Source organism: Eschrichtius robustus, chromosome X (genome assembly GCF_028021215.1).
Source record: "Eschrichtius robustus isolate mEscRob2 chromosome X, mEscRob2.pri, whole genome shotgun sequence".
Taxonomy (NCBI): Eukaryota; Metazoa; Chordata; class Mammalia; order Artiodactyla; family Eschrichtiidae; genus Eschrichtius; species Eschrichtius robustus.
Window position 1 is genome coordinate 134,085,331 of NC_090845.1, and position 69,319 is coordinate 134,154,649.

The following is a 69,319-nucleotide window of genomic DNA, read 5'->3' on the forward strand; positions in this document are numbered from 1 at the left end:
CTGGCTATGAGAGCCAGGCCAGCTTACAAATGTCAGGGGCTGCTGTTTTGCTCTTTTTTTCCTTTCTCATGGGTTTCTAGCTTAATTACACTGTGGTCAGAGATCATGCTATGAATAATTTTGATCCTCTGAAACATGTTAAGACTTGCTTTAGTTCCAGTATGTGGTCAGTTTTTGTAAAGTTCCCTTGTGTGTGCAAAACAATGTGCAGTCTATAGTTGGGTGCAGTGTTCTGTACACGTTCACTAGATAAAGCTGCCAATTACTGAGAGAAGTGTGTTAAAGTCTCCCAGCTCCACATATGAATTATTCTTGCTAAAAAAAAGAAAAACTTGAACCCAAATCTGGTCAGCCCTCTAGATCCAACTAACAATTTACAGGAAATAATAAGCTCAGAGGAACTTGTTAAACTACCCCCACAGGGATGCAATCATCAACGTACAGACTGTGGGAACTCTACAGTACAAACAACACAGTTTTCTCAACAAATCAATTGCAAAAAAACCCAAAAGAGCTAGAGGAAGAACCTGCAGATTAAAAGACACTTGAAAATAGGGCTTCCCTGGTGGCTCAGTGGTTAAGAATCCGCCTGCCAATGCAGGGGACACGGGTTCAAGCCCTGGTCCGGGAGGATCCCACATGCCACGGAGCAACTGGGCCTGTGTGCCACAACGACTGAGCCTGCGCTCTAGAGCTCACGAGCCACAACTACTGAGCCTGTGTGCCACAACTACTGAAGCCCACGTGCCTAGAGCCCATTCTCTGCAACAAGAGAAGCCACCGCAATGAGAAGCCCGTGCACTGCAACAAAGAGTAGTCCCTGCTCACTGCAACTAGAGAAAGCCCACGTGTAACGATGAAGCCCAACGCAGCCAAAAATAAATAAATAAATTTATTAAAAAAAAAAACTGAACACACAGAAAATCTGAAAACTATATTAAAAAAAAGACACTTGAAAACATATCATTCCACTTGATCTCAATTTGTTCCTAATTCAAACAAAAAAACTACGTATAAAGAAAAAATGTGAAAAAGGAGAATCTGAACACAGACTGGATATTTGACAATAGACAGAATTGTCGTTAATTTTTAGTGTGATAATGATATTATAGTTATGTTAATAGAATCCATCTTTTAAAGGTACATACTTAAAATTTATGCAAGTGACAACCCATCACCTTTGCTACATCAAAATATTTTATAATCTTGATGCTGTTATAAATTAAATATTTTCCATTTTTATTTGGAAATCAATTCAAACTGACAGAAAAGTATCCAGAATAGGATAAAAACAACCCATATACACTTTAACCAGATTCACCTATTCTTAACATTTTGCCCCATTTACTTTATCATTCTCATCCTCTCTTTCTATCTTTGCTACTAAAAACAAGAGTCCTGTCCATTTGTTTATCCATCTATTTATCTCTTTATTATGGGTGTGGACTCACAGGTTTCCATCTTTCAATGTCTTATAATTCATTACTCTCCTTACTTATTTGAGCACTGCCTTACTTTCTGCCCCAGTTCTGAGATTGGCCATTTCTCTGAGGAGCCCTGGTTTCTTTTAGTAAAGAACGATATTAGGGACCAAGATCTCGGTGTTGAGTGTATTAGTTGCTACTGGGCTTTTTTCACTGGAAGGAGCTAAGAAACATATTCATGTACTTATTACTACACACACATACATATTTACATACACGCATACACATACATGTGCACATATGCATGCATATACATCTATACCTTCATTCCACATTCATCCCCCTGGGCTTCTTATTTGTCTTCCTCTGTTCCTTATCTGTACCTCTCTTATTCCAGTGAGAACCCTTGCTCCCAACAATGACACATTCAGTCACACATTTGCCCCAGCCTGTAATATAGCAAACTTGCTTCACACTTCCACTACCATAAACAAACCTACTAAGAGCTTGGGCCTCTTGGCAGTCCCCCTTGGCCCAGCAACCTTGCCCAATACTGAGGGTAAATAGTCAAATAAGCTTAAAAATAATTTTTTAAAATAGTGTTTATGAGTTAGTGTTTTATTTCCTCCTCAATGTGGTTATAATATTCAGTTGACATCCAATCAGGTTCGTTTGTTTTCTGTTTTAGGGTTTTTCCCCCCTTCCTATCCTTATTGATTTTATTTCCTGAATATGAAGAACATTACCATGATCATAAAAGTCAAAACTAATCAAAAAGGCATACTCAGGGAAGTAAAGCTCCCTCCCATACCCCTTCTGCTCCATTTCCCCCACCTCTTGCAGATAACCAACTTCTTTGTTTTCTGGGTTATCCTTCCTGTCTTTGTTTTTATAATGATTAGCAGGTGTGTGTATATTTCCTTATTTTCACTTCCTTATTGTACAAAAGGCACCATACTACATATTCTCTTTGCACTTTGCTTTTTCCACTTAGCAATAACTCCTGTAAATCACTTTACATCAGTGCACAGAGCTCTTCCTCGTTCTTTTTTTACAACTGCATAACACTCTATTGTGTGTATATATCCTAGTCTCTTCAATCACTCTCCTATGTTTAGACATTTAGGTAGTTTCCAATATTCCAATATTTTTCAATTACTAGTAAAGCTGCAATAAGTAACATTGTACATATGTATTTTCATATTGCTAAAGGTATATCTTGAGAGTAGATTCCTAGAAGTGGGATTGCTGCATTGAAGGATAAATTATATACGTGTATATATAATTACTGCTTGTTGCTGCTCCCTCCCTCATATGTGCTTTCTCCTTTGCCTGCTTTATCTTACATATCACATACCATCATCTGATAGTCTATACTTTTATGGTTATTTTCTGCCTCCTCCCTCAAGAGTGTAAGCTCCATGAGGGCAGTGACTTCGTTTTGGTCACTAACTGGATTATAACAGAATGAATGAATCACTGTGCAGCATTTGATCCTATATTTAAAACTTATTTACATGTCTTATTAACATGTCTATTCTCTTCCTGATGGATGTTAGGATTGTTTCCAATTTTGCCCTATTATTTTTAAAAATGCCTCAACGAAAATCCATGTATATGTCCTCATGTATACATAGACAAGATTTTCTCAAGGGTATAGCACCAGGAGTAAATTGCTGAGTCATACAGTGTTCATTCTCCTTTCACTTGTTATTCTCAAATTGTTCTCCAGAATGGATCTATCAATTTACACCCCCATCAGAAACGTAAGAGAATATAATTTTCCCTACGCCCTTGCCAGCATTTGAAATTTCTTTGGTCAACTTGATGAATAAAAATGGTACCTTGTTGATATCTTAATTTATATCCCGATGACATCTAATCATATCTAATATCTTTCATAGATGTGTTGGCCATTTTTATTTCTTCTTCAGTGAATCTTCTGCTTTTATCTTTGCCCATTTTTCTGTTGGATGATTTGTCATTTTCTTCCTGATCTGTAAGAATTTTTTATGAGGTCTTGAAATTAATTCCTGGTCTGTTTTATACATTGGAAATATCTTATTCCAGTCCATCATTTGGTTATAAACCCTGTTAATGGTGACTTTTATCAACACAGTTTTTAATTTCGATGTGGTATAATGTGTATTTGCCTTTGTGCTTTTGTGTCTTACTTAAGAAAGTTTCAGAAAATTTCCTACTACAAATCATTTGTCTCATATTTTATTTTAATGGTATTTGAATTTTGTTTTTCACATTTATATCTTTAACTCCTCTGGGGGTGATTTTTGAGAATAATGTAAGGTAGGAATCTATTTTCTTTTTGTCCATGTGGAGCGCTGAATTTTCCAATCACCATTTATTGAAGACACTCTTCTTTCCCACTGGTTCGTGATGTCATATACCAGATGTCATATACTAGATATGTAAAGGTCTCATCCTTTTTCTGTTCCATTCATCTGTCTATTCCTGAGCCAATACCAGGCTTCTTTAATTACCAGAGCTGAAAATGTCTTGATATCTGATAAAGCAAGTACTCTTCTTTGTTCTTCTTTTTAAAAATATTCTGCACAGTCTTTATTCATCCATGTTAATTTTAGGATCTGTTTGTCAGGTTTTTACAAACCTATTGGATTTATATTTGATTCAGAGATTAATTTGTAGAAGAATTGTCATGTTAGCAATGCAACACCTTCTCCTTCATGAGTGTGGTATATCTCTCCATTCACTTAGGTAGTCTTTTCTACCCTTCACTTAAGTTTGATAATTATCTCCATAAGGGTGTTGCACATTTTTTGTTAGGTTTACTCCTAGATACCTTCTCATTGTTATAGCTTTGTGAGTTGTATCTCCTTTGTCTCTATCTCATCTTCTATTTGGTGAAGGATAGTATATAGGAATACTAATGTTTTCTATATGCTGACCTTCTATCTGGCTACCTTGCTACACTTTTTATTAATTTTAGTAAGTTGTTCACTTATCCTCTTTTTTTTTGTAATATAGAATACATAATCCAACAGTCCTCAAATACTGGTAATTTAGTCTCCTTTTTTCTAATCTCCATCCTGCTCATTTCTTTTTCTTATTGCATTGGTTAGTACTTCAGATGCAAAGGTGAACAGTGGTGGTAGTAACAAGCAGAGGGAATTTATTCTCCATTAAGTATGGTGGCTGCTGTAGGTTTTGTGGTAGCTAACCTTTATTAGGTTAAGAAAGTTGTCTTATATTCTTAGTTAGAGAAGAACTTTCATCAGGTACAGGTGTTGATTTATGCATGTCTAATCCCTTTTCTGGGTCTATTGAGATGGTAATATGATTTTTCTCCTTTAATCTGTTATGCAGATTATTGTTTGCCATTTTTTTGTGTTGATCACTCTTGTCTGAAGTTTGCACATTTTATTAGTCTTCCCAAAAAATCAGCTTTTGGTGGTGGTCATCGTTTCTGCTCTGTTTGTTATTTCATTATTTGTTTGTGGTTTCATTAGTTTTCACATTTATCTTTATTATTTATTTCACTCATCTTTCTTTGGCTTTGTTCTGTTGCTCTTTTTCTAGCTTCTTAAGCTGAACAGTTGCTAATTCAGTTTCATGATCTCTTCTTTTTAAATAAATGCCTATAAAGCTATGCATTTTCCTCCACAAACTACCATAGCTGAATGCCACAGATTTTGATATATATCAAAATTTTCATTTCAAGATGTTCAGAATTTTCCATTACCTCTTTAATGGATTATTTGCAAGTGTGTTTTAAATATTTGTAAATCTATGGGAGAGGGTTTTTTTTAGTGATTTCTATTTTTGTTGCACTGTAGTCAGAGAACATTTTCGAGGAGACTGTGGCCTAATGTGTGGTTGAGTTTTACAAATATTCTCTGTGTGCCTGAAAAGACTTCTCTGTTGGGCACAAGTTTTTGTGTGAATTTATGTGTGCACATTCACATGTGTCTAATATATACTTATTTTTATGTTAGATTGTTCTTATCTTTTGTAGATTTGGCCATTTCCTCCAATGACTGATTTTATAAGTTTCAGAGATAGATAGATAGATGATAGGTAGGTAGATAGATAGATAGATTGATAGACTACATTGTTAGAAAAGGAAGGCTAGCATAGCAGTTAAAAAATCATAAAATCTGTATTGGACTAAGAATGTCAAATCCTGGATCCTCTCTATGAGTGACTTAATTTGTTTGTGCCTCGGTTTCTTCATCTGTAAAATGGGGATCACAATAGTACCTTCCTCACAGGATTTTTGTGAGCACTAAGTGATTTAATAGTATAAGGTACTTAGAATTGTAAGTATCTGCTATTAATAGTTACACATAGGTTAATTCATTTTTTTAATGTCCAAAGTAGATTGTTTTGTTTATCAATATAAATGCTTCTTCTACCTCTTATTTGCCTTTAATTCTATTTTGTAAGATAATTAACATTATAATAGTTCTTTTCCTTTGGTTAGTATTGAGTTGGTTCGTCTTTTCTTTTCCTTTATTCTCAGTCTTTCTTAATCACTTTGTTAGATGTATCTCTGTTTTATCTATCCAATCTGAGACTCTATTTTAATCAATTATTTAACCTACTTACCCTTATTGTGATTCTTGAAATATTTGGGGTTTACATCTTATTTCATATGCTGTTTTTGTTTTTCCTTTCTTGTGGTCTACTGGATTGTTTACTTAACTTTTCCCCTTTATTTTCCTTTACTAGTGTGGAATTCATACATTTTTTGTCTATTCTTTTAGTAATTATCCTTAATTTTAATATACATGCCTTAATTTATATCTTTTTTTAAGAAAGATTAAGGTCAGTCACCATCTCTAGCCTCTTTCCAATCAAGATGAGAACTTTCATGCATTTTAATATCCCTCCCTGCCCCTACTTCATCCTTAGTGTTGTGTAAATTTTCACCACCCCTCCCCAATACTAATTTACATTTTTCAACATCTTTTGCCAATTTATTTGCTCACTATTGCTTCTCCATACAACTCTTTACAGGATAAGTTTTATTCTTACAAGGGTACACCCTTTAGTTGTTGTATAAGTAAAGACTATGTTTGGATGCTTGTAATAAGGAGTCTCAAGTCAGCAGTCCAAGATTAGCCCTGCCGCTCAAGGACTTTTCAAGGACCCAGGTTCCTTTTGTCTCCTTTTCGTGTCATTCCTGAGCATGTTGCTCACGCCTTCATGTTAGGAAGATGGCCTCTGAACCTCCTGAATGGTGTGAAAATTCCTGGCATAAGGAAGGGAGACAGTTGAAGAGCCAATATGCATGTCTGACTCTTTCCAGCTGAAGGTTGCTGAGTAAGCAACTAACAGTAGCTGCCACAGTAGTTCTTTTAGATTTGTCTGTGGGTAGAACAATCCCTTAAGCTTGGTACATCTGGCCTTTCCTTTTGAGTGAGAACTACACGGGGATGTAGAATGCTAGGTAGACAGCTTTCTTCCATCAGGACTTGGAATTCCTTTATTGTTGTATGATGCATACTTACTATCAATCTGTCTTTTCTCTTGAATGAATTTGAAGATTTTATCTTTGTCTTTGATGTTCTACACTTTCACCACAATGTGGTTGAGGATGTGTTTTGTCTTTTTTTTTTAAAACCTTGTTTGGCTCTTGGTGAGCTCTTGAAACTTGAGAACTTGTATCTTGATTCAAATCTGGAAAATTTTCAACCATTAGCTCCTAGAATATTTGATCTCTCATACTGTTCTTTCTAATTGGATATCCTATTCCGTCTTGGAGGGTCTTGACTGATCATCATTCATGTCTCTTTGTCTCCCTGTGCTATGCTTTAGGGTCAAGAAGTTTCTTGTTCTATCTCTCTGTTATGGACTGAAGTGTTTCCCCCCCACTCCCCAAAATTCCTATGTTGAAGTCCTAATCCTCAATACCTCAGAAGGTAACCTTATTTGGAGACAGGGTCTTTACAGAGGTAATCAAATTAAAATAAGGTCATAAGGGTGGGCCCTAATGTAATGACTGGTACACTTATAAAAGGGGGAAATTTGAACACAGACATACACATAGGGGAAAGATGACGTGAATACACAGGGAGAAGACAGCCATCAGCAAGCCAAGGAGAGAGGCCTGGAACAGATCCTGCCCTCAGAAGGAGCCAACCCTGCCCACACCTTGATCTTGGATTTCCAGCCTCCACAACTGGGAGACAATATGTTTCTGTTGCTTAAAACTACCCAGTTTGTGGTACTTTGTTACAGCAGCCCTAGCAAACTCATAAGCTCCCAAATCAACAGTTCTCTTCAGCTCTGTCCGCTCTGCTACTTGACTCACCTAGTGAGATTTTCTTCCATTGACCATTTTAAATTGCTAAGCTCTTACCTTGGTTTTTCATCTGTATCTTCCTGCCTTTGTTTTATGACATCCTGATCTTGTCCTATGGGTGCTGGTCCTTCCTTTATCTCTCTGAAATGATGGAGGGCTCTCTGGCAGGGCTTTGGGCTTCTTGGTGTGTTTTATGGTTTTAGTCTGTGAGTTCATCCTCAGAAGGAATACTCTCCCACAGGAGTTCTGAGCATGGCTGATGCCTGGCTGGTCTGGCAGTTGCTTTGCTAGTCTCTTGACTCAGGAGAGTACCCCCCTCCATGCAGGTGATGCTTGTTTCGGCCGTACATCACACATGATGCTGGCTTGGTGTTCAGTATTCCCTGTCTAAACTATTCTCATCTGGCTTCCATCCCCAACTCTTGTCCTGGTCATCAATGGCCTCCAAGTTATTAAATCCAATGGACACATTTATGTCCTCATTTCACTCAGCCTCTCAGCAGAATTCAACACAAGTGGCAACTTTTTCCTCCTGGAAACACTATTCTCTTGGCTTCTGTGACACCACACCCTCCCAATTTTACTTTCGGCACTATTTCCTACCATTCTCCCCCATGTTCACTCCATTCTGGCCTCACTGACCTCCTTTCTGTTCTTGCCACAGGGCCTTTGCACTGTTTCCTCTGCCTGGAACTCTCTTCTCCCAGACAGACAAAGGGCTCATGTCTTAGATTGCATATCCCAGAGCAGACCCTGAAATGAGGATTTAAGTGAAAGTAGTTTATTTTAAAAGTGACCCCATGAAGGCCAGTGGGAGAATGGGGAAGTGAGGCAGGGAAGGAAGGATGTCAGCACTGGGTATGTTATCAAGCAAGTCACCACTGTGGACAAGTGAATCTCAAGCCTGAGATGCAAGGGAGCTGAGGTATTTATCCTGCAAGTCTCATCTATCATTGCTTGAGGGCTGCTTCCAGGCGCATTGACCCTTGCACCTCCAGATGAGAATGCAGCCAGCCAACACCTTGATTACAGCCTGGCAGGATCCTGTACAGAGGACCAGCCAAGCCCAAATACCTAACCCAGGGACTGGGAGATTAAAATGTGTGCTGCTTAAAGCTGCTAAATTTTTGGTCACTTGTTATGCAGCAATAGAAACCACACACCTGTTGTAGAGAGTCGAATGGTGGCCTCCCAAAAGACATATCCACGTGGAACCTGTGAATGTGAGCTTATTTGGGGAAAAGGTGTGATTAAGTGAAGGGTCTCAATATGTGATCATTCTGGATGAGGGTGGACCCTAAATCCAATGACTAGGGTCCATATAAGAGACAGAAGACAAGACACAGACACAGAGGAGAAGCCACGTGAAGATGGGGGCAGAGATTGAAGTGATGTGGCCACAAGCCAAGGAACACCAAGGATTACTGGCCACCACCAGAAGCTGGAAGAGAGGCCTGGGACAGATTCTCCCTCAGAGCCTCCAGGGGGAACCAACCCTGCCCACACCTGACCTCAGACTTCTGCCTCCAGAACTGGGAGAGGATGCATTTCCATTGCTTTAAGCCCCCCCAGTTCATGGCCCTTTGTTATGGCAGCCCCATGAAAGCCATACCCCTGTGAGTGCACCAAGCAGTAGTGCCTGGGGCAGAATGCAATGGAGCTCCAGAGTCCAGTAGGGATGGGAGTTGAATCGGGCTTGATCCTGAGGAAAAGGAAGGCTTTGAACAAAGGAGAAGCGTGAGAGAATGGCGAGTTCAGCAGGGTGGGGTGTGTCCATCTGAGAGGCGGTGTTCACTCTGGTGACTTTTGTGTGCAGAAGGGTGGGGGGATGTTGAGGAGCTGGGGCCAGTTTTCCTGCCGGGCTTGGCCTCTCGACTGGGGGCAGCAAGGGGCCACTGAGCGGCTTTAAGCAGGTGAGGGCAAGATGTGAGTGGCATTTGCCAAGGACCCCTCTACTGCTGGGTGGAGTAGAGTTTGGAGAAGACCGACCTGGAGGCCGGGAGAACCACAGGGGGCAGTCCCCGTGGTCCAGAGGACAGAGGGCACCTGTGAGCTCAGCCTGGAGCCTGCTAGACCGAGAGAATGTGAGGCTGACAGGAGGGACAGAGCCCTTTCAAGACCAAAGAGGGGCCTCGGATTCACACACAGTAGACTTTGCTTCATGCTCAATAACCCAAAGGAAGCGGGAAATGCGACCACAGCAGGAAACCAGGCAGTATGGGAGTGCCCCCCGCCCCCGCCTGTTTGAACCATCAGGTGGTTCCCAATGGACCGATCAATCCATCAGCTGTCCCTTTTAGGTGACTGCAGTGGCCCTTCCCTCCACAGGCTGTGATTCTGAGCTCGTTGGACCCCAGCTGGGCCAGGACCTTTACAGTCCTTCCCAGTTCCTGAGTAAGCATAACGGAATTCTAGGTACGAGGGACTCAGCCGTTGCAGGGATTGAATCTTCTAGGCCGGCTTCCCAGTTCTTACATTCCATTCGGATTGTGCTGCAAATCCCAGCAGAAAGCAGAATTTTCCAGAGGGGGCAGACTCTCCCCTGGCTGTGCTCCCAAGGCTTCTGCACCTCCTGTACTGCTGCGAGCCCCTGTAGCCAAGGCCAGTGGACTTGTGGTGGCCCCCAAAAGATGTCTACGTTCTAATCCCTGGAACCTGTGAATGTGACTTTATATGGCAAAAGGTACCTTGCAGTTGTGCTCGAGTTCAGGACCTTGAGACCGGTAGACAACTCTGGAAGATCTGGGAGTGCCCTAACTGCGATCATGTGAATCCTTATAAGAGGGTGATCTGAACCACAGAAGTGAGAAGGCAATGTGATGGCAGCAGAGAGAGAGTTAGAAGATGCTGCACTGCTGGCTTCAAAGATGGACGAAGGGGCCTCAAGCCAAAGACTGCAGGTGCCTCTAGAAGCTGGAAAAGGCCAGGAAATGGATTTTCCCCTAGAGCCTCCAGAGGGAGCACAGGCTTGCTGACACTTCGATTTTGACCCAATGATACTGATTTCAGACTTCTGACTCCCCCGATTGTATAAGCTCCTTAGCACAGGCTCCTTCTTAGGTCCTGGGAGGGGCACTAGCAATATCGTATTTGTAATTTTATGTTCTTTTTCTTAAAGAGGGGCCTCCAAATTGCATAAGCTTTAGGCCCCACAAACCCTGGATGCACTCGTGGCCAGGCCGAAGCACCCACTGGCACGTGGGATGAGACCCGCATGAGGGGCTCACTGTGGTTGGCAGAATTCCTCCTCTGAGCCCTCTTCTCCACAAGGCCTCAATCTTGGCCGATAAAGACTTGAACAAAACACTAACACAGTTTCTAACAGCTCCAGTCGGCCTCCCTAGAATGACCCTGGCCTCCTTAGAGTGCCGGCCTGAGAAAACTCAAGGCTGCCAAAAGAACTTGCAGTTTGTTCTAGCCCACGCCTGAAGATGGGCCCTTATCTCCCAGCCTCTGTGGGATGGCAGGAGCCTAACTTTGAGAAGCAACAGTTAGCGAAGCCGTGCAGGTTTCACGTGGACCACCCCCACTTAAAACTCCCAGTCCCCTCTGTACGGATTGGAGTGGTGTTGAGTTCACACTGGGCTCTTTTCCCCAGTGCAATAGTATATTACTGATTAACATTTGTTCTTGCCACTTTAACTAGGGTTCAGCTTTGATTTTTCTCTGACATACCACAAGTCCCAGCCCCTGTGTGATGCCCCAGCCTGCAAATCTGATGGGCCACCACGCCCATGACTGGGTTATGTTCTAGGACGCAGGTGACTTTAAGGAAGAGAAATTATCCCCAGTGGACCTGACCTAATCCCAGGAGCCCTTTAAATCTGGGTCTAGTAGCCAGAGACCAGGAAGTCAGAGATTCAAAGCATGAAAGGGATTCAATGAGAAGGAAATTCTCCTACTGTCTTTGAAGATGGGGGGGCCATGTAGCATGAATGCAGGCAGTCTCGGTGAGCTGAGAGCAGCTCCCAGCTGACAGCCAGCGAGGAAATGGGGATGTTGTTCCTATAGCCACAAGGAGCTGAACGTGGCCAATGACCTTGATGAGACTCCAGACTAGAAGGCAGCCTGGTGACACCTTGAGTGAAACCTGTGAGACCCTGAGAGAGGACTGAGCCACATCATTCCTGGAACTTCTGACCAATAGGGCTATGAGCTAATAAGTGGGTGTTGGTGAAGCCCACTGAGTTTGTGATAATTTGTTACGCAGCCATAGCTAACTAATACACTTGCCAATCATGATTTGGTCCCTGGCTGAACACATGGCTGCAGCAGGCCAACACCCAAGAGAAGGGACTCTGCTCCTCCTCTTCCTGTAGATCATAGCATAAAAGTCACTTCCTCGAGGCCCCTTTTCTGCCCCCTTTCCTCCTAGACTACACTTGGACCCTTTTGGGCTCTCAGGATGCCTGGCATTTTCCTACACAGCACTTTATCACCATTTGTAATCAGTTGTTTAACTGTGAGGTGACTTTCCTGTGTCTGGACCGTGACATCCGTGAGGGCAGGGAACTGGCTGATTTGGGTTCCCGGCTCTGTCTCAGTGCCTAGCAGAGTGCCAGGCACACAGTTGGTGCTCAAGAAATGGGATGAATGAGCAGCAACGTGGGAGGCAGGGGTGCCGAGGAGGTGGTCAGGGGGCAGCCCTGAAATTCCAGGCAGTGAAGAAGGGGAGCCCGGAAGGGGCTGGGCTGGTGCTCTCTCCCGTCAAGGTCACAGGAGGGTGGAGGAGCAGGAGTGGGGGGAGGACAGAATGAGGAGGCGCTTGGCTGTCAGGGAAGGGGCAGGCCCAGGGTGTGCCCACAAGAGCAGGGAACCAAGGGGGGCACAAGCAACAGGGACACTCGAGACGCATCTGACTAGAAGGGCCAGAATGTATCCCCAGGCAGAGGAACGCAGGTACAGGAAGTGACTCTGTAGGTGGGGAGACAAGACGAGTGTGAGGTGGTGGCCCCTGGAGACACACGTCAGCTGAAGCAGGAGGTGCAGGAGAGGAGGGTGCGGGCTGGAGGAGGGCACAGTGGAAGGTCTGGGGAGGAGCACAAAGGAGACGGTGGAGGGCAGTGCAGGGAGCGGGGGGTGGAGGGGGAGGCCCAGGGAGCTGGCATCGTAGCACCTACCAGCAAGAGTGGGTGGTGAGGCTGGTGGGCTCAGCTGTAGCCAAGGTTTCCAAATGGATCTCGGGGGTCCCTGGTGGCTCACTCTCGGGCCTCTAGGAAGGGGGGGTGTGGCCCACAGGGAGCTTCCCACTCCCCCACCAAACTCTGAGTTCCATGTCTGTGCCCAGAACTCCTGGCCCAGGCGGGCCAGAGCGGGTGCTCCACAAAGTTCGGTGTCCTAGAACGACACCTGCTGTGCGCAGGCAAAGGGCTAGGAGCTGGGGTGTCTGGGGGAACCACACGTTCCCTGCCCTCACGGAGCTCGTGGTCATGAAAGGGAAGTAGTCATCCCGCCAGGAAAGAAGTGGGGTCATAACATCATGGTTCTGGCAAAGGAAGCCTCAGTTTCCCACCGTGATCCACATTTTGGGTCACGTGTGCCACACGAGGCCTTGGCACGAGTGTCTCACTTCCATGGAACACCCTCCTGCCCCCTACTGCTTGTCTTTCAGGTTTCAGATTCAAGGTCACCTGCTCAGATCGTCTTCCCTGAGTCCCACCCCTGTTCATCTCTATCCTATCTGTTCACTTTGGAGCACTTCTCCCAGTCCGTTCTTTTCTAACGTGAGAGTGGGGTCTTCCATGAATGTCCACCTCCCTGAGTCCATCCTCTGGGCTTTCATGTGCCCCAAGACCTAGCCTGGCGTGGGCCGGGCCTCAACGACCACTGGCAGAATAAGTGAAGGGAGGGGTTGTAAAGATGAAATGAGGTGAGCTGTGGAGAAGTGCCCAGCACAGCATCTGCTACAAAGTGCTTTTGGCATTTCCTTGAACCGTGAGATCCGAACAGAATGTAAGTTTCGGAAAGTTGGTAACCAAAGCAGTGGAGTTGAGAGCGTTTCCCATCAGGCGGGCTTTGATCACTTGACCACGTGGCTACAGAAGTTGCCTCCAGCCCTTCCTGGGAGACCCTGGCCTGAGTCATGGAACTCTCTAAGTTAGAACACATGTTTCCATCAGCTGAGCTGCTGATCGAGGACAGATCTTGTCACCACTGGCCACCCTCCCAGACCCTGCCCTTGGAGCTGTGCTCACTGACTGAGGGCCAGTTCTCAACCTCGAGGCCTTGGAGCTCTGAAGTAGAAGTCACCAAGGCAGGGCTTCTGGAAAAGGCGTCTTCGGGTGGAAGAGGGGTCAGTTGGGCTCTGAGAGGTCCCCAAGGGAGGCTCTCAGGCCAGTGGGTGAGAGAGAAGTGGCCCATGAGGTCACAGGCAGTAACCGAGGCAAGGCAGGAGACCCCTGGAGACGGTGCTGTGTCACGGCGGGCTTCAGAGTCTGGGCTCCCAAATGTGGAGACACAACCCTGACTGGGAAGGAGAGGGCACGGGCGGCCAGTGAGGGATGCTAGCATGCCAGGAGCAAAATGTATCTGCGGGCTCCTCTGTGCCACCTTCTTTCTGGTTGGGGCGCTCAGAGACACAAATAGAAGGCAGTGGCACTTCTCACTACATCTCTGCTCCCGAGGGCCCCTCAGAGACCCCATCACCCGCCCTCACCTAGGAGGGGGACTTGAAACTGGCCTTCAACGCCTCAGGCAGGACCCAGGGCCCCAGGAGCGCTGAGGAGGCCCCTCTCACAGTGCCTCTTTCCTGGTGCTGCAGCTTCGGGCCTGCCACCCTGTACGTTTCATGTCATCTTGAGAAACATGTCCTGCTTTCAGCACCAGAGAAATGGCTGCCCCCGCCCATGCGTCCTAACTTGAATCAGGGCCGGGGGAGGCCCGCATGACATTTGAGGGTCGTCAGAAGCGTGCATTTTTGAGGACTCACTAACCCAGCATGGTTACCTGTGCGTTCTCACTGACCAGGATGGATGCGAAGCCACCCGGGAGCTGGTGTTACACCTAATGTTTCCTTTTGTCCTGGTGGCCTTTTTAAAAAATGTCACTGCTGTGGGACCCCATTACCCCGGTTCAAACACCTGGCACCGCCTTGGGATAGAGGGCAGAAGGGACATGGACTTGCCGTCCCGAGTTCTGACATCAACAGCAACAGTAAGAGTGTGTGGAGTCCGCCCCCTCCCCCAACACGGACCACACACGCGCGCAGCCACCCAAGTCCCCAAGCCCTCCTTGATCGTGGCCAGGCTCATGCCCAGGCGGTCCTCTTGCCCTCCTTCCTGCCTGTGTTCTCTTTCCACACTTTTCTCCCGAGGCCAACAGCCGGTCCCCTCCATGGGGCTGGGGGTAGGGCAGAGAGTGCGAGGTGGCATTCACCTTCATGAAGACCTCAGCCCATGGGGCTGCAGGGCTCCAAGGCTCCGGACCTGAGCTCAGACTCACAGACTACATGGCGGTCGCAGGCCCACGCTTACCAAAGCAGAGGAGCACTTCCTCCTCGCTCTGATTTCAGGGGGCCAGAGATGAGAGCCATGAGCTAGGAGGTGACTGACAATTGGCCTTGGGACTAAAAATTAGGAAAAGGATCAAATCTTAAGCTACAAGGTTTTGTTCTAGAACCTCAGTTCATCAGAGCTATTCCGTCTGAGACCCACCAATGGCGGGCGGCTGCCTGGGTCCCACAGTGAGCTTGACTTGGGGCAGCGCAGAGCTTGTTTACAAAGGGCAAGGTGACTTGTGTGGGTTTGCAGACGGAACTAAGCCCCTGAAGCCAGGTCAGGTAGAACGATCCTGTTGTGACACATTGGTTTACCAGTGGCACCACGTGCCTGGCTGGCTCTGGCAAATTACTTATGTCAAACTTACAAGGGCCTCTGCACCTCTTAAGGACATGGGTTCCAGACTCCACCAGGGTAAAGCCTATTTCACGGTGCAGGATAACCATGGCCCTGCGACAAAGAAGCTTAGCTCGGCAGGCAGGGAACTAGCACTCTTCATGTGGCTTTCCTTGCAAATCCCATCTCCTGTGTCACATGAGTACTCTGCTGTTGCCGTGGTGAATTGGTATTATACTGTGACCTTGATTCTGAGCAGAAATGTACGTTGCCTTGACCATGATTAGACAAAACTGGTTGTCTAGGAAACAGCACAGTTCTGAGAACAGGAAGGGCTAGATCATTCTTAGCTTTGACTGGAAGCCGCACAGGGTTACGTTGTACCCAGTGAGGTCTTGGTTTTCCTCTGGGGCCTCTTGGCTTCGTGTTTGTGTGTGTGACACAGAGAGACGGAGAGAGAGGGGCGGAGAGAGAGACAGAGGCAGACGGAAAAGGGGGTAGCGCTAGCATCCCTCTGTACCCTGGGAAGTTTCAAGCCAAGACAAGCCTCTGCAGCTGTTGTTTGGAAGTGAAGGGGGCCGGCAGCACCCTCTCCCATCTCTTACTGGGAGGCTGCTGGGGAGGGGAGCAATACTTCTCGATACTTCTGGCCTCCTGCCCATTCCCTATCATCACCCAACGTGGCTCCAGAGCTGGGGAGGCGTTGCACCGGGGGAGGCCCCTACTGGGCTCTGGGACACAACCGTTTCCCATAGAGGGTGCCTGTCTCCATCTATGAGAAGCTCCCCCACATACTCACACTCACACACACACACACACACACACACACACACTGCGCCAAGGGCCGATAGATGTAGCTTGTTGAGACTTGAATCTGTTTCTTTCTCCACCTGAACCACGCATGCTACTCAGAGCTGGCTTCCCAGGCCAGCCATGAAAGCCACCTTGACCTAGAAAGAAGCCTTGGAGGATGGATGCTACCAGCCTGTGGGCACAGATGCCAGCGTGGCAGGGGAGGCAGTTCCCAGCAGGGCACACTGAGTGAGGACCCGGCAGAGGCTGCGTGCAGGGTGATGTCCTCCTCAACCTGTGCCCTTCCCTCTCCCAACACGAGAGCAGCCCAGGTTAGGAGCACATCCCCCGCCCCCTGATGGACACACCTGCTGACCAGTAACTCCCATCCAGTTGCCCAGGCTGAAAACCTCCCCATCATCCTTGACTCGTCTCTCTTCCTCAACCACAAGCCCACGCCCCTCTCCAGTCCATCAGGAACCCTTGTTTTCTCAGCCCCTCGGTGGACCCCCGGTCCAGCCATCCACCCCTTTCCATTATCCCTGCCGATGACTCCAGCCCAGGCCCCGTCCTCCCTCGACTGACAAACGCACGCAGGAGGGGTACAGTGAATACTTCTCAAATAAATAACTGAGCAGGACTCGCTTTATTGAAATATTCACTTTATCAAGGTAGTCTGGAACCGAACCTGAGATATGTGATGTATGCCTGTATTACACTCATTTAATTTGATTGGGAACAAAGAAAAAGAAATCACAAGAAACCTGAACTTGTACTAAATGTTTCTTTACAAGGAGTATTAGTTCCTAAAAGATCCCACAAAAGTTAAAGAGTGAAATTCTGAAAAATGCTAAGCTTTTTGAAATATTTGAAATATTATGTTTTGGGGTTTTTTTTTTAACTTTAATCTTTATTTATTTATTTATTTTATGTCTTAGGTCATGCCTTGCATGGCATGTGGGATCCTAGTTCCCCAACCAGGGATCAAACCTCTGCCCCCTGCTTTGGGAGCTCAGAGTCTTAACCACTGGACCACCAAGGAAGTCCCTGAAGTATTATGTTAATGATATACTCCAACACAGTATCCAATGACTCTCTGCTCTAACAGATGAACAAATCATTCCACACTCTTCCTCCCGCCCCCTCAGTCCTCCACGTCTGGTTTTGGTTAGATTATTACTTTTACATTGTCAAGATTTCTAAGATTTACGTTCTGTCCTATAGTAGGAGAAGCATGAATGCATAATTCCACAGTTATGGAATATTAGTTCTGCATATAAATGGATTCAGTGGTCAGGATTGTTCTTCCATTTCTAAGTTCTTTGCTTCAATTCATCTTTTAGTTGGCTAGCCTTTATTTTTCAGTGGTAATTTTAACTTTCTGCTTTTAGACTTGAAGGACAAGTTGGATGAATGGGACATTCTCGGAGCAAACTGTCTTTTCCTCAGAAGTCTGGAAAACTTTTCCCACTGGCTTCTGGCACTGAGAACTGATTCAGAGAAGTCTAAGGCCAGCATGACTTTTCCCAGGAAGATATTCTTCTCTTGATCGTTCTCTTTTTTAGGAAACCAATTATATATGTGTTGCATCTCCTTTGTTATCTCCCAGATTGTCGTCTGTTCTCCAATCTTCTACTCTCTCCCATTTTGTATTCTGTGATTTCTTCAAGCCTAACTGCTATGTCCCCAGGTGGCCATTATGTATGTGGTCTCCTTGGTCACATTCACTTGAATCGATATTGCTCTCAGCGTGGCTTTCATCTCAGTAATATTTCTATTTTTCTCTTCCAGTTCTTTTCTGAGTTCTGCTACGTTCCTTTCATTTCCTTCTGCCTTCTTATAGTCTCTTCTTTGAACCCTACATCTCTTCTTCAAATTTTATTCTGAGCAATCATGTTTTCTAAAACTTTTTTGCATCTATGGAGTTTTGGGGTTTTTAAAATTTGTTTTCTTTTGTTTTTATCTAGAGTCTTCCTGTATTATTCGTGTAATTCCCCCTGTGATGTGCTTTTCTTTTCCTGTTTGCTTCCGTTCCTTTCCTCCTCTTATTATTTTTGTAATTGTTGCTGTTTCCATTTTATGTATAGGGCCCATATTGGGCTGTGAATGCCCTTGATTTTGCCAACATGTCCACATCTTCTCCCTGGGTCTCCACAGTGACATTCCACTGCTCCAGTGCTCTGTGTCCTTAATTTTCATTAATCTAACCAGATCTTCTGGACTGTAACCTTGGACTTTGGGGCAGTCTGATTCCTGCTCCAGTTCTGAGGATGCATTGCTGGCCCAGCTTGCTCCCTATCCCTGACCAGACATAGCAGTGTTTGGTTGGAGAGCTTCCTAATTTTTGGTCTGGTGTTGTAGCCATTTTTCTCTTTGAAGCCAGGCCAGCCCATCATTTTTCTGTTAAACTGGAGAGGGGGAAAGCCCAAGGCTTTGAAGGAACTTCCTTGCTTAAGTCGGTATCTTTCACAGGCAGCTAAGATTCAGGCAGGAGCACAGAGCACCCAGCTCCACCAGCTCACAGGTTCTCGACTGGGGAGGGGCCCAGGCTGGGAAGACCTAGCCCGTCCAGGCTGAGAGCTGCTCTATGGGGAAGAAGACGGGTGAGAACTGTCACCCAGCCCTGCCCTCCGCCAGCCATCATACTTGTGAGGTCATATCCAATGTGTCTGTTACACGTCACACTAGGTCCTTGGGAGATGTGTCATGGCTGAGAGCCAGCCCTCAGCTGGCTGCCTCTCAGGGGCCTCACAAGGGAGCTGAAGACTAGCATAGAAGAGATGTCTGATATCCCAACATGGCTGGACGTGGCGAATGGGCTCCAGCCCTTTGATGACCAAGTCGGGGGTCTTGGGCAATCCCAAGGCTGAGTGGTTCCTTAAACCGTGACCCAGGGCATTAGATGGCGGACCTTCCCAGCTCCCTGGGAAGAAGTTAAAGAGAAAGTGGCCCGAGGTAACTGCTGAAAGGCAAAGGCAATGAGGACTGCGAGGCACCCCAGGAGGACAAAGCGAAGCAATGGGCAGCAAGGAACCAGCAGCCTGTGGTCAACCCGAACCTGGGACCATAAGGAGCAGGGAATCCTGGGAAAATTAGTTGCAGTTTACCCCAAGCGACACGGTACACTTGACAAGTGCTGTCTCCCAGCTGGGGATGCCTCACTGCTTCCTCCACCCCTCCTCGCTGCCCCTCTGTGTGCACCTGCAAACATCCACCTTCTGCTTTAGAAGTACACGTGTGCCCTTGGGTCCCTGAGCCCCCCAGCCCTGAGAGCACCTGTGTCCATGGGCGCCAGAGGGCAGGGCTCGGCGAAAGGATCACTGAGGGGAAACTGCTGGGGCCTGACCTCTTGGGGACCCCGCAGGGCAGCACCGCCCTGTAGCAGAGCTGGCAGCCAGCACGAGTTCCTGATGCAGCCCCCATGGCAAGGTTCTCGGATCCCCCAAGAGCTTGGAATGAGCCAGATGTCTGGAACGCACCAGATGGAAAGACTGACAGCTTACACGACGATGATTGAAGCATCCTCTCCAGCCCAAAGTGTTCAAAAAGACCAGGCTTTGGGGTCTGCAAGACGGCCACTGGAGTGCAGGCTCACAAGCTCCCTCAAGGCCAACCTGAGCTCAGATCCCTGCTCACCCAGAAGTCGCTGGCTCCCTGGGGGGCCTGGCTGCCAGCAGAGTCCCTGGAGCCCCGCTCTGGTGAACTTGTCCCCCAAAGCCCAGTGTGACCACTAGAATGTGTCTGCAGAGCAAGGCTTAAGCTCCCACACCAAGCCCCTGTGGGGAGCTGCTCAAGACCAATTCCACAGTGTCCCCCCAAGGGACAGGCACCGAGCTGCCCGCCCAAGCAGCCACTCCATAGGGGGAATCTCAGTGGCCATTTGCCAAATACAGTCTCCCCCTCTGCACACAGGGACTGGGCTGGCACCAAGATGGGACTGGAGCCTGGAGGGGGCACCAGCAGCGTCTGCCCGGGTCTTCAGGGAGAGCCGTCCACACAGTGAGCTGGCAGCCCTTGGCTGCAGAGCCATGGACATAGCCCTGTCTGCTGGAAAGGGCGTGGCAGGGGGTGGAGAGCGCGCCACTCTGTGGGCCTCTGCCAGCTGCCTCGGGTCCCAGCAGGACCAGGAGGGGCTAGAAAATGTGGGCTTGGACTGCGGGCCGGAGACGGAGAAGGAAATGTGAAAGGATGTCAAGGCCTGTGGAGACGTCTCTGGCCACTCCACGTGGGACATGAGTACACCACCTGAAGCTTCGGGGAATGGAGACAGGGCAGGACACTGGGGACAGGGTCCCCCCACAACCAGTCTCCTTGGCCCCCTCAGTTGGAAGGAGTCAGCTGATGTGCTCTTCCTCCAGTTCACGGGGAAGAGGGAAGCCACTGGAAGTCTCAGAGAAAGTAATTCAGCCTGAGAGAGAAGCCACTCTGCTCCCACACTCACTCACACGTTCATAAAAGCACACACACTCACACACCCCCCACACAAAGTCACACACACATTCACACATATTCACATAAACCACACACCCACACACATTAACATGGACCACACACACTCACCCACATATACGCCACGTGTGCACACCCCACACGCACACACACACACTCACTGAAGCTGTGCCTCGAGACTCCCGATCCCAGGGCCTCGCCCGCGCTCCTCACAGGCTCGTCTTCACTGCGGAGCAGGCGCACCCAGCTGGCAGGAGGCACCAGCTTGACCTGGGCCTGGACGGGCTGCTCAGGCAGCGGCGCACGCCCTGCCTCTGAGCACAGACCACAGGCCCTGCTCTCACCATCAGACTGGCTCCCCCTCACACTTCAGTTCCAAGAGACAGGAGGCGAAGACCCAGCCCCTGACCCCATTCTCCTAGGGCCCCGCACCTTAAGCACCCCCCCGCCCCGCGCGCCTGCTTTCCCCCAGACTCGCCCTGCAGGCATTAGCCATGACCTTCCAACCCCCAGCCACCCAGCAGGAGCCTGGGGGCTGGGGGTCCTTTCGAGGCGTGTCGTTGGGAGGCCCTTGTACCACTTGGAATCTTTAGTCGTCACATCTCACTGTGGCCAGTGGCAGCGCAAAGGGAATTAGCTGGAGGATGGCAGGTGTCCCATCAGCATTCGGGGAGGGCTGGAGAGCCAGGCCTGGAGGCTTTGCAGAGAGGAACAAGGCTCCGAAGCATGCCACGCTGCTGGGCTGGTGAAAGCACCCCTTTGGCTCCCTCCCTCCCACCACCGAGCACAGACACTGTGGTTTGCACCACCCCTGTGGGACTTGGGTGCTGCCATGACCACCATGGCTGCCACCGCTTCTTGAGAAACAGGTCTGATTGCCCCCGCCACCACCTGCCCACCCGAGTGGGATCTATGTGGCCCCTGCTCTTCCCAGCTCTGAACCCAGACTCAGTCGGCAGCGGGTGCATCTGACTGATGGGTCCCAGTCCTGTGCCCACGCCCTGGCTGCGAGGGAAGCTGAGAGATTGCACACCTGGCATCTTCTGCTCCTCTTGTGGGCGCTGTGCTCAGCCTCATAAACTAGCAACGTCCCGGGACAGAAGGAATGAAAAGCGTCCACTGGGCCTGCCTAAATGGTCCAACAGCTTCCCACTGCCCTTAGCATGAAACCCAGGTCCCCCCATCCCTGAACGTTACCACTTCAGAGAGCACCCCTGCCCACCACCCCGCGCACAACTGGGCCTTCGCCCTGTGCGTGACACCAGTCTGGTCCTTTCTTCTCGAGAGCAAATCTGTTTGCAGCTGGAGGTGGTGTGGGGATGTTTGTGCCCATTCTCCTAGAAACCGCACGAGTGTCCAGGCGAGATTTTCAGCTGCTTGGTGAGTGCTGTCACTGTTGTTCCACAGTGAGAGTTTCACATTTTAGGATCCCTCAAGTTTAAGGACATTTGGGCTTTTTCAAAACTCTATCAGTCGAATACTGGCTTTCTCACCAAGGAGGCTAGAGACCTCCTGGCACGACAGCTCCTTGTTTCGGGGCCCCACGCCGTGCATCACGCACTTTGAGCGGTCCTGGATCCCAGGAATTGGATGCCAGTGGCACCTGCCCCCAGTGAAGGAGAAAACCAGGATCACCCCCACCCATTTTCAGAACACATAGGACACATGACCATCCCAGCATGAGAACAAATTGAACCCCAAAACATTACAATTCACCTATGAAATGGAAGAAAAACCCTCACCATGTCTGGGTCTGCAAAGTGCCTACCCTACCCTCTCACTGGAGAGGTGTCCCATGGGTGCTGAGCAGGACTCCTACTCTGGACCCCCGCCCTCACCCCCAGCAGCCCCTTCCCTCCATTGCCCACAGCAGACACCAGACTCAGATGAAACGTTCAGGGAAATTTATTAAAGAAAAACATTGACTGAAACCATTGAACAGAGGGCATGATAACATAGAGAGGAACTTCTAACGGCCACCGGAGGCCACGGGTCCCGGCCCCCCCCAGGGTCCCCAACAAAATGCCTCCGCTACACCCCACCCGGCGGCCCTCCATCCCCCCACAGTCTCCCTTCCTCAGGGCCCCGCGGGGGGACGATGGCTAGGGTGTGAGTGTTGGGGGGAGGGGAGCGGGGGCTGGGGGGTTCCTTGACACCTGGGTCACTCTGGGGCCTACAGGGACACATTTGGGCTTGCCAGGACAGGGAGCAGCCTGCCCCAGGGGATGATGAATAGGGGTCCCCTCTCAGGAGGGAGGCCCAGGCACCTTGAGTGGCCCTTAACATGGGGCCAGGAGGCTGCCTGGCCTGGCCTCCCCCTGCCGCCAAGCCTGGGGGCCCCGGGGCCTGCTGAGACTACTGGCCCGAGGAGGACCCCGGGGGGCTCATCTCTGCAGCCCCGTCCTCATTTCCCGGCACTTCCGGGATGGGCTCGAGCCCCTCCTCGGGGGGCTCCTCGGCCTCCTGGCCTCCTGCCTGGGCGAGGCCCTCTGGCTCCCAGCCCGGACCTCCTGGGGCCACCGGGGAAGCACTGCCCACCCGGCCAGGCATGGGGGCCCCGGGGGCATCTGAGGGTCCTGCCTGACCTAGGCCCCCAGAGGCGGGAGCACTTCCATCTTCCTGAGTGGCCGCGGAGGCCTTGCTGGTCTCCCCAGGGCCAGGGGCTGCCCTGGCGGCACCATGATCTTCAGGGGCCGCCTCACCAGCCTTGGCAGTGCTGGCAACTGCCTCACTGGCCTTTTCACGCGCTGGGTGGTCCTCGGCGCTACCTTCCTTGGAAAGGGCGGCCTGGGCGGCGGTATCTTCACCGGCCGGGGAGGCCTTGGTGCCATCTGCAGTGGTGCCCTCGGTGATGGCCTCATGGGCCGGGGCGGCCTGGGCGGCTGCTGCCAGGACTCCCACGTCCACACGGGCCTCTTCTCCCCCTGGGAACTGCTCACTGCTAGCCGGGTCGGCCTCCCAGGCCTCGGCCTTCTGGACGAGCCGCAGCATCCCCAAGAAGCCGGGAGGCCTCCGCATCAGCCGCATCCTCCTCAGCTCCTTCTGGAGCGTGTCGTTCAGCCGGGCCCGCATCAGCACCTGCCGGGCGCGCACGTGGTCCGCCGCGGCCGGGTGGAGGGCCCCCTTCTCCAGGGCCGACTGCAGCAGGCCTTCCAGGCGCAGGACGTACGCAAAGAGAGTCTCCTGAGGCCGCTGGGCACAGGTCACGAACTTCAGCCGAGCGCTCACCCGGGGGTCCTTGTTCCCAAACCCCTGCACCAGCGCGGCCAGGCAGTCCTGGGCAGCCAGCTCGGGATCTTCCGCCAGGAGGCCGCACAGGAGGTCCAGCGCGGGGCCGCGCAAGCTCTCCACCAGCCTCCTCCTCCTCTCCCTCTCAGACACGTGGCGCCACAGGTGCAGCATGTCGTTGGCCTGCTCCAGCCAGCTCTCAAAGGACTCTTCCCCGTGGCCCGGCTCTTCCACCCCCGAGAAGGTTCCCAGCTCCTTGTAGCCCATTTTCTCTAGCACGGGCTGCAAGGCCTGCCTCCACTGCTGGGTCCAGGGCCCTGCCTCATCCATGGCGGCTGCCGCTTCCACAGCTGCTTTCTCAGCTGCAGTCATTGCCTCGCCCGTGGGTCCTGCCATATTCAGAAGTCCTGCCACGCCTGCAACATTTCTGTCACCTGCAACTCCCTCCTCATCTGACACTCGTGCTTCACCTTCAGCTCCTGCTTGACCCTCAGCTCCTTCCCCACCTGCAGCTCCTGCCTCACCTGAGGCTCCCTCCTCACCTGCAGCTCCTGCCTCACCTGCAGCTCCCTCCTCACCTGCAGCTCCCTCCTCATCTGCAGCTCCTGCCTCACCTGCAGCTCCCTCCTCACCTGAGGCTCCCTCCTCACCTGAAGCTCCCTCCTCACCTGCACCTCCTGCCTCACCTGCGGCTCCTGCCTCACCTCCATCCCCTGCCTCACCTGCAGCTCCTGCCTCACCTCCAGCTCCTGCCTCACCTGCAGCTCCTGCCTCACCTGAGGCTCCCGCCTCACCTGCACCTCCTGCCTCACCTCCAGCTCCTGCCTCACCTGCAGCTCCCTCCTCACCTCCATGCCCTGCCTCACCTGCAGCTCCTGCCTCACCTGCAGCTCCTGCCGCACCTGCATCTCCTTCCTCATCTGCACCTCCTGCCTCACCTGCAGCTCCTGCCTCACCTCCATCCCCTGCCTCATCTGCAGCTCCTGCCTCACCTCCAGCTCCCGCCTCACCTGCAGCTCCTTCCTCAACTCCAGCTCCTGCCTCACCTCCAGCTGCCACCTCACCTAAGGCTCCCTCCTCACCTGCAGCTCCTGCCTCAACTCCAGCTCCTTCCTCACCTCCAGCTGCCACCTCACCTAAGGCTTCCTCCTCACCTGCGTCTCCCTCCATAGCTGCGGCTCCCGCGTCCCCTGCAGCTTCCTCCTCACCTGCAGTTCCTGAGTGACCTGCAGTTCCTGCCTCACCTGCCCTGCCAACCACTGCTTGTCTCTGGGGCTGTGCAGGGAAATTGGGTCTATCCTGTGACTCAGCATCAGGGGCCTGGGGCAGGCAGACCACAGTCCAGGGCCCCCCCTTGCCTGGTATTTGGCGGGGGATCAAGCTGTGATTTAAATACTCAGCAAACTCGACCAGGGCAACACTCGACCCCAGCTCCTTTCTGTAGTCCTTGCCCAGCACTCGGTACCTGCCCAGGGAACACAGGGCAGCCTGCACAGCCTCCTGGAATTCCTGGTCTTTGCAGTCGTCCGGGATGCCCAGGATGAGCAGAGATCGCTGAGCGTTCACGCCCATCCACCTGCACCAGTCCCGCAGTATCGCCAGAGCCATCGCCATCTTCGAGGACCTGAGGGTGGGGGGAAGCGATCAAACAGGTGTGCACAGACTGTTGAAGTGTGGGAATCGGCCTGTGGGTGCAAAGGGGAGAGAAGCATGTTTGTGCCACACAGCCCACCCTACTGCCCCTCACAGCAGCAGCCTGGAGCACCTCCCTGCCCTGTTTTGTTTGTTTGACTTTAGGAAACTTCTTTTTGATAAATTAAATTTATTTACAAGATAGAAGGCTAGGGACTTCCCTGGTGGTGCAGTGGTTAAGAATCCACCTGCCAGTGCAGGGGACACAGGTTCGATCCCTGGTCCGGGAAGATCCCACATGCCGTGGAGCAACTAACCCCGCGCGCCGCAACCACTGACCCAGCGCTCTAGAGCCCATGAGCCACAACTACTGCACCCACGTGACACAACCACTGAAGCCCACATGCCTGGAGCCCGTGCTCCTCAACAAGAGAAGCCACCGTAATGAGAGGCCCGTGCACCGCAACGAAGAGTAGCCCCCGCTCGCCGCACCTAGAGAAAGCCCGCGCACAGCAACGAAGACCCAATGCAGCCAAAAGTAAAAATAAATTTTAAAAATAATAATAAAAGAGCACTTCTTGTATACGACTCAAGAAGCAATAATAAAATAAAATAAAATAATTTTTAAAAAAAGATAGAAGGCTCGTCACATTTTCTCCATTTCTGGCCTCAGTTTTAGGAAGCTGCCTTTCTCCCAAGGGATTTTTCAAGTCTTCCAATTTTTTAGCATAAACATTTCCATAATATCCCTATATTCTCTTTGTAATGTACATCTGATCCGTAACGTTAGCCCTCTTTCATTCCTGACATTGGTGATCAGCGTTCTTTCTATTTTTCCTTGATTCATCGCTCTAGGACTTTCTCAGTTTTCTTGCTCTTTCCAAAGAAGAGCATGGCTTTGTTCATCGTGTCCATAATTTGCTTTCTATCACTGATTTCCTCTCTTAGCTCTCTTATTACTTCATTTTATGTTTCCTTTGCTCTTCTTCTTCTAGCATCTCTAAATGGGCTGTTAGCTCACTGATTTTATGTCCTGACTCTTCTAACAGAAGCATTTAGAGGAATACAGTTTCCTCCTGTCGCTTTTTGCTGCCTCCCACTAATTTTGGTAAGTTGTGTTTTTTGAGTATTCACTTTGAAATATTTTCTAAGTCCCTCTGTGATTTTTTTCTTTGATCCATGGGTTTCCCAATATTTAAAGATATATTATCATTAGTACCATCAAATAACATTTCCCCATGATGAGAAAACTTATCATGTAAAATTGCAATACTGTTAAATTTATGGAGACTTTTTTACAACTCTGGTATGGCCTGTCCGGGTGAATGTGCAAAGCACCCCCGTAAAGAATCTGTACTCTGTGTGGAGGCCAGGGCCTCGCCCCGCCCACCCACCTCTGCAATTCCTGTGCCACCCGGACAAAGGCGACCTGGAGCTTCTCGATGCCTCATGCAGTGGGCCAGAGCCCCTCCCTGGACCCCCACAAATCCATCTGCCATGGCCAACAGCCTCCACCAGATCACAGCAGCCCCAGCGCCTCCCCTCTCAGCATCAATTACGCCCCTCGTGGCCAGGCGGCTCCTCCCCACCCCCCCCCACTACATCCCCCCATACACCCTCCCCCACCCCCCAGCTGGTGGCACTCGTCTCTGGGCCCTGCAAGCCGGGCGCCCCACATGCTTAGAGATCAGACTGCCTCTCTCACCTCCCCACACCGAGGAGTCCTCCCCCGAGCACCCTCAGCGCCAGGGGCTCTCGCCTCTCGCACCCCAGACGCAGAGCCCACCCCTCTTACCCCTGCCCACCCGGGAGCCAGAGCCCCCTTCCTGCCACGAGCGTCCCCCGCCCCGGCGGGAGCTCCCATAACGCCTACCGCGCCCGCGCCCGGGAGTCCTCCCCATCGACCCGCGCCTGCGCCAGGAGTAGCTCCGCCTTCCTCCCGCCACACGCAGCAGCCGTTAGCCCTCCCCTCCTGTCTCGGCCCGGGGAGGGGGAGTGGCCCGCCCGTCGCGTCCTCCCCACCCCCGCAGCCAGTCGTCCTCTCCTCTGGCCCCCAAAGCCGGCCCCACCCGCCCAGGAGGAAGCCCTCCGCTCTGGACCCCCCCACGCTTAGCCATTAGCCCCACCCCGGCAGCCAGCGGAGCTTCTTGATGCCTCATGCAGCAGGGCAGGACCCCTCCCTGGACCCCCACAAATCCATCTGCCATGGTCAACAGCCTCCACCGGATCACAGCAGCCCCAGCGCCTCCCCTCTCAGCATCACTTAACGCCCCTCGTGGCCAGGCGGCTCCTCCCCGCCCCCTCCCCCGACCACATCCCCCCATACACCCTCCCCCACCCACCACCTGCTGGCGATCCGCTCTGGGCCCTGCAAGCCGGGCGCCCCCCATGCTTAGAGATCAGACTGCCTCTCTCACCTCCCCACACCGGGGAGTCCTCCCCCGAGCACCCTCAGAGCCAGGGGCTCTCGCCTCTCGCACCCCAGACGCAGAGTCCACCCGTCTTGCCCCCGCCCACCCGGGAGCCGGAGCCCCCTTCCTGCCACGAGCGTCCTCCGCCTCCACCCCGCCCCCCGCCCCGGCGGGAGCTCCCCCAACGCCTACCGCACCCGCGCCCGGGAGTCCTCCCCATCGACCCGTGCCTCCGCCAGCAGTAGCTCCGCCTTCCTCCCGCCACACGCAGCAGCCGTTAGCCCTCGCCTCGTGTCTCGGCCCGGGGAGGGGGCCCGAGAGTCCTCCCCATCGACCCGCGCCTGCGCCAGGAGTAGCTCCGCCTTCCTCCCGCCACACGCAGCAGCCGTTAGCCCTCGCCTTGTGTCTCGGCCCGAGGAGGGGGAGTGGCCCGCCCGTCGCGTCCTCCCCACCCCCGCAGGCAGTCGTCCTCTCCGCTGGCTCCCAAAGCCGGCCCCACCCGCCCAGCAGGAAGCCCTCCGCTCTGGACCCCCCCACACACTTAGCCATTAGCCCCACCCTCTGCACCCCAACTCCAGAACGCCCCCCCACCAGCCACCCCGGCAGCCAGCGGTCCTGCCCTCGGACCAGCACACTGAGGGACCCTTCCCCCAGCCCCCCTTCAGCCCGCTGCCCTCCGCCGCCCCTCCCCCACTCCCCATCGAGCAGCGCGTACCCCTCCCCCCACCTCCACTCCTTCCCAGCGCCACCGGTACCTGCGGAGTCCAGCCCCCGGCAAAGCCCCCGCCTGTCTCCTGACCTTCTCTGACTCTGTGGATGACGCCGGAGTCCCGCTCAGAAGGGGCTGAAGAGCTCGTCTCAGCACTGCAGCCAGGAACTGTGCAGCCCACTGTCCCAGGCACTCTGTGCGAACGCCACGTGGGTTTCCGGGTGCTCCCGGAAGCCCGAGGAAGATGAGGGAGAAAGATCTAGATGTCTCCTTACAGAGAAAGTGGTTGGATCAGGAGATCACGTGAGGAGGCGCTTTGCTACGGAAGCAGCAGTAGCCACGCGCACTGAGGGCGTGAGGTCCCAAGGCTTGGCGCCTTCGGAAGCGAAAGACACGCCCATTGGCCTTCCACCAATAGGAAGGCCTCCCTGCAAGGCTGCCGAGTTGGAGGAGTAAAGTTAGAGATGCAGAGCCCATGGTGGCACGTTGGTCAATCTGTCTTTACAGGTGGGTTTCTGCTGTGATTGTTAATGTCATAAAGCTATTCTTTTTTCTTTTTCTTTTTTTTTAATTTTTGAACTTTATTTTATTTATTTTTTTATACAGCAGGCTCTTATTAGTTATCCATTTTATACATATTAGAGTATATAAGTCAATCCCAATCCCCCAATTCATCACAGCACCACCCCCCCGCCCCCACCACTTTCCCACCTTGGTGTCCACACGTTTGTGCTCTACATCTGTGTCTCTACTTCTGTCCTGCAAACCGGTTCATCTGTACCATTTTTCTAGGTTCCACATATATGCATTAATATACGATATTTGTTTTTCTCTCTCTGACTTCCTTCACTCTGTATGACAGTCTCTAGATCCATCCACGTCTCTACAAATGACCCAATTTCGTTCCTTTGTACGGCTGAGTAATAAAGTACTAGTAATAAAGCTCTTCTTTATATGGACTGATTTCTTGTCTAGTTGTTATCAACTAGCCATCTTCTCACATGGCAGAACAGGATGAGGCAGCTGTCTGGGGTCTCTTTTATAAGGGAACTAATCTCACTCATGAGGGCTCCCCCCTCATGGGCTAATCACTTCCCAAGGCCCCACCTCCAAATCCCATCCCTTTGGGGGTTAGAATTTAACAGGTGAATGAGGGGGAAAGGTTTACAAATATTCAGTCCATAGCACTGTCTGTCCATCTATTTTTTTTTATTGATTGATTGATTGATTGCTATGTTGGGTCTTCGTTTCTGTGCTAGAGCTTTCTCTAGTTGCAGCAAGCGGGGCCACTCTTCATCACGGTACGTGGGCCTCTCACTATCGTGGCCTCTCTTTTGCAGAGCACAGGCTCCAGTCGCGCAGGCTCAGTAGTTGTGGGTCACGGGCCTAGTTGCTCCACGGCATGTGGGATCTTCCCAGACCAGGGCTCGAACCCGTGTCCCCTGCATTAGCAGGCAGATTCTCAACCACTGTGCCACCAGGGAAGCCCTGTCCATCTATTTTTGCTCCTATGTTCTCTTTTTCGTGCCTGAGATAATCAATTTTTTCAATTACATTTTAACTAATCTACTGCCTTTTTAGGCAATTATCACTTTTTGCTATTCTAAACATTGTAATATACAGTAAGTCCCACACATATGAATGAGTTCCATTCCGACAGCACGTTCATAAGTCCAATTTGTCCGTAAGTCCTGCAAAGTTAGCCTAGGCACCCAACAAACCCAATCGGCTATATAGTACTGCACTGTTATGGTTTATAATACTTTTCACACAAATGATACATAAAAATACAAACACAAAAAACAAAGTAAACATTTTTAATCTTACAGTACAGTGCCTTGAATAGTACAGTAGTGCAGTACAACAGCTGGCATCAAGCGAACAGGCAGGAAGTGTTACTCACTGGAGGAGGGAGAGGAGGTGGGAGATGGTAGAGCTGAAGGATCCTCAGCAATAGGTGACAGAGTGCAAGCTGCAATGTCACTCATGGCTGACGTGGATGGCACAGGCTCTGGCTCCTTGCTGGATTCAATTCTACCTACCCTCTTAAAAAATGATCCAGTGATGTCTGGGTAGTAGCTCTCTTTTTCTCGTCATAGATAACAAGGTAGCACTGGATTGCATTCTGAACGGCTGCTGCAACCTTCGGGTACCGTTCTACGTTCGGGTCCTGTGCCTCATAAACTAACAGTGCCTCCTCAAATAAAGAAAATCCCCTTGCCATTTCCGGCGTCATGAATCTCTTTGGTCCTTCCGTTACATCTTCTTCCTCCTGTCCCTCTTCATCCTTTCTCTGGGCCTCCAATTCCATCAGTAAGCTCCTCATGTTGCACACCAAGGAGTTCAGTGAAGTCGTCCTCTTGCAGATCTAGCTCCAGCTTCTCGCTGAGGGTCACTAAGTTGCTGAAAGACCTCTTTGGACTCCTCATCCACCTTCTCAAATCCACGAAAATCATGAACAAACTGTGGGCAAAGGTTCTTCCAAACCCCATTCATGGTGACAGCCGTAACCTCACGCCAAGCAAAGTCAATGTCTTTTATGGCCTTGTAGATGTTATAGTCTTTCCAAAATTGCCACGATTGTTCCTGATTGGTCACTCGCCTTTACTGCCTGACGAAAAGTGTGAGGTAAATAATATTTCTTGAAAGTCGCTATAACTCCCTGGTCCATAGGTTAGATGAGCAACGTAGTATTCGGTGACAGATGCACTACTTTGATGTTGGGATGAAACTTGTCGATGAATGGGGGGGTGGCCCAGAGCATTGTTGAGCAGCAAAAGAATGTTGAATGTGAGGGACGTCCTTCTCCAAGCAATGTTTCTCTACCTCCGGGATAAAGTGGTGGAAAAACCAGTCCTGTAAAATGGTCTGTGTCACCCAGGCTTTGGGGTTACTCTTGCACACAACAGGAAGAGAGCCCTTGGCTATGTTTTTAAGGGCTCTTGGGTTCTCTGAATGATAAACTAAGAGAGGCTTCAGCTTCATATCACTGGAAGCATTGCCACCAAACAACAGAGTTAGCCTATCCTTTGCTGCTTTATACCCTGGCATCAACTTTTTTTTTTCAAGGTGATTTAATGACCTTTTTGGCATCCCTGTGACTGCTGAAATCTTCTGTAATTATTCAGTTTGGCGGCAGAGAGTTCTGTTGATCAAAGGAAGGCTGGTGTAGATGTCAAATGTCAATAAATTTGCAATCCATAACTGTAACCACTTGATGCTGGAGCAGACCGGGAAACGACTCGGGCACTAGGCCATGAATGGTTGAACCAGTACAAACACCAAAGTATTTCGAGTGTTACACATGCAAAAACATTACCCTATCTTTTCTTCTTCCACCAGTTCACTTTCTCTTTCCCTGCCTTTTTTTTTGTCCCTACCTCTGTCCCTGCCACGGTCCCCATCCCTGGAGATGGGCATGCTGCATAGTCTACTTTCCAGAGTCTTCTGGGTCCATCTCCACCCAGAGCCAATGATACTCTCAATGCACTGGCATCAACTTTTCCTCCTTACTGATGTAACTTTGGTCTGGCATCCTCTTACAGTACAGTCCTGTCTCATCCACATTAAACACCTGCTTGGGTAAATGTGGCCTTCATCAATAATTTCTCAAAGCGTTTCAGGAAATTCCCAGGCAGCTACTGTATCTGCAATCGCTGCCTTGCCACTTATTTTTACATTGTGAAGGTTGGCTCTAGCCTTGAACCAATGAAACCAGCCATGGCTGGCATTAAAATATGTGCCCTCTGATTCTTTGCCATGTTTCTTCTTCAAGTCTTCATGAAGGCTTTTAGCTTCCTCTTGAATCAGCATTAAGCTGAGCAGGACTCGGCGCTGATGTTGATCCTGCATCCGCACACTGAGGAGTTTCTCCATCTCCTCCATCCCTTTTCCACACTTCTTCGATATTATTGTCGACGTCATCGGCACAGAAGACTTCACATGTCCCATGATCTTGTCCTTGTTCTTTAGAATCGTGCCAATGGTTGAACGACTCAGGTTATAAGAACAAGCAATGTCTACAATCTTTTCGCCTGGCTCCACTCTCTCAAGTATTTTCACTTTTGTTTCCATCATTATCGCTTGGCTCTTCTTAGCAGTACCAGCTACATCACCACTGCTTTTACACTTGCTTCCGGACAGCCTGGACTTGAAATAAAGGTACTGTACTACTTTACTCTATACAGTACTGCTCAGTAAAGTATACAAAAGCACAATCACTTGTAGAGGATGCATGCATGTGACAATGTATGCCAGACACGTGAACTAACTTACGTGATTGGACATACGAATGCACATTCACATCTTTGAAAGTTTGCAACTTGAAGGTTTGTATGTAGGGGACTTACTGTATATCCCTAACTTTTTACTGTCTGGTTGTGGCTAACATTGTACCACTTCACATAAATGTAAGAACCTTTCTACCACATAGATTCCTTCCCCCTCTGCCCCATCTTTTATGCTGTAGTTGCCATGTGTATTAGGTCTACACAGATTATAAAACCTACAATATACTATTATAACTTTTACTTTAAATAGTCATATGTATAATAAAGAAATTAAGAGCAAATAAGTATTCTTTAATGTTTAAATGTTTACCCACGTATTTAGCGTTTCTGGTGTTCTTCGTCTCTACCCAAAGATCAAGGTTTCCCTCTACTATCACGTTTCTTCAGGTGGAAAGACCTCCTTTAGCACTTCTTTTAGTGCAGATCTGTTGATTAATTCTCTTAGTTTTCATCTATCTCAAAATGTCCTTATTTTGCCTCCATTCCTGAAGGATATTTTCCCTGAATATAGATAGAGTTCTGAGTCGAAAGTTATTTTTTGTTGTTGTTCAGCATTTTAAAATGTTGTTCCACTGTCTCCTGGTTTCCATCGTTTCCGATGAGAACTCAGTGGATTTTCTTGTTAATGTTCTCCCATATACAGTGCTTCGTCTAATTCAGACTGCTTTCAAGACTTTCTCTTTAACCTTTGTTTTCAGTAGTTTGACAATGATGCGTCTACATGTGGTTTTTCTTTGTACTTATCCTACTTGGGGTTCACGGAACTTCTTGAATTTGTAAATTATGTCTACCTCCAAATTTTGGAGATGTCAGGCATTATTTCTTCAAGTAGTTTTTCTTCCCTGTTCTCTCTCTTCTTTTCTGGGATCCCCAAAACACATGTGTTAGACCTTTATATATTGTCCCACAGCTCACTGAGGTTTTTTTGTTTTGCTTTGTTTTCGTTTTGAAACGTCTTTTTTCCTCTCAGTTTATCAGAATGGATCATCTCTATTGATCTATCTTCCAACAAGTAACATGAAGCCTATAAATATTCATAACTATTAACAAACACTAACATGAAAAGAAGGATGGAGTAAGAGGAGCCAATAAAGGACCTTGTAAAGAGCTGTCAAGTTCCAAGAGCAAGTGCTGTCCCTAAGCCTGGGGTAGGGAGCACATAATGCAGTGGGAGATCAGATGACGTCTGCAGAAACCTATCCATCACGGTTCTTAGTAGCACACAAGAGAAGCAGACTGGCCAATGGAAGCACAAAGGGAATTAGCTGAAGGATGGCAGGTGTCCCATCAGCATTCGGGGAGGGCTGGAGAGCCAGGCCTGGAGGCTTTGCAGAGAGGAACAAGGCTCCGAAGCATGCCACGCTGCCGGGTTGGTGAAAGCACCCCTTTGGCTCCCTCCCTCCCACCACCGAGCACAGACACTGTGGTTTGCACCACCCCTGTGGGACTTGGGTGCTGCCATGACCACCATGGGTGCCACTGCTTCTTGAGAAACAGGTCTGATTGCCCCCGCCACCACCCGAGTGGGATCTATGTGGCCCCTGCTCTTCCCAGCCCTGGCCCGACTCAGTTGGCAGCAGGCGCATCTGATTGATGGGTCCCAGTCCTGTGCCCACGCCCTGGCTGCGAGGGAAGCTGGGAGACTGCACACCTGGCATCTTCTGCTCCTCTTGTGGGAGGTGTGCTCCACATCAGCTGAGTGAAATGCAAGTGTAAATTTTCAGTCCTGGGGCTGAAAGGAACACGGTGAGTATCAAACTGAAAGAAGACCAGTGTGGCTGGAGCAGAGAGGGAGAGAGGGAGGGAGGGAGAGCGAGAGAGAAAGACACACACAGAGAGAACACCATGTACTGAAGCTAGAGAACAGGCCGTGTAGTCCTCATGAGCCTCAAGAAGGGGTTGGTCTTTACCTAAGAGTTAGGAACCCACTGAAAAGTTTGAAGTCAGAGATGCAAGTGCACTCGTGTGTGTGTGTGTGTGTGTGTGAGTGTGTGTGTGTGTGTGTAACATGAGCACATACTTTCAGGCGTTTTCTCTTGCTTCCTTGTGGAAGAATTATGGGGGGGGCGGGGCACAGAGCGGATGCAGAAAGTCTATCAAGGGGCAGTTGGGGTTGTCCTGGGAGAGATGATGGTGGCCTGAACAATAGTACTGGCAGTGTCATAGAGTTGAGCCGATAGGGCAGATATAACAAACCTAAAGCATGTGGAGAACTAACCAAACACTGTGGATGATCAGATGTGGAAGGTGAGTGAGGGACATGTCTCTGATTTCTGGCCTGTGACATGGGTGTATGGGGGTTCCAGTCACTGTGGCTGAGGACTCGGGAAGAGCACCAGCCTGTGTAGAAAATCATGAGTTCTATTTTGGACATCTGAGTTGGAAGCATCAAAGTGGAGATGACAAGAAGGCAGCTGGATATAAGGGGCAAGGGCTTGGAGGAGAGGTTTGGGCTAGGGACAGAAATAGGATATCATGGAAAGCTCCCAGAGCCCCCCTCCCAGCCTCAGGCCCTCACTCCCTCCTTCCGTGAAGGTTGGATGCCAAGGCTCTCTAATAATTGCCCAAAGCCACAGGAGCTGCCTTACCCTGGGCTTGTGGCCACACCCCTCCAGTCTCTGCGTTTGTCTTCAAGTGGCTTCTCCTCTGTGTCTGTGTCTCTCCTCTTCTGTCTCTTATAAGAACACTTGTCATTGGATTTAAGGCTCACCTGGATCATCCAGAATGATCTCATGTTGAGATTCTGAATTTCATCACATCTACAAAGAGTTTTTTCCTGGAAAACTCACATTCACAGGCTCTGGGAGCTAGGGCGTGCACATACCTTCTGAAGGGCTATCATTCACCCCATTACACCTCTAGAGCCCAGGACCAGGCCTGTCTAGCCAGACTCCTGGCGAGAGGACAAGATTGGGCATCAGAGCCCACAACCAAGGGCCACAGGGGACCTCCCTGACTCTGCTCCAGGGGAGGGCCCCTGAAGCTGTGCTGCGTTTGGCCCCCTGAGAACCCTGCTCCCTGAGGCCAGAAGCACCCTGAGTGGGGATGCCAGCTTCTCCCCTAAGCCAGGGGTGGGCCGCTGCTGTCCTGGGAGCACCAGCACGGGGAGGGCTTCTCACTGCAGGCCTGCATTCTCCTGGCCAGGGCCCATTGGAAGAGAAGAAGATGCCTGAGCTCTGGTTGTGTAAGGAAAGGTACCCACCTTGTGCTCAATTCCCAACAGCCGGGGCGGGGACGGACAGAACACGCCATCCGGCTGTTTTTCCTTGTTGCTTTTCGTCCACAGTCTTTTTCCCATTCCTAACTTTGGGAGGAACTCATCACTATCAACGGCAGGCATGTGCACAGTCAGCCCTGGATTTCAACCCCAGTCCTGTGGGAAGGTGCAGACCCCAATGCCTACCCTGTGGCCCCGTTTGACAGTCACATGGGGGGACCAAGGGAAAGACCAGTGCACCCAGTAGCTCTTCACTACTCCTTCTCCTTCTGTCTGCACACCGCTCTTCCCCGAATCCCCTCTCACTGCCCTCACTTTCTTATCTTTGCCCTCCTGACTCAAGTGGGCTGGTCCCTTATTGGGGTGCCATGGCTGGGTCACTTGGTGCTGACTACCCCGCAGGGATCCCGTGGGTCCCAGATGGATGGACGGACGGATAGATGGACGTAAAGTAAAGCCCCAGAGTTTGAGCCGTGGGAGGTGCGCAGCCAACACTGCCCCTCCCCTGTCCCCTTGGGGGAGTGCGGTGGGTGGACGGACCACTGTGACCCTGAGCCCTCGAAGCAGCCCAGACTGAAAGCGGAAGTGCCCCGGGGTACGCAGCGAGCCAGGCCAGAACCCCCATGGGGCGCGCCGGGGCGGGCACGGGCTGTCCCTTCCTCCCGCCGCGCCGCGCATGCTCCGTGCCCCCACCCCACCCCACCCCCGCGCCCCGTTCCCACGCCGCCGCCGCCCCGGCCCCGCCCGTGCCTCGGCCCCGCTCGTCCGCGCTGGACTGACGGACGGCCGCTCAGAACGCGCCTCCCGAGCGGCGCCCAGCTGCGAGGTCGAGACCCAGCCAGGAGCCCCGCCGCCTCCCGGGGGCGCTGCCCCGGAGGGCTTCTCGGAGGCGGCGGCCTTGGCCTCGGGCCTGCCCGGAGGCTGGGGCAGGGGGAGGAGGGAAGGACAGCCCAGAGGCCCGCGAGCCCGCTCTCGGCAGGTGGCCGAGGGACACCCTAGGAGGTGGCGAGCGCGAGCGCGGAGAGCTGCCGGCCGACCCTCGGGGCCGCCCCCTTCGCCCGCCGGGGAAGGGCAGCCCGTGTTTCCCAGTTTCTCTCCTCTGACTGCGTTTCGCCGCTGATTCTGGGGCTGGCAGGAGAGCATCCCGACGCCAAGCTGCCCGGTAAGTTTGGATTTTGCGCCTCTGCGTGAGGTCGCGGCACTCCTGCCCGGGGGCACCTGGCGAACCGTCCGCAGGCATGGGCCCTGAGGGTGCCCGGACGTGCGCCTGCGGCTCTCAGGGTTGGGGGTTTGTGCCCCTCGGTGGTGTGGTGGGTCGGCGGCGACGAGCACGCCAGGGGAAGGTACAAGAAGAGGAAGCCAGGGGCCGGACGGAAGGACCGCAAGGGCAAGAGCTGAGCTGGCCGAGCGGGAAAGTGTGCGGGGCTGCCATGCAGGGCCAGCTGTGGCAGCCCTCCCGTCCAACAGACAGCTGCGAAGCACGCCTGCGGGCCGGGCTGCGGGCACTGCAGATATATCCTCGGGGCACAAAACCGCAAAGCCCTGCTCGGGGGTCCAATTTTAGTGGCAGGACACAGGCAATAAAGAGTAAACGTTTCAAATTAAGAACTACAGAGTACGTTAACCAGTGATAAGTGCCGCGGGGGAGAAATGGAGCAAGGGAAGGGAGGTGAGCGGTGGGGCTGCGAGTTTAAGTAGTGTGGTTAGAAGGCAACATTTCCGAAAAACTTGAAGGAGGTGAGAGAGCATTCTGGGCAGAGGGGACAGCCCGTGCAAAGGCAGGAGTGGCCTGGTGCGTGGCCGGAGCAGGGAGAGAAGAGGGCAAGGTCAGGAGATGGGCACCCCAGGAAGGGCTGGCAGCAGGTGGCCTCTTTCTGTCCGGGTCAGCCTCTGCCCCGGGAAGGGCAGGGCCTGGAGACACGGGTTGCAGAGTTGCTCCTCAGAGGGCTTTGCTTGGCCGGGCAGCAGGGATGGCCCTGGGCTGACCTGGGGCAGCTCCCAGGCTGGATCTCTGCTCCGGGCTGAGGCTGGGCCCCCCACGGCCTGGGGCCTCCGGCCTTTCCACCAGGTGGGTGGCAGGTGACACAGGTCTCAGGGAATGCTGCGTGGGGCCGAGAGGAGGCAGTTGGGGTCTTGAGTTACCAAACACCAGAGGAAGTTGCAGCAGGAAGGAAGAAGCCCAACCCTAGTGGCCCTGCTTATCCCTCCTCGCGGACGAGAAAGCCCCAATTCCTGATCCGGCCTAAGTGGGGTTGATGAATGCCTTTCCTGTTGTTGTTTGTTTGTTTGTTTGTTTTCTGTTTTCTTTTTCTGGGGAAATAGCCCCATCTTGTGGTCTTCCAGAGACATCAACGCTGAAGCCCACTGGCTTCTTCTCCCTCTGGGGGCCACGTCGTTTCAGGCTCTCCCCGTCCCGCCGCCTGCTCCGCGTATACTCGGCTTTGCTTCGGCTGGGCTCAGCGAGCGGCCTGGGGGTCTGCTCCCCTCCGTGGGGCGGACCGGTGTGGGAGGGGCACCCAGTTACCCTGGCTCGCCGGGCCTTCCCAGCTTCTTGCCCCAAGTGCTGCTATCTGAGGGACCCTCACCTGCGTGCCCGGTGTCCTACTTCAGGGAGATCTGAGCGTCGGGGTCTAGAATCATCCTGCAGCGTCTCCTCCGCTCTGGAGGCCCACCGACGTCAAAGGGTCTCAGGAGAAGCCACTCTCCAGTTCCTCAAGCTCCTTCCATGTCCTTCCTTCCATTCTTGCTTGGGAGTGTCTCCCCGTTAACCACCCGGGGGTGATGGGGCATTAGGGTCTATGAGGACAGGGCTTGTCGTGTCTCTTTCCAGGATTTGAAATTATGCTGCCTTTGCGGCATTAGGTCTCAAGGATAGACACTGCTGTGTGCGAGCACGTCGCTGGCTGGTGCCTCCGACGCGCCTCGTGGTGCTGACCTTGAGCGCTGGTCTCCGTCTACAGGCGAACCCTGTCCGTGGCGTTTCTCTCGGCAGGCACAGCTCGTTTCTTCTCTCTTGGGGGCTTGCACTGCAGCGTGTCTTGGGATGGGGGATTACAGAATAACGCCGCTTCTTTTCAGCTTTTCTGTATTTTTCAAAATGGATGGTGACCTGGCAGTACAGTCGTGATAGAGAAAAAACAAGCTTGTGATGTGTCTCAAAACAATTTGATGCTAGTCTGAAAACCCTTGCTATTATCAGTATTCTTCCCTCCCCACACCTTTAGCTGGTGCAGGTCCCCCTGTGACTGAGGGTGTGTCCCAATGAAACATGTCTGGCCTGTGGACAAAAGGATGACCACTTGACAGCGACACTAAGTATATTTGCAACTTTGTGCAGCCATCACCACCGTCGACCTCCAAAATATTTTTATCACCCCAAAAAGAGACCCTGTCCTCATGAAGCAGTCAATACCCCCCCCCCACCCAATCCCAGCCCCTGGCACCCAGATCTGCTCTCTGACTCTCTGGATTTACCTAGGACTCTCTGGACATGTCATATGTTTTATAAGATTTAAAGGTTTTTTTTTATAGCGAGCCACAGGACAGTGACACTCTGGAGAGATGACAGGCAGAAGGAGGGATGGCTGCCACGAGGGGTGGCGCACCTGGGTAGGGGTAGCTAGTGTCCTTGGGGTCCCTGGGCAGTGGCCAGTTTGAATGGTTTCACAGGCTCCGGTGCGTAGGAGCTGTCCCTAGTTGTCTGGTACCTGGCCACGGAGTGTGAGACCCCGATAAGGAGGGGTTGGGGCCTGGGTTTAGTGGCCCCAGAGAGAGGGGCTTTGATATGGGAGGTAGGTGGGGTGGGAAACTTCGCAAGCTTAGCAAATTGCTTGCGAAGGCCAAGGAGAAAGAGTTTCTAGTCATAACTTCAAAACTAGGTCAAGAAAGCTCTTGTGAAATATTATATTACATCATATAAATAGAATCATGCAGTATGTGGCCTGTTGTGCCTGTGTCTAGCTTTTTTCACTTAGCATCGTGACACTAGGTTCATCCACATGGTAGCGTGGATCAGCATTTCATCCCTCTTTGTGGCCAAATAGTATTCCATCGTGTGTCTAGACCATGGTTTGCTATCTACTCTTCTGTTGATGGACGTTTGGGTTGCTTCCACCTTTGGGCGATTGTGAATTGTGCTGCAGGTAATTCACATGGGTGGACATTTTTGTGCAAACACTGTTTCCGATTCTTTTGAGCATATACCCAGGAGTGGAATTGCTGGGTCAGGCAATAACTCTGTTTACTTACTGAGGGACCACTACACTATTTTCCCTTTTAATTCTGAACACTGTCAAGCAAACAGACAGGTAGAGAGAATAGTCTAACCAAGCCTGGTACCCACCTCCCAGGGTTAGCAGTGGCCTCCAGCTCCAGCTTGCCTTATTTGCTTGGGTCCCCCCCACCTCGCGCTCCCTCTCTCACTCTCTCTCTCTCTCTCTCTCTCTCTCTCTCTCTCTCTCTCTCGCTCTCGCTCTCGCTCTCGCTCTTGCTCTCTCGCTTCCTCCCTCCCTCCCTCCCTCTCTTTCCTTCTGTCTTTTGTATTTGTTGAAGCACTTTAAAGTCACTTCACATGCCCTTTTCTCCCCAAATGGTGCGATGTGTCTCTTGAAAAGGACATTTTCTTCCATGACCTGGTGCCACTATCCATCCAACACATGGGCAGCAGTGGCCCCACTCTCACCCTCCACTCTCCGCAACGCCTTTGACTCCTCTTTTGTTCATGTCAGCATCTCATCAAAGACTCCCATTGCACTTGGCTGTTGGCCCCTTAAATCTCTTTTCGTCCAGAACAATCTCCCTACCCAGCCTCCTCTTTCCCCCGTGACACTGATTTGCAGAGGGGACCAGGGAACAGCCCACCTTCTGGATCGGGCGCCCCCCTTGTGGTGCCTTTAACTGGTCCCTCTGTCCCCAGGGTGCTCTGTAAACTGGATGCTGGGTCCCAAGGCTGCATTAGAATCAGGTCAAGCTTTGGCAAGAGCCCCCCTGGGCATCCCCACCAAGGGGACATCCTACTTCTGTCCCACCATTAGGTTCGCTTCCTCTCTTGTGACCAGCAGTAAACGGGGAAGACATCATATGGCCGACCCTTCCCCCTCAGGCTTCACCTAATGGTTTTCGCGTCCATTCGACCTTAAGAGATTCTTTCTCTCTGATTAGTATAAACTTCTCCATCAGACACGCATTCATTTATTTATTCTGGGCCAGTGTTAGCTGACGGCTCATCACAGGTGATAAGGGAATTTGGGGCGATTTAACTTGCCTCGAGGACCCCATCCCTTTGCCCTCTCTCCTGGGGAAAAAGCAGGCTGCGACGCCCACTCCCTCCCTCCCCCCGCCACTGCCTGTCTCCTCCGCTCCTCCGCCGCGACTCCCATGTTGTGGCCGCCAGTTGGGTGGACATATCCTTGGAGCAAACTTTCTTTTGCCCCACTGTCTTCTGGCATTGAGGGCTGACGTGGAGAAATCTGGTTCTGTCCACTTGGTTGGTGATACGCTCTTCCTGCCTTAGCGTGAGCCCCGGGAAGCCTCACCTTCTGCCCCTCCCACCCCCCACCCGGCTCCAATTTTCAGCACCATGACCGCCCAGCTAGGGCCCATCTCAGGGCCGGGTATGGGCCATGCCATTGGCCAGCTACTCTCTTTATTCACCCCCAGCCCGCAGCTCTCGGCCTGAACGCTACCCCTCCCCCAGCGATGGGGGGCCCCTCCCTCTTGCATCCCACTAGCTTGGTCTTTCTCTTTCCTTGAGAGCAAGTCTGTTTGCAGGTGAAGGAGGTATGCGTGTTTGGAGTTTTTCTTGCTGTTTTTTTTTAAATTTAATTTAATTTAATTTTTTTATACAGCAGGTTCTTATTAGTTCTCTATTTTATACATAGTAGTGTATATATCTCAATCCCAAACTCCCAATTCATCCCACCGCCATCACCCTCCCCCTGGAGTTTTTCTTTAAGAACCCCGACCTCAGGGGGCAAGGGGGTGGCAGTGGGGCTTCCAGGGATGGCTAGAAAGTCAGGATTGGGGCGCTGGCCACGTGGGAGGAGGGCTGAGAGAGGAAGGAAATGAGAAAAAGGAAAGAAGAAACACACTCCCTTGAAAGCCTGGCTAGGCAGGCCCAGCACGAGGAGACGGAATCCTTGTCTGGTGAAGAGGGGGGACAGAAGCTCAGTTTGAGAAAGTGTTATGGGTTGAATTGTGTCCCCCCCCCCAAAAGATATGCTGAAGTCCTATCCCCCAGCAGCTCTGATTGGGACCCTATCTGGACGAGGTCACACTCAGCTCATGGGCTCAGCTCACACCTGGCTCTCTGCACATTAGCGTCTCTGCGCCCCTGCAATGGCAGCCATGCTCCTGATGGCCAGACGCAAGGTGAGTGGGGCTCCCTGACTGTGGGCGGCATCTCCCCCAGCAGCCTCTCTCTGCCGCTTCCTCCTGTCCCATCCTCACAGCTGTTGCCGAGCTCTCCAGGGCCCCACCCCCACCCCATGTTTAGTTGCTGCCAGCTCATCCTGGGGCCCACGGAGATGAATTCCCCTGAAGCCACAGCAATGGGTTGTTTTAGGTGCCAGTATCTTTTGAGGACGTGTCTGTGTACTTCACCAAGACAGAATGGAAGCTTCTGGATCTCAGACAAAGGACGCTCTACAAGCGAGTGATGCTGGAGAACTACCACCACTTGGTGTCACTGGGTAAGGACCTCACACACAGCCAGGCTCCCACCCTGTGTCTGAACTGTTTATTTCTGAGCTTCTTTGCTTGTTGGTTACTGTGAGTCCAAGAATACATGCATTTCCCCATCAGGTCAGTAATCCATTGACGCCCAACTTTTACCTCAATAGCGCAGTGTTTAGCTAAATGGTTTGGGCTTGTAGGTGTTTTAGGTAAATGCGTGGGCCCCTGTCAAACTTATTTTGATATAAAATCACGAGTTAACTAAATCTCTTCTACCCAAAAGATAGATGCAAATTAGCCTTGAATATTTATATACATTAATGTATACTTATTTCATTTTTACCAAGGTTGCCTTTACATTCGTTTCATGTTCTAGGGTTTACAAGCATCTGTTCCTTGCATCAAGCCACAGAGAGCCCAGGACATAGAGGCCCAGGACTTGGAGAAATCGGGAAAGAGCTGGGGCATGCTCCCCCACTGCGCCCCTGCCTTTGGGGTTGCAGGGGATCCTTTTGTTCTGTTTCTCCTTTTAGACTCTACAGATTCCACCTCAGTCATCTAACCCCACAGAGGGAGACTAGCTTCTTCCCCTTGGTTGTTTTTGACCCTTATCAGGCAGATCTGGGGTTCCCCAGGGAAGTTGTGGATTCCTCAGTGGAGTCTGGCATAAGGAACAGAGACATCTGCTCTGTTTGATGGTGAAACAGGGGGCTTTGGCTTTCGGGGCACAGGCAGCCCTTCAGCTCTGTCTGCTTCTTGATACTCCCTGGGGCCTTGCTCCAACCCTCTGTTTGTCCTTCAGGGTCTCCACACTGATCCCCCATTTCCCACAAGCCAGCCCGTCCTGCAGGCCAAATAATAACATCATTATCCTCTTGGGCTGAATCACCACCTACTTAAGATTCACCGTGCATGCCTGGCCCCTGTACACTCAGAGCACCTTGCTTCCTTAGAGGGACTCTGCCGTTTCTCTGGACCTTCCCAGTGGCACTTTCTAGAAAGTTCTTCATTCTCTGTTCCTGAAGATACTAATGCTGGACTGAGTCCAGGAGTGACTAACCTGCTTCCTTTTCATGGACAGGGTTTTCATCCTCCAAGCCTCACCTGGTCTCCCGGCTAGAGCGAGGAGAGGGGCCCTGGGTAGCAGACGTCCACAGGATGGGGACCACCACAGGGATGCAGGCAGGTGAGTGAGGGGCACTTTGTCGGCTTGCCTAAGCCATTGGCAAAGAGCAGCGGCTGATGGAGGGTGGCATGGCCACTTTGGGTGGGACCTTCTCTTTCGTGGCAGATTGAAATCTGTCATGGAGTCCCCTGTCTCACACCAGCTCTGATATTTCTAGCTTGTTGCCGTCTCCTCCCCTCTTGCCCTCCTGTCTGCTGACGGTTATCTTGCTTCTTCTCCCTCGTCCTCAACTCCTGATTCAGCTCTTCTCAGCCTTGGAGTAAGGGTGGGGGTGAAGAACAAACCTAAATAGAGACCCAGGGAGGGGGTGACACTAGTTGGTGCTCTCTGTCTTTACAGGTGACAGGATGAAGAGCAAACCGATAATTTCAAAGCAGAAAAATTGTCCAGAAGAACTCGCAGGGGCTGACCTTCAGGGTGGCAACAAGGGCCAGGTAGCCGGGCGGTCAGAGGAAACACTTGAGCACAGATGGAAACATGCTTATTGCCCACAGACAGGTTTCAGCAGGGATGACCCTCCCAGGGAGAAAGGCCAAGGCAGCTCCCCAGGTGAGGAAAGAGAGATACAGAGAAGTAGCTGCAGAGGTAGGCAGGATTTGGTTCTAAGGCAGCAGGGTTCCAAAGGCGCAGAGAAACAGTTCCTGTGTCAGCAGTGTGGGAAATCCTTCAGCCGGAGCTCCAACCTCATCAAGCACCGGATCATCCACAGTGGCGAGAAGCCCTATGAGTGTGGCGAGTGCGGGAAACTCTTCCGGCGCAGCTTCGCGCTCCTGGAGCACCAGCGCATCCACAGCGGTGAGAAGCCCTATGCGTGCGGCGAGTGCGGGAAGACTTTCACGCGCAGCTCCAACCTCATCAAGCACCAGATCATCCACAGTGGTGAGAAGCCCTACGAGTGCGGCGAGTGCGGGAAACTCTTCCGGCGCAGCTTCGCGCTCCTTGAGCACCAGCGCATCCACAGTGGCGAGCGGCCCTACACGTGCAGCGTGTGCAGCAAGGCCTTCAGCAGGAGCTCCAACCTCATCGAGCACCAGCGCACACACAGCGGCGAGAAGCCCTACACGTGCAGCCAGTGCCCGAAAGCCTTCAAGGGCATCTCCCAGCTCATTCACCACCAGCGCATCCACAGTGGGGAGAAGCCATTCGAGTGCAAGGAGTGTGGGAAGGCCTTCCGGGGGCGCTCGGGCCTCAGCCAGCACCGGCGGGTGCACAGCGGTGAGAAGCCCTATGAGTGCAGTGAGTGCGGGAAGACCTTCAGCCGGCGATCCAACCTCTTCAAGCACCAGGTGGTGCACAGCGAGGAGAGACCCTACAAGTGTCAAGACTGCAGGAGGGCATTCCGCAGCGGCTCCGTCCTCCTGGAGCACTGGCGCACCCACAGCAGCCTGCGGCCCGGCGCCTGCGGCCACTGCGGCCAGGCTTCCAAAGGGAGACCGCAGCTCGGCCGGAAGCCGAAAACTCACCGCGGAAGGAAGCTCTCGGAGGGGATCAACTCAGAAAAGGTGCCGGCCTGCCTGGCCCTCTGGAGAGCCACTGCGGAGCCCTGCCCCGAGGACGAGAAACTCCGTCCAGACTCCGCCCACGCCACCGCCCCCAGCGCCTTCTGATGGGGTGCACCGTGGGAGGGCTGGCTTTAAAATGAGGCCCACCTTCCCCACCTCATCCCCCTCCCTTTGCTCATTGATGATGCTGCAATTGAAGCACCGAGTGCGCCGCAGGCAGACGGGCCCCTGCGCCCGTGCCGGCTCCTGTGCGGTGCGCACGGGCATGTGTGTGCCGCCAAGGTGCACACACATTTGTATTCCACCCTGGAGCCGCTGAAAGTGCTCTTGCCCCATGTGCCTGGGGCCTGAGTGCTGTGGGTGGGAGGGAGCGGATGCCTTGAATTAGGGAGGAGTGGCCCATCTTCTCTCGTGGGGGCCTTCACTTCACCCAAAGACTTGTTAGCGTTTCCAGGTAGAAGACACGAAAAGCACTTTAATCCTGTAATAGCTTAATAGTGGGAGGGACCTGAGGGCATTCAAAATTTGTGGGCTCCACAGCGAGGCTGTGGCTGGACTGTGACATCACCTAAAATTCATCGAGAAATGGTCTGAAAAAGGACTCAGGCAACTGCACGTGCCCGCGTCGGCAGCCCCTGAAGAGTGGCATCTCCTCGGCGGGAAGGCACAGGACACCCTGCTTCTGGGAGGAGCAGCACCAGACCCCATCTTCTGGGAGCTCGGGGGGATTCCGCCGGATGGCTGGCCTGGGCCCTGCGGAGAAGGTGAGTCCTGGAGACTCTCGGCTTCTCCGCCCCAAGAGAGGAGCCCTTTGGCTCTGGTCCCTCCCAGCTGCCACCAGCTGCCCTACTGCCTTTGGTCTCCTCCCCGCACCCTGAGCCCCTGGGCTCACCCCACCTGCTGCCTTCAGACCCTGCCTGCAAAGGCCGCACTGGCCTCTCCGCCCCTTCTCCCCACCCTCAGTGCCTAAAGCTCCAAAGTTAGCTGCTCCCCCTGCAGCAGCCGTCCCTTGTGGCTGGTGCCAATCAGGAGGAAAGCGGCCGGGTCAGGAATTTGCACAGAGTGTGCCCAGTAATGGCTCTCTCTCCTCAGCTCTCTTTCACGTGACATTTCTTAAAATATTAGAGGTTCAGTTGCTTTGAATGTTTTTGCCTTCAGGGGTAATGTAAGTCAAAGATAGAGATTTTTGCCATATGGAAGTGTCAGGTAATCACTCCTTAAATAAGAATCTGTCCAACTCTCTGAGAAGGCCTCAGGCAGGAGAGAGGGGGCCGGGCCGCCCCAGGCCCGACACCAGTTAGTGTGCTGGCCCCTCTTCTCACTCCCTGCCCCCGGCCTTAGCCCCGTAGGGACGGGGTGGACCCTTCAAGTGGCACTTTACTGCAGGCCGTGGGAGACTCTCCAGGGAGACCTCGTGCCGCCTGGGGGGCAGCTGCTGGCAGGTTCCATCCTGTCTGCTCACTCTGTCCCCAGAGCTGGGACCAGGAGTTCTGCCGCTTGCCGTTCTCAGCCCGGCGTCCCAGTTGGCTCGCCACCTCCTTCCAGCCCCCTTCACCACCGCCACAGGCTGCCCGAGGGCAGGTGGGTGTGATGGAGGCCCCCCACTGGGCCTTTGAGAAGCGCGCACTTTCCCTGCCAGACAGGGGAGGGCCAGACACCATCAGGAGGGTGTGGGAAAGCCTGGAAATACAGGGCTCCTTCTGCGCATGCCGCTTGGAGCTCCAACTGCTAGGACAACTCCAGAAGTGAGAGAGACAGAGAGAGAGATCGAGGAGTTTTATATAGATAGAGAAGTTTTATCTAGATATATTAAAATGACTGTACACACCTGTGACTTATGGAAAGTTCCAGAGTTGTAACTTGGTCTTGTCTCATAGCCTCCTTGTGCTCTGCATGTCACGTTGTCTTTGAGCCCAGAGCTTGGCACTTAGTAAATACTTGTGAAATGAGTGTTGCCCCCTTAGCACATTGAACTCAGGTTCTAGGCCACAGTCGGCTCCAGCCTTACCTTGCGGCAGTGGAAAGTATCTGCAACCTTGGGTTTTCCGATAGAAAAAGAAGTATTAGGAGCGGTGTCTTTGGAATCCATGCCAAGGTAGCTGGGAAGCATGTGTTTCTATGAGGTGCACACAATGCTTGCTCAGGCGGCAGGGCTTCGGTAGACCAGTCCCCACGCAGGGCAGGGGACGGCGCCTGAGGCCTTGTGCTTGGGCTCCGGCCTCTTTTTTGTTCAGCCGGGGCTGCCCAGGATTGGGGCAACAATTGCTACGTGACAGGCCCCAGTAAGAGCGTAGATCCGTGCGCACTGCCGTCCATTTCCATCGCTCTAGGAAGTGAACAGCTTCGCTCTCATGGGCCAGCCAGCAACCAACTTTTAATAAAGAAGAGTTGTATCTCCCCAGCATAGCATCATCGCATTGGTTCTACTGGATAAGCTAACTCGATTTTTAACATGAGTGCCTTTTTTTCACCTTGGACCCACCCAGAGATGACTAGATACTGGGGGCGGGGGTCGTGATGTCCAGTGTTTTCAACAGAAAGTGGACTTGCCAGGAAAGATGCCAGGCACCTGCACTCCGGTCTCAGAGTGCCCTGAAAGGCTCCAAGGTCGCCAAATGCTTACCCAGATACATGACATTTATAATAGTAATGCATCTTTGGTTTGTTAATTCTCCATCTAACCTCACTCCTGATCATTAGATGTTCACTCTGATGCAGTTTTGAGTATCATTTTCTTTTAGATGTGGTTATCAATCAGATGTGCAACAGAAACTGAACGGGTGTCGCGTGGAATCAGCCAGAGAGTGTCTGGAGAGGATGCTTACATTTTTCCCTCTACAGTGCCTTGAAATCTGGCTCCCACCAGGCAGGGTGGGGGACTGCGATGGTGGCCCACACTTGCTTTCTGACGACGACTGGAGTATAAAAGCTGAGACTCTTGGGGGATGTCCTGTCTGCTTTCCAGGCCCCACCACCACCACCACCACAGCGTCCCTTCACACTTCTGGACTGGGCTTCCACTCCAGAGATGAACTTGCAAGACGCTGGACCAGCCCATAGCACATCATTTGCCCTTTGAAACTTTGGACACTTTTCAAGAGCTGTTTAAGTGCCGTGGCAGTATCTTCACGTAACTGGTAAACTGTCCCAACTGAATTCATTTACTTTGGGTGCAGACAAATAAGGAAGGTCTGGGTGTTGGCCTTGAACGGCACCCTCTGGTGGAGACGGCATCTACTGCGGTTTGAAGTAACGGCTAGCAGTTGGGTGAAAGGTCTCAGGAAAGGCCGCTGACCTAGACGTGGGGGGAAGCCGAGAGAGCGTGTCTGGGCGCCCCTTGGCCCCTGCAAAGGGAAGGCGGGAACCCTTGAAGTGGAGCTGCACGGGGACCAAGGGCAGCCACCCTGAAACAGCATGGATGGTGTCTTAGAACCTTTGCTTAGATTGCCTGCAAGACTTGCTCTGCTTTGTGAAGCTGCCAGGACCCCGCCTCTTCACTCCCTTCCTCAGCGGTGGGACACAGTGGCTTTCAGTTGGGGCTGCTAAGTCTACGCCTGGTTAGGTAACGAGGGGTGACACGCCGTCTCTGGAGGTCAGGGTAGGACTAAGTAGCAGGCGAACTCCCAGGACAGGAAGCAGAGGTCGAGGGGCTTCCAGTGGGTAAAGCACGGGGAGCGTGTGGTGCTTTCAGGAACCCTAGAAGGGCGGAGGGCTTTCTGTAGGGCAGTCATAGGGTAAAAGGTCATTAGAACCAGAGGGCAGAGAGCCAGGGATGCCAGGTGAAGAAGTTTGGTGTCTAGCTGGTTCCTGAGGAGGAGGAATTTTTTTTAAAACATGAAAGAATTATTCTAAGATCAAGGAGGAGAAAAGTTGACGCAGATGGTAACTGCTGGAGTGTGTGAATTTACACATGGATGACCACCAAGTATAGACAGTAGAGTCATCTAGACAGTTCTGACGCGCATTGGGTGTTCACCTATGGGAATGAATGGCAGCAGCCCACCACTCATGATGCTTTGACATGAGCAGCCTCAAGTAACACTTTGGGGAACTCCCACTTGCCCTGGGAGTTATGACAAATATCTGGAAAACTTAGATGGTTTTCTCTTATGCTAGCCTCAGTGTGTGCATGACTTCACAACACAGGGGCCCTCCAGGATTTGAAGGTTGCTGATTCTTCATCTTTCTTGACAGCCTTATAGACGTATAATTGGTGTACAAGAAACTGCACATATTTAAATTGTACAATTGGATGAGTTTTGACGGCTTTCCACCTGTAAAACCATCACAGCAATGAAGACAGTAAACATATGCCCATCACCCTGCAAAGTTGCCTTGTCCCCCGGGTGCTCCCTCCTTCCTGCCCCTTCCTCCCCCCCACCCCGTCCCCACAACCACTGCCATTTCTATCAGTACACATTAGTTTGCCTTTTCTAGAATTCTGTGTAAATGGAATCGTGCAGTATGCACTCTTCTTGCCTGGCCTCTTAGTATAATGATTTTGAAGTTCATCCAGGTTGTTGTGTGTATATCAATCCTTCGTTTTTTATTGCTGAGTACTATTCCATTGTGTGGATGGACCACAATGCCTGTTGATGGACATTTGGGTTGTTTCCAGGTTTTGGCCTTCACAAATAAAGCTGCTGTGAACATTTTGTGCAAGTTTTTGTGTGGACAGATGTTTTCCTTTCTCTTGGGTGTGTAGCTAGGAGTGGAATTGCTGGGTCACGTGGTAACTCTATGTTCAACTGTTTTCCAAAGCAGTCGCATCACGCTACCTTCGCACCAGCAGCGTATGAGGGTCCAATTTTCCATGTCGTCCCCAACACTTGTTTTTGTCCGTCTTTTTGATTCTAGGCCTCCCGGTGGGCGTGAAGTGGTATCACGTTGTGGTTTTGATTTGCATTTCCCTGATGACTAATGATGTTGGGCACCTTTCAGTGACCTTGTCAGCCACACTCATATCTTCCTGGGCGATGTGTCTGTTCAAATCTTTTGCCTCCTCCTCTGTGTCTGTGTCTCCTCTCCTGTCTCCTGTAAGGATATCTGTCATTGGATTTGGGACCCACCCAGCTAATCCAGGAGGACCTCATCTCAAGATTTGTCATATATCTGCAGAGACCCTTTCTCCAAATAAGGCCACATTCACGGAGTCCAGGGATTAGGACATGGAGGCCCCCATTTAGAGACAGGAACATTCTGAAGCCCAGGGAGCTGGGGGAGGGATGGGGGCAGCGCGCAGGGGCAGCGTGTAGGGTCAGAGGCCATGACGAGAAGAGGACATGCCAAGCATCTAGGCCAGGGTTCCAAGTAGCAGGAGCTGTATCATAGCTGACGCTCACTGCCCAGCTGCTCTGTGCCCAGCCCCGGGTGCGATCCATCCTCCTGTTCCCATTTTACAGAGGAGGAAACTGAGGTTGACCTGTGAGGTAATTCTTCCGATCACAGAGTTGGGGAACAGGGTGGGTAGGGGCAGGGCCCAGCACCCAGGCTCTCCCACGGCAAAATCTGCTCACATCACCAAGAGCCGAGGCTCCCTCCCGACTGCTGGGTCCCTCTCGTCACCACCGTGCGGCCCGGGCCAGGGTAGGCACATGTGAGGGGAAAGGTTGATTCCTTGCTTTTTCTCCTCTTTCTCCACGAGCAGCTGTCAGCAGGAGAACCGGTCACAGAGTCTGCGCTCGGCCTCAGCCCTGATCTCCAAGCTTCCAGCTTTCCAGCCTCCTCCTGCCTCCTTCCGCCTGGCCCGCTGGCCCGTCCTCCCCAGCCGCCGTCACCAGCCATCCTTCTGCGCACTCCCCGCGGGCTCTTCGTCACGTGGTCTCCAGCCTGGAGCAGCTAAACAACCAGCCGCGCCCTGCCCCTCACCCCGCCCCACACCTCTGCCCACACGGATGGGGTCCGCTGACCACTTTGCGTGACAGTCCCGCGCTAGGCCTTTCTGGAGACGCCCCATCCCGTCCCGGGAAGGCTTACTGCAGGCTTGCCGAGAGCACTCCTTTCCCCAGAGCCCCAGTTGTGCTAAGCTTGGTGACCGGGAGAAGCGACAATCCACCGTGGGCCTTTGAGAGGCCATGCGCCGAGTGTGCTCAGGACGCCGAGCCCTTCGTCAAGCAGGGAGCCGCCCTCGTGAGGGAGAGGCCACGCACCTCATCAGACTTCCGAGTGTGCCCGGAGAGGCGGGTCCGGTGGGGCAGCACCTGAGGATCCACAGGGCAGCCGAGGGGGGACGTTGTGCAGCCTTCAGCCGGAGCTCCCCCGCCACCGGCCCAACGAGTCCACAGGCTGGAGGCCTCCGAGGGCCTGAGGGCCGGCGCGGGGCTGCAGGAGCCCTGCAGGCCAAGACTGGCAGTGGAGAGACTGGCAAAGCTGCAGCCGAGCTGCTGGAAGGAAACCTTTCTCACCTCCCTTTCTTTAGAGCACTTAGGTGAGCCACCTCCCCCTTCGTGAATCAGGGAGATGATTTACATACATCACAAATGGCCATTTGAGATGTATGTACATGTTTGTGAACCTAAATAAGCCTCCTGCCGGCCTTACAGGCCAGGAAGGCTCTTCTTCAGAGCCCCGGAACCATCTCCTTGAAATGCAAACGTTCAGGAAGGTACCCTAGCTCCCCGCCAGGCCAAGAGAAAGCTGTCATTGTCCTGAGGATAAAGACGATTCACCAGCACAGAGGGCCACCCTGATTACCGGGAGAACTTGCCCTGAACTAGGACGGGCGATCTTGGGAAGTACCGCCTGGCTGGATAAAAGGCTGAGGTTTCCTTCTGGCCTTGCGATCTCATGAGCAGCGGTCTGAGATGGGCATGGCAGGCAGTTGGCTTTAATGCTTATTCAGTAGTGAAGCCGTTTGCTTTCTTTTCCGCTTTCGTGGAGAGGACTCTGTGTGGGCAGGGTCCACGGGGAGGGGGCCTAAGTGGGAGGACGTGGATCTGAGGTCTGGGGCGAGGACCGATGCCAGGCAGAGCTGGGCCCACGGAGCTGCGGGGCCCCACCCTCCCCTCCTGGCCTCCCTGGGACCGTGGTGACTGTCACATCTCACCCCTCGTCTACACAGTGGGTGGGCTCGCCAAGCTCCAAACCAGACTGGGTGCCTGAGGCCCAGGCATTGCCAAGCGAACATTCCTGAAATCCCAGGAAAACAAGAACCTCTTAGAAGCTTCCGAACAGAAGGAACCAGACACAGCAGAAATGGATTGTCGACTGAAAAAAAACCCCAAAAAACCCACAACCTAAAAGCTGAGAATTATGTTTTATTTGGGGGCATAACTGAGGACTATAGCCCGGGAGACAGGCCTTCAGAGAGCTCTGAGGAACTGCTCCGAAGAGGTAAAGGAGGAGCCACGATATACAGGAAGTTTTGCTTTAAAAAAACAAACCAACAAAAAACATGTAGTCAAACATCAAAAGATTACTGCTAATCACAAAAACCATCTCAAGTTAACGAATTTCGTGCTTTTCTATGTATGGGGAGGTTCAGGAGCCTGGGCTCACTGAAATCATCCCCTTGATATGCACCTTAACTATCTAGGGTCAGTATCCAGTTCTTCTCCATCCTGAATTCCCCTCAGGACACTCCGTCGGGAGGGGGGCAACTCTGGAAGCTGGAATCTGGAGACCTGTGCAGGCCAGGGGCGCTGCAGCCAGTGGGGCCTGTTCCCAGCCACAGCCACTCACCCAGCAGGGAAAGGAGAGTGAGGGCGCAGAAACTGCCTAGCACAGCACACAGGGCAGAGGCCTCAGGAAAGAAGAGGAGATGAAGGAATCAGTGGTGGGCGGTCACTTTGCAAAGTGTGCGGGTCCATCTCCACGGATGAGTTCATTGTGCTGGAGGGTTTCTGGGTCAGGTTGGCTAGGCTAGGGTTCTCAGTGTTCAGTCAAACATCCGTCTAGATGTCACTGTGAAGGGATTTTTTAGGTGAGACTAACAGGGAAGTCAGTAGACTTGGAGCAAAGCAGATCGCTCTCCATAATGTGGGCGCGCTGCGTGCAATCGGCTGAAGGTCTTATGACAAAATACTGAGGTCATCTGAAGAGGAAGGGATTCTGCCTCCAGATGGCCTTTGGACCACAACTGCATAAGCCGATTCCATGCACACACACACACACACACACACACACACACACACATCTATAGATGTCCTACTGGCCCTGTTTCTCAAGACCTCAGCATGTGACCTTCTTTGCAGACCAGGATTCACAGAGGTGGTCAAGTACAGAAGAGGTCAGTCAGATGGGCCCTAATCCAATAGGACTGGGCCTTTATAAAAAAGGGAAATTTCTTTCCGATTTGTGGTACTTTGTTACAACTGCCCTAGAAAACTAATGAAGCCCCCCCCAAAAAATCTTAAGCAACACACCCTCAGACCATTATCCAAAACAATTAGAAATACACAATAAAAATGACCACAAAGTCTCAACAACTTGGAAATTGAGACAAACTCTACTATGCAAGCAGTAGATGGGTGAGGAAATGAAAACTGAAATTAGAAAGCATCTCCTAACGCAAAGCAAAGAGGAACATTTAATGGCAAACCTATGGGACGCAGGAAAATCTCATTCAGGGCAAAACTGCAGCCTTTGAGCGCCTTAGTTATTCGAGATGGAAGCTCACAAAGGAGGTTAGTGTTTCTCTTAAGAAATTAGGAAAAAAAGACCAAAAAGTGACCCAAAAGAAGATAGACAGATGGGATTCATAAAGATACAAGCTGAAGTGCTGTGCGCACGGTGCCTCACGGCCTGCGGGTCCCCCGAGGAAACACGTCTCCAGGCTGCTCCAGGCTTCTGCATGGCCTGGTCCAGATTCTGTCCTCGTCACCTTGTCCCTCTGCCTGGATTGTCCTGTTTTCAATCAGGTATGCTCTTGATCACAGCTTCGTCCCCACCGGCAGACACGGCTGTGGCGCTTCCCGACGAGGGCCAGGTGGCCGGCCAGGGCGAGCTGGAGCGGAGGAGTTGACTCTTTGGGTCTGGCCCTGACGTGCAGCGTAGTCACTGTGAGTCCCCTCGAAGCGCTGGGTCTCAAGAGCTCGGTCTACTGCACAGCCACGTTCGGCGGTGTGCATGCACGAGGTCCCTCCCACCCTTCACCGGCCCAGGGACCCGAGGTGGCGATGACTAGAGCTGCCGTGAACAGAGGTGTACGAGTCTTTGTGTGGACGCATGAATGCATTTCTCTTGGGTAAATAGATACCCAGGAGTGGAATCATTGGGTCATTATGGTAGGTGCATGCTTAACATCTTAAGGCCCAGCCAAACTGCTTTCCTAAGGGTCTGTCCCGTCTCCCATCCCCACCAGCAGTGCCTGAGACTTCCGGTTCTTCCCCATCCTCGCCAGGACTCAGTATGGTCAGTCATTTGTATTTTAGCCATTCCAATAGATGTTAAAAGTTCGGGAATTTTGAGAGTTGATTGTTAAGTACCGCCATTATTAAAAATTAAATTGTATAACCTTTCATTTAAATTGTATTAAAAAACCAAGGAGATACTCAAAATTCATCATGTCTTATTTCCCCCCTCGTACCCATGTCACAGCGCACCACCCAGAATCTCTTCTCAACCACACGTCCAATGACGTCACATGAGTAGCCTGAACGTGGCCTGGTGGGAGTATTTACCCCACAGGAATCAGCACAGCCTACAAACCAGGGCTTCATCTGTTATTGTTCAGTTGATTGTGTAGACTTGAGTCTGTAGTAATTACATTGTGAATAGCAAAAAAAAAAAAAAAAAGAAAGAAAGAAAAGAAAAAAGGAAAAACTTCCAATATCAAAAACTACTACCCAATTCGGCAGAGATTTTGCTCACGTCACCAACGAACATGCGAGGTTCCGACACACACCTTTGTTGTTTCAGTTTTGTCTTAGTGAAGTCAGTGAAAATACCAACCAATGTTTATGTGGCAACCGCACTCAGCCATCAGTTGCAACCGTGGGTCAGGTACAGATACAACAGTTTGTCAAGTCAACTGAAGGGATTTTGGTGAGAATCAACTGGCCATATGGAATTTAGAAACAGTGTATCGTATATTTTATTGTATATTTTATATAAATTGTAGATTTTATTTGTAAATTGTGTGCTTGCATCCTTTATGTCAGTACAGTTTATAATAAACTTACATACGTCTGGATGTATCTGGATGTATCTGTGCGCGTGTGTATAGAGACAGACACAGAGAGACAGACAGATAAATACACCCCACACACGCATGCGCATGCACACACACACACATAAATAGGCTTACATTTACTTGTCACCATGTATCAGCACGTCACAGCTTTCAGACAGCAGGGGGGCAGGTCCCAGCCTGTCTGCTCGGCACAGAAGGCACACGGCTTGGCCTGGCCAGTCCGAGCACGGGCTTGGGGAGGGCACCTGAGGCCAGGCCGCCATGAGGCCAGGAGAGCGGGGACTGGTGAGGGAGTAGCACCTGGGCCCTCAAAAGGTGAGAAGGCACAAAACCCGAGACCACAGCAGCAGTGGCCACAGATCAGGCCTTCGACCCACCCATTCGGGCCTGGAGGGGCCCTCTTGGCCTCAACCACTCATTGAGTTGGTGGCCGGGAGCCTGCCCGGTCAGATAAAGGAAGCCGGCCCTGCCGGGGCACCAGGGGATCTGAGGGGCCCTGGCCGCCTGCATCCTCACGGCGCCCCTCTCTCTCAGCTCCACCTGCCACGGGCTCCTGGACCAAGGCCCTGCCCTGGCCTTCTCCCGGGTGGGTGCTCTCCTGGGGCAGGGGGCAGCGCACAAACCACACTCCCAAACTGTTCCCCGTGGATCTTTCCCTTATGGTGCACACGCCCCACCCCTGCCAGCCTGTGTCCTGGCCACACCAGTCTGCCACCTTGCACACTGCAGTGGCTCTAGTCACTCTGACCCACTTAGTGTTCCCAGACAGCCCAGCTGGCTCAAAGCTCAAGGCTTTGCTCGTGTGAGTCATGCCTGGGCATGGCCGCCCCTCCCCCACCCCCCCGCCCCTTCTCACCTGCTCTCTGTGTCCTGGACAGCCCACCCCTGCCTTGCCCCGTCCTTTGGTGACACAGGTGGGGCCCCAGAGGCAGGTTAGCCGGCTCCCCAGCCGAGGCGGCTGCCAAGAAGCTGACCTCGCACAGAGCAGCCTCGCGGCCCTCCTCGGGCTGTGCCACGAGGGACCCGGGGCCCAGAACGGGCTCCTTCCAAGCTGTCGCCCTCAATGCGCCAGCCAGCCACCTCTCCTACGCGCTCTGGGTCACCTGCAGTGCGGGGCAGCCTGGAGCCCCCGTGGTACCCAGCCCTCATGCTTGACGTGTGCATTTCAGGCCCTTCCCCAGCACCTCCGCCCTCCCCCCGGACCTACCGTATCATTTCACCCTGCTGCCACTCGCAGAGCCGGGACGGGGGCTCCAGGAAAGGAAGGAGTGGGGCTTTGCCCCCGGAGGCCGGGGCTGCAGCTCCCTCTTCCCTCTGTCTCCTCGACACAGATTCGGGCCACACTGATGTGCCTTAGGTCCTGCTCGCTGATTTCTTAGGTCTCTGGGGTGACAAGGCAGGGAAGGGGTGATCACCGATGGCACAGTAGGAGACCAGCCAGGGCAGAGGCCCGTGGCTTGAGGTCCACAGCCCCAGCCTGTCGGCCCCTTGGACCAGGCTGTGAGCGCCGACGGCTCCCCGACCAGGCTCACCGCAGAGATAGGCCACCAGGGGGCAGCCCCGGGGTGCTCTGCTCGTGCCCCTGGCCTGGCTCCCTCTTGGCCCACTCCGGGCAGGGTGTAGGGAGGAGAGCAAGCGAAAGCCAGCTGGTAAGCAGTTGTCAATGTTTACTGAAAGACGGGGTGGAGGGTGGGCGCCAGCGGCAGCAACCTCCACCAGAGCACGGGCCGGGGGAGGGCCGGGAGAAGGCTCTAGGGCTGCGGGGCAGGTTAGGCCAGGGCCAGGGGAAAGCCTGGCAGGTGCACAGGCCCGCCAGGAGGGGCAGCGAGGCACTGGCCCGGGTCCAGCTCCAGGCCGCACGGCCCGGCCGAACGGTGGAGGCTGGCACTGCCCTGCTGCAGGGAGTGGGCCTCGTCACCCTGGGCAGCAGCGTTACCGAGCCCCTGGCTCAGGCCTTGAGACTCAGGCCATCGGGCGGCACGTACATGGGCTCGACACGGGCCCAGCTAAGGGCATGCTCGTCAGCCCAGGCGAGCAGCTCGGCGGCGCGGTGCAGGAAGACCATGAGCCGGGTATGCACGTGGCCCTCGGCTCCGCCTGGAAGTAGCGGCGGAAGAGGCTGCCCAGGCTGTAACCCTTGCCGCCCTGGGCCCGGGTGCCATGGCTGCGGGCACGGTCCAGGCCCCGCGGCGCCAGCAGCGTATCCAGGCAGCTCCGTGCACAGCAGGGGGAAGTCATAATCGAAGCCATTGTGGGCCATGAGGCACAAGGGGCCCTCCTGGCGGCTCAGGAAGGCCTGCGGCGTTCGCACCACAGCGCCATCAAAGCCGGGCTTCTGGCACCTGGCCAGGCCCTCGCTGCTCAGGCCGGTGATCTCACTGGCCTTGGCAGTGAAGGGGCGCTCCGGGCTCGTGCAGAGCGTGAGCTTGTCCGGGACCTGGGGCAGCACTGGGGCGTCAGACTCATCGCACTCGGGGTTCTCCAGCGAGGAGCGGTGGACGGGAAACAGGGAGATCTCGGCGATCTTGGGGTCCACACTGGGGAGCCCGGTGGCTTCCAGGTCCAAGAAGACGAAGGTCTCAGCCCGGGGTCCCTTGGACATGGTGATGTTTTCACAGGGACAGTGAAGCCTACAGCTGCCCAAACAAGAGGCACAAAACCTGAGGGCCAAAGAGGTGGGGATGCCTGGAGTTGGCCACCCACAGCCGTGCCCATGGCCAAGGTTCCAACCCTTCTGGGTTCACTTCCTGCCACTTCCCAAGCTGGGACCCAGAGACCAGGACCTGCTACTTCTGTCCAGGATGAGGCGTCCTAGGGGGCTTGTAACCCCATCCATCGTGTCCTTCAGTCCCTCCCCGACCATCCCCACTACTACCACCTAGTAAACAGCATAAGGAAGGCCTGATGTGCCCAGACCCCAGCCCGGAGGCCTCTGCCTCTTGCCTCCAGTATACGGACAGGAAGAGTATGCCAGGTCCATGTCACTGGGGACTTGGGGAGGTGCAGCCCAAGACGGTATGGTCACTGACACACAGTGGCCGGGAGCCTCAGGCACAGCACCCCAGGTACGCACCCCTGAGGTCGGCTGCCCGGACGCGCACAAGCGGGCACCTGAGAAAGCCCTCACGGGGATCCCCAGCCTCCCTGGCTTGGCCTGTGCCCTGGCACGCGGGTGCTGGCCCCAACCCGGCCCCCCGCCTGTCTCCGGGCCGCCGGCAGCTGCCATGCTGGCTTACCGGGAGGGGGCGCGGCTCGGCTTCTGGGCTGTTGGGCACCTGTCTCCACGCAGGCTGCTCCGAGCAGCCTTTAATCTGTGGCCACGGCCCACCCCCAGCCGCCTGTTGGGCAACCAGGAGGCCTGAGGCTGCAGGACCTGTGCGGCCGGCTCGCGGCCCCCTCGCTCGCCCACAGCCCCTGGGACACACGCCCCGCGTTTACAGATCGGAAATCCGGCTTCTGGGCCGCAGGCGGGCTCCCAACGACGAGCGAGCAGCGCGGCCCAGGCCGAAGGAACGTGTTGTCACACAGGCGCGAGGAGGAAGCCCGAGCCCTCCGCCCAGCCCTGCCTCCCAGTCTGACTTAGGTTCAACACCCAGCCCCAGGCTGGGGCATCTCCCTCAGGGGCATCTCCAAGGCACAGCTCCCCCCGCCACCGGGGAGCCGGCCGCCCCTCGTGAAGCTGAAGTGGGCTGTAAGGGCAGGCCTTGGTGCGGGCTCGCCCTCCACCAGCAATGGGATATAACGACCCAGAACTTCTCAGGAGCCTTTAGCGGAGGCTGCCAGGGAAGGAGCAAGGGAAAAAGGCAGGCGGAGCAGCCCTCCACCGAGCCCTGTGAGCGCGGGGGCGGGGGCGGCCCGGAGGCACCCACAGCCCCAGCCCCTCAGGCCCCAGGCTCGGGGCCTTCCCAGCCCGAATGGCTCAGTCAAGGGTGAAGGGCACAGTCAGCACAGGAGGGGAATGGGAAGGCCCTCCGTGATCCAGGAAGCGGGTGACATCATCCCCAGGACCTCCTCCCGGGGCAGGACATGCCAGCACTTGGCCGTGGGCGCTCACAGGCCCAGTCTCCTGCCGCAGGTCCTCCAGAGGCCCCTGGTCTGTAGAGCTGTCAGTGAACCTGGACTGTGGCGCCCGGGGGCCTGCCCGCCCTCCCACCTCCCGCGGCAGCCATCTGGGGGATGCCCCAGGCAGGCAGGGGACCAGGCCCGGGGGCTCCGGCAGCCCAGGCGGGGGTGGGGGGGGCCCGGCGCCCAGGCCCTGGAGCCTCCTTGTCTGCAGCAGCCACAGGGGCCTTGGGGAAACGAAGGTGCGGATGCAGCAGCAGGAGAGCGTGGGCACAAGCGAGGCGGGCGACCAAGCGCTGAGGGAGGCCCCACCCCTCCGCCTGACGCCGGACTGTGCCCACTCCCGCGCCGGAAGGGAGGGAGGTGGCTGTGAAGGGCGCCCTGCTCACGGAGATACAGAGAACAGCTTCCTGGCCAGCCAGCCAGGCCACCGGCAGAAATCCCTCAGGCCAGTGCCGGGTGACCCGGGGAGGAAGGAGGAAGCACCCGTTCCAGTGGCCGCGACGCAGACGCAGTGGGTGCCAGCAGCCAGGCCGTGGGGCAGCAAGGAGACCTCGCCGGGCATCCGCAAGGCCGGCCCCAGGGCAGGCAGCGGAGCAGGGCGGGGGCCGGGCGGGGAGCTCAGGCGGCATTCAGCCAGAGGCGGTGACGAGGCATCGCCGAGCTTAACAGGCAGTGGCGGCGGCTCGAGGGACAGGCAGGATGGGGCAGACAACTAAGCAGCCCAGGCCGCACAGATGAGGGCCAGGATTCACTTTGTGATGCAACAGAAACTAACACACCATTGTAAAGCAATTATACTTCAAGAAAGATGTTACAAAAATAAAAAAGTAGGCTGGAGGCAACTTGTTAGAACCTGAGCTTTCTTTTGTCCCCAGCTCACACGGCCCCGCCCCACCCTCGGCCCCTCGTCACACACCCCCCCCCCAGTCGCTGAAGGCACGGAGCATGCGGAGGGCAGCCCCGGGAACACGGGGGCTACTGCAGGCCATCGGGCAGGCCGTTGCTGAAGACCTTGTATTTCCAGGTTACCCCTTCCATTCTGATGGCTGCAGAGAGAAGAAAACGGCAAAGTCAATCCAGCGCTTCCCAGCCCGTCTCTCCACTGGCCTTCCTCAGGCCCCAGGCCCCCTCCCCCCCGAGCCAGGAGCCATGAAGGGGGCCAGGGGCTGGTGAGCACGGCTGGAAGCCCCCGTGGGCGCCAGGCTGAGCGCCGGCCGGGGTCCACTCGCTTGGCCACGTCCCTGCCCAGCCCTCTCCCCAGAACCCAGGAGCGAGAGGCTGTTCTGATCTTGATGCTGTGTGGATTTTAGGCAGCCCAGCAACCGGTGCCCACCCGACCTCTGCCCTCCCACACGGCAACGTCGGCAACTGGCATTTGGTCGCGCCCACCCCAAGGGTGACTCTGAAGTCAGGAATCACGCGGTGGGCCTCAGCCACCCTCCCTACTCACCATCAACACTCCCTCTGGGGACGATCACATCTCTCCGCAGATAGGATTTGGGGGTGTCATTTGCCTTTACTAAATCCTCAGGTTTTCCCAACCTCTAGATGCCCCAGCCCCGCTCTGCTCGTGGGGCTCCCCTGACCCTGGGCGCGTCCTCGGCTCACACGTCTCTCCTTTGTTCCAGGCCCTCGTTGCTGCCTTGCCTTCTCTTGGCTCAGGGCTTGGCTGGGTCCTGTTGTCTCTGGAAGCCTGGGCCCTGCTGCTGCGTCCCTGCTACTCCAGATTGCAGGAGACTAGGCCTGGGGATGCGTCTTCGGGGTCCATCTTCTCTGTACTCAGCCCTCAGCTCTGCGACCTCCGTCCCCCTCCTCCCTTCCTTCCTCTGTGTCAGGCCTCTGTGCTGCTTTTCTTTGTCCTCGTTTTGTTTATCTGCCCCTTTTCTATTCGCAAGATTTGTTGCCTCATCCGTTTTCTACTCTTTGCATGGTTTTCCTGAACACTCTGACAACCATTCTTAACTCCTAAGACTGTCTGCTTGCGTTTCCCCTTGTTGGTTCTTCCTAGTTTCCTAGGTATGTTCGGACAAGATACTATGTTAATTCAACTTGGTTGGAAAGTTCTTATCTGAATGACCCATTAGGCCTACTTTTCCAGGCCTTTCTTCTCTCTTCTGTGGTGTTGGTCCAGGCTGGGGAGAGGAGGCCTGGGCAGCAGGAGCAGGCAGGGACCAGCCCTCACGCCATGGACCCTCAGAGGCCAGAAAGAGGTGGGTTTCACCTGGCCACCAGCCGTGTCAGGAGCCCGAGCTTGCCATTCGTGTCAATCATTTTCCTCACAGAAGAGCAGGCTAGCCTCCCTGGGAGCGCCAATCTGTACAGACCTGCTCTGCTTACGCCCTCTGCTTCCAGCCCACCTGCCACTGTCCCCTCCCTGGGACTGCCGGCCACACAGCCCTGGGACTATGGTGGTTCCACCAGGCAGCCTGGCCCCCGCACTGCTCCTTCGGGCTGTCCTCTTGGTTGCAGCTTTCTCCCCCCACCGCATCCAGCGAATTGCCTCCATGGACTTTCCTGCTTCCAGAAACCTGTTTGTTTTCAAAATGCATTGATATTTTGATGGCCTGGGAGGCAGAAGGGGCTTTGGGGCCCGCCCAGTCGAGCCGGTGACTGATGAATGACGGGTGACTGATGAATGACGATGGGACCAGCTGCCCACCCACATCGCCAAGGCCCCGCCCACACACTCGAGGCCACGGCTCTGGGCGGCAGCCCTGCAGGCGCACCCGGTCCCCTCACTCAAGCCCCTCACTTCAGGCATGGGGACGTGCGACCAACATAGCCTGGCTACTGGCACCCAGATCGGTGGCCTAGCTTCTTATACCGGGAGGTGAAGTAGCACAGACACACGGACCTCCCACAGTGGCAGGCCTGAGGTCGCAGAGACCAAGGCCCTTACTCTCAGGTGGACACAAGGGAAACGCCAAGGCCCTTCCAACTGGCCCCTGGTGTGGAGTTGCCAGGGATCATTTCTCTGCTGTGTCTATAGCCCAAGAACGAGTCTCAAACAAAATGAGGAAGCGACACTGACCACAGCTGGGCTGGAGGGCTGGATGGGAAAAGGGCGCTGCCCCCTTTGGTGAGGCGCTTGCCCTCAAGACTCTCTGGAATCCAGGGCAAGCAGACACTTCTCTGCAGGCACAACACAGAGGGGAAGCGGAGGGGTTCACACAGCTTAGACGGGAAAGGCGAAGGCTGCCGCTGTCCTGTGAGCACGGGGCAGGTGGCACGCCGTGGAGAGCACTCGTGGTCATTCATATACTAATGAGGGCATGGGCTGCAAGCACAGGGGTGAGAGTCACAGCAACAGCGGCGACGAGGATAAACGTTAGGATGGATGTTTAAATAGAGGCTTCTGCTGCAGTTCAGTCAGAAAGGAGAGGCACTCCTGGGTGCCCAGGGATACAAGTGGCGAGTGTGTGTGCGAGGCCAAGAGCGGCGAGAAGCCCAGCGAGTTCACGCAGACAGCTCCCCAAGGGAGGGCTTGGGGCTATGTGGCCTGAAGCCAGTCCTTGGGGGTGCATTGGGTGGGGGGGACTGACAGGCAAATGCTGGAGTCGCCGCTGCCTCAGGCGGTGGATGAGAGTTGGGGCAAACAGTAGACCAACCAGAAGGCGCAGAAGGAGTGGATGGGAAATGAGATGCCCACGAGGGCTCTGCAGAGCTCTGACAGTCCTGGGAATCTAGAAGGCCACGCGCACGCCCGGGGTGGTGCGGGCACCCAGGAGAGACCTGAGAAGGCCCTGAGCCGGCGCCTCTGCTCGGCCTCTAAGAGGGTGGGAGCAACAGGAAGTGCGGAGGAAGGGTCGCCAGCCACCTGGCCGAGTGTGGACGAGAAACATGAAGCTACATACCCAAGGAGCTCAAAAAACTCCAAATGAGAGAAACGCAAAGCGACCCTCACCAAGACACACTATCATCAGACTGCCAGAAGCCAAAGGGCAAGAGAGGTGGGAGAGTGGAAGAGAGAGGGGACCGTGCAAGGGCCTCAGCTACGTGCCGACGGACGTCAGCAGATCACAGACGCCCATGTGGGCGGTGGGAGCACAGGGAGAGGATTCTCCGCGGGCGAGGACAGCGCTTCGCTGCGGGCAGGCAGAGGCGGTGCGAGTCTCTAGCGTGCGAGGCGTGTTCTGTTTCTTAGCCGGGGTTGTGGTTACACAAGTACTGGCTTTAAAGTCATTGGAACTGGATTGAAGGGGAAATATCCAACTTTTCACTTTTCTCTCTCTAAGACTCAGAGAGAGAAAAGGCTATTTTTCTTATCACAAAAGAACAACAACAACAAAAACCTTTTCTGAGTGTTTTTTTACATAAGAAAAATAGACTTACTCAGAAAAAAAGTTTAAAATTAAATTCAGATACAACTTTGCCCCTTTCCAACAGCAGAAAGGTTGGAAGGTTCAAAGCCAGCGCTGACGAGGATCAGTCAGATGGAGACCGCTGGCCTCACAACAGTGAGAAGCCTGGCCTCACTGACACGACGGCGGGAACCCCGCCTCAGGACGGAAGCACAAATGTCGAAACATGTTCACTGCGACCTTTTTTAAACATTGACAATCAGGGGAGAAATCCTCTGCGTGATACATGTTCACTGGGGAATATGTGAAGGCTGCAGAGCAGGACGAAGAAAGAGTAAATGAACTAAAACACCTCTGATTCCAACACAGAGCAAACCAATGTCCATGTTCTAGCTGAACTCCTACAAGGGATTCTTCTACATTTTTTTCCCTTTAGATAAGTGAAATCATACTGTATATTTCGTTTTTAACCTGCATTTTCCTTTTAACATTACACGATACACATTTGCTCATGTCACTGTAACCAAGTTTTGAAACAACAAATACTGTCCCACCATATTCATATACCACTATTTACCCAAGCATTACCCAAGGGTAAAACCTTGGATTGTTTCCATTTGTCACTATTGTAAATCCTGCGACAGCATCATGTGTATAAAACTGAAAATGACCTACAGGGTCAGTAGTAGAAAATGTTAAGTAAATTATAGCAAATGCCTGAAAGGAAGTGTTTGATGATTAAAAATGTGACTTCGAGAACATGGGGAAACGCTTAAAATGAGATCCAAGGGAAAGAATATAATAGTGTACACATGTTGTAATTCTACTCACCTTGCACAAAGAAATAAAAAATGATGAGAGGAAACGGAATAGAGGGAAATAGACCAAAATATTAACACCGACCATCTCTGGACCACCACATTATGCAATGTTTTTAGTTAACCTCTGCACGTCTTTACATTATCCCAATTTCCTACAATTAATGTTTTTATTTTATAACCTGTCAGAAGCGTTTTCAAGGGAAGGAAAACCTTAAGCATTGGAAAAAGAAGAAAAAAAGTAAGGGGCCAGTCCCCAGATGCGGGTCATGCACAGAAGGAGGCAGGCGCTAAGCCGAGGTGTACCGCGAAGGCCCTGCCCCTGACCACCAAACGGGTGGCCACAGCCACAGAGAGGTGGTGACCACATACCTAGACTCATCACAGAATTGTCGCTGCCCCAACAGATCTGCTTGCCCTGCTGCTGCTTCGCCATCTGCACGGCTTTCACCGAGGTGTCAGTGACCTCCACGACCGCTTTCAACAGCTGGGAGGGAGGGAGGGAGGGAGGGGACTTGTGGGCTTGAATGCTGGTGGTCTGACCCACAGAAGGCGTGTCCTGCTTCCCACCCAGGTTGATGCCGAACGTCACCCATCAGAGCTCCCCAGCCTAACTCCCTCCCCCCTGGCCCGGCGGGGACGCCACGCTATCATGGACCCCATCCCACACTGAGGCCACGCAAAGCCAGGGTCACGGTGGGAAGAACACTGTCCCAAGGTAAAAGGGCATTTCTGATGGGAGAGGACTGTGCCCTAACTCAGCCTGTTGGTAGAATCGCAAAGGACAAGCTGGTCAGAGGTTTGGAAGTCTAGGAGCTTTTTTGTTAAAAAACCAAGGCCGGCATCATGGAAGCCCTGAGCCAATGCCAGAGTTCCACGCATGGCAACTGTACTCACAATCATAACCAAACCTAGCATTCCAGGCCAGCCTCTGGGGACCTGAGTCAATACTGATGTCGTCAGCGCAGCAGCGTGAGGCCACTTTTTCTCATCTGTCTGAACCGGGTCAAGGGCACAGACAGGCAAACATCTGTCTATCTGTCTGGCATAGTTCTTGGCCACACAAGAACGAACAGGCTGTGATACATTTGGGAGTTTCATGAAGACAGAGCGAGGCCAGTACAGGGACAGAAGCTGGAGGCGGGGCGAGGGCCTCCCACGTTCAGCTGGGACCCAGTGCAGGCCGTGCACAAGCCTCTTCTGCACCCGGGGTCTTGGCTCAGTTGGCACCCTCCTGAAATGCAGGGGGACCCACAGGGGGACATCCCCATCAGCCCTCATCCCCTCCATGGCACCGCAAGAAGTGCCTGCCCCAACCGACCCAAAGCCCCAGACTGAGGCCTGGGGCCTGGAGCCCAGAGCTCAGCATGCCACCCACTCGCAGGGAGTCCAAGCCTGTCCAAGCCCTGAGGTCCCTCACTGGGGGCTGGAGCGGCACCTGGGAGGGAGAGGGAGGGGTGAGGGTGACGCTTACTTGGCTGCATGAGGTCAGAGTCTGGTACACGGCCTGGACGATGGGGCCGCACGGGCGGGGGTTGGGGCCTGGGCGCTGGCAGCACTCTCCCAGCTCATCGTCATAGACTTGCAGGAAAGCCACGATGAGCTGCCGGAAGTCAGAGATGACCAGGCGCAGCTTCTGGTCTAGGGTGCTGGCGTCGGCCCCGCCCACAGCGGCTCCTTGCTTGTGCTGCGCAAAGTACTGCAAAGCCAGAGGCGGAGGGTCCCTTGAGGCTGCCCTGCCTGTCACGGGGCACCAGGTCCCTAACCCCCTTTGTGGGCGGGGTCTGCCGCCCACTCCATGCTTCCGCAGACTGGGAGGCAGACAGAAGACCAGAGGCCTGCATGGGCCTCAACGTCCCCCTCGCGACCTCAGTAATGAGGCTGGGCCCAGGGCTGCGGGGAGGGTCACATGCCAAAAGCCCACCCGAGGACGGTCCTGTCCACTCCTCAAAAAGCCTCCCCACTCCTGCCCTCACGGAGCCTGAGCACCCATCACGTTCTAGAAGCTGGTGGGCACCCACCACCTCGCTCAGGCCTCCCGACACACTCATCGTAAAGACGGGGTGTCTGAGGCTGGGGTGGGCGACGTGCCTCGCCTTAGGACACGTAGCGGGGCCCCTGCCGCCCCTACGGCCGGCACCTCACCTCCACCCTGAGCGACTGCAGCTTCGAGGCGCTCTCCTGCAGCTGCCTGGCCAGCTCTGCCACCGTGTCCTCCTCTGACTCGATGGAGGGGCTGGCCCTGCAGGGAGAGAAGGGGGCACACTTCTGCCCTGTGCCATCACGGGCACTGGGGCACCTGTGGGCCACGCACAGAAGGCTCTGTCCCAGGTAACAGACGGAGCAGGGCGTGTACCTCTGCCAGGCGTTGCTCTGCTTGTCGAGAGGTGGCTGCACGCCCAGGGGCCACGCGTCACGCTCGGGGCTCAGGAGCGTCCGCAGGCGGGGGCTCAAGAAGAACTCCCCCAGCAGCACCTCATTCTTCTCCCTGGTGTCCTCGAAGTGCTCCTTCACGCTGCAAAGGCAGCCCCACGGCCGCGCCATCACTGGCCAGAGACCCAAGAGGCCAGACGAGACCGGGCGCACAGGCCAGGAGAAGGCATCTCCTCCGGTCTCCGAGAGCCCACCCACGTGCGGAGACACCGCGGGTGCCCGCCCTCCGCCGGGGGCAGCCCGTGTTCTCCGAGGCCCGCACCACACCTTCATGCCGACAGCCTGGCACCTCGGGCGGCACCCCGGCGTGGGGTGGGGCTTCCTGCCTAGGCTTGCGGCCCACAGCTCCCGGGCCAGGGAGCAGCCGCCTCTACGGGAGCGGGGAGCGGAGCCCCAGCCGGAGATGTGCCCGGGGCTGGGCCCCTAGCCCCGCCAGCTCCAGATGGAGGACCAAGGGCGCCCACCGGCCGTTCCAGGGAGGGCCCGTCCCGAGCCTTTACCTGAGGCAGCTGGAGCCTCCGACAGTCAGGCTCCAGACCACGTCCAGCAGCTGGTCCATGAAGCGCAGCTGCTTCTGGGCACAGGCCCGGCCCTGGGCAGGGAAGGCCACATGCACTCACTAGCCAGGCATGCCACGTGCCCCCAGCCCGCAGCTGGCCCCGCCGGGCCACTAGCAACCTGCCCCCTACCCAGCAGCGTCGTGGACTGGCTTGGGGCCCCTGGCACAGCAAGACAGGCCGTGGCTGTGGCCTGTGCCGAATCCACTCCTTGCGGGGAACAAGGACTCGTCCCCAAGGGGCGGCAAGCAGCCAGGCCTTACAGGCAGGCTTCCCAAGCGGCAGCTGACTCAGCCCCTACCCCAAAGGCGGCTGGGTCTCCCAGCAGGGAGCTGTCCGGCCAGGAGCTCAACTCCTTCCTCCTTCCAGAAAGGGGAGGAGGCTCGCGGATGATCCCCATGATGTAAATACAACCTGAGAGGCCCAGCCTGCTCCCAAGAGCCCTGCGCAAGCAAGGATGCTGGGAGGCAAGCTGGGCCCGGCTCTCCGCTCGAGCTCCTCACTGGCCTGCCCTGACACATCGCTATTCTGAGGAACGCACCAGAGTGATGCGCTCAGCCAGCGCCACTGGTGACTCAGTATAAAGCCCTCCAAGAAGCACCTGCATTTAAAGTGGGCTGAGAGTTCGGTGCTTTGTGACCACCTAGAGGGGTGGGATAGGGAGGGTGGGAGGGAGACGCAAGAGGGAGGAGATGTGGGGATGTATGTATACATATACCTGATTCACTTTGTTATAAAGCAGAAACTAACACACCACTGTAAAGCAATTATACTCCAATAAAGATGTTTAAAGTAAATAAATAAATAAATAAAGTGGGCTGAGAGGGAGAGGGCTGAGAGGCTCCTAGTGGCATCTCAGGCCGGGCAGCCCTGTGTGGGGAGCAGATCTGGGGACAGGGCCACATTCTGCTATCATGTTTGCAGCTCAGTTCCCCGTTCACGAGTCTCATGGCTGAGGCTGCCTGGCACCCCCGGCAAGCCTGGCTCTCGGCTGTGTAGCCACGTTGACAGGACCAGTGCCTCTGGAAGCTTCTGGCATCTCCATCTCCTTGCCCTCGGCCTGCCACTGGCTGCTCATCACTACCTCTTGTTGACTCATTCTCCCAACCTGCCCAAACAACACTGAGCCTGAATGATACACCTGAGGGGCAGCCTGGGAATAGGAGGTGGGAGGTGGGACACTGTCTAGACAGCGGAAAGCCTGGGCCGAAACATGAAACCAAGTGCCACTCAGGATCTCACAAAGCCTTGACCAGCGGCCAGGGTTGCGTGCCGTCCCCTCCTCAGTAGACCCGGCTCCAGGAGACCCCCCCAAGCCCAGGAAAGGGTAAGTGCCCCTCACAGCCTGTACACTGAAAGCTACAAAACATCTCTAAGAAAAATTAAA

At 53.5% G+C, this 69,319-nt stretch overlaps 5 protein-coding genes across 10 annotated transcripts in view; 2 read left to right on the forward strand and 3 right to left on the reverse strand.

The window, feature by feature from the left end:
• Positions 1–23,135: 23,135 nt before the first annotated feature.
• LOC137757421 (paraneoplastic antigen Ma6E-like) lies at positions 23,136–25,622 on the reverse strand. Its single transcript, XM_068534115.1, has 2 exons — positions 25,073–25,622; positions 23,136–24,892 (listed from the first exon to the last, which is right to left on the reverse strand). Exons 1-2 carry the CDS (start codon positions 25,620–25,622, stop codon positions 23,136–23,138), a joined length of 2,307 nt encoding a protein of 768 aa, XP_068390216.1.
• A 2,223-nt stretch (positions 25,623–27,845) lies between these two features.
• Positions 27,846–28,859, forward strand: LOC137756480 (uncharacterized). The gene has a single exon (XM_068532719.1). It carries the CDS (start codon positions 27,846–27,848, stop codon positions 28,857–28,859), a length of 1,014 nt encoding a protein of 337 aa, XP_068388820.1.
• Positions 28,860–42,523: 13,664 nt separating this feature from the next.
• On the forward strand, positions 42,524–45,787 carry ZFP92 (ZFP92 zinc finger protein). Its single transcript, XM_068534057.1, has 4 exons — positions 42,524–42,635; positions 42,829–42,955; positions 44,020–44,124; positions 44,464–45,787. Exons 1-4 carry the CDS (start codon positions 42,603–42,605, stop codon positions 45,729–45,731), a joined length of 1,533 nt encoding a protein of 510 aa, XP_068390158.1. The 5' UTR covers positions 42,524–42,602; the 3' UTR covers positions 45,732–45,787.
• Positions 45,788–57,706: 11,919 nt separating this feature from the next.
• TREX2 (three prime repair exonuclease 2) lies at positions 57,707–58,363 on the reverse strand. The gene is given in 3 exon segments (XM_068534138.1): positions 57,707–57,846; positions 57,849–57,970; positions 57,972–58,363. Coding segments are annotated over 3 exon segments (651 nt in total). The 5' UTR covers positions 58,361–58,363.
• A 2,386-nt stretch (positions 58,364–60,749) lies between these two features.
• Positions 60,750–69,319, reverse strand: part of HAUS7 (HAUS augmin like complex subunit 7) — a 17,839-nt gene continuing 9,269 nt past the window's right edge. For 3 of the 6 annotated variants that reach the window (XM_068533447.1, XM_068533446.1, XM_068533450.1), the window contains 6 exons: positions 67,876–67,967; positions 67,299–67,457; positions 67,088–67,184; positions 66,417–66,641; positions 65,315–65,429; positions 60,750–60,869 (listed from right to left, as the gene is read on the reverse strand). In XM_068533447.1, coding sequence (XP_068389548.1) covers positions 60,799–60,869; positions 65,315–65,429; positions 66,417–66,641; positions 67,088–67,184; positions 67,299–67,457; positions 67,876–67,967 — 759 coding nt within the window. In that variant the 3' untranslated portion in view covers positions 60,750–60,798. Of the gene's footprint in view, positions 60,870–60,915; positions 61,703–61,776; positions 61,828–65,314; positions 65,430–66,416; positions 66,642–67,087; positions 67,185–67,298; positions 67,458–67,875; positions 67,968–69,319 lie in introns of those variants that run through there. The other 3 variants (XM_068533451.1, XM_068533448.1, XM_068533449.1) reach the window with 3 other exon arrangements.

Coding starts and splice junctions, on each gene's coding strand:
- LOC137757421 (XM_068534115.1), bottom strand. CDS start 25,622: ATGGCGATGGCTCTGGCGATACTGCGGGACTGGTGCAGGTGGATGGGC. Junction 24,893..25,072: donor AGGTGAGGAGGGAGCCTTAG/GTGAGGTGGCAG, acceptor CAGGAGCTGCAG/GTGAGGCAGGAGCTGCAGGT.
- LOC137756480 (XM_068532719.1), top strand. CDS start 27,846: ATGGTCAACAGCCTCCACCGGATCACAGCAGCCCCAGCGCCTCCCCTC.
- ZFP92 (XM_068534057.1), top strand. CDS start 42,603: ATGGCAGCCATGCTCCTGATGGCCAGACGCAAG. Junction 42,956..44,019: donor CCACCACTTGGTGTCACTGG/GTAAGGACCTCA, acceptor TTTCATGGACAG/GGTTTTCATCCTCCAAGCCT. Junction 44,125..44,463: donor CACCACAGGGATGCAGGCAG/GTGAGTGAGGGG, acceptor CTGTCTTTACAG/GTGACAGGATGAAGAGCAAA.